This window comes from Hordeum vulgare, chromosome 7H (genome assembly GCF_904849725.1).
Source record: "Hordeum vulgare subsp. vulgare chromosome 7H, MorexV3_pseudomolecules_assembly, whole genome shotgun sequence".
In the NCBI taxonomy this organism is placed as follows: Eukaryota; Viridiplantae; Streptophyta; class Magnoliopsida; order Poales; family Poaceae; genus Hordeum; species Hordeum vulgare.
In genome coordinates this window covers 120,580,154-120,652,242 of record NC_058524.1, presented here as the reverse complement: position 1 = coordinate 120,652,242, position 72,089 = coordinate 120,580,154, and the positions used below count along the sequence as shown (strand labels likewise).

The 72,089-nt window shown below is 43.2% G+C and overlaps 1 protein-coding gene across 1 annotated transcript; it reads right to left on the bottom strand.

The window, feature by feature from the left end:
* Positions 1-22,484: 22,484 nt before the first annotated feature.
* Positions 22,485-27,893, bottom strand: LOC123409580 (UDP-glycosyltransferase 90A2-like). Its single transcript, XM_045102444.1, has 2 exons — positions 26,477-27,893; positions 22,485-22,821 (listed from the first exon to the last, which is right to left on the bottom strand). The coding sequence occupies exons 1-2, from the start codon at positions 27,870-27,872 to the stop codon at positions 22,775-22,777; spliced, it is 1,443 nt and encodes a 480-aa protein (XP_044958379.1). The 5' UTR covers positions 27,873-27,893; the 3' UTR covers positions 22,485-22,774.
* Between the last annotated feature and the right edge of the window lie 44,196 nt (positions 27,894-72,089).

The window sequence follows — 72,089 nt, the reverse complement described above, 5'->3', positions numbered from 1 at the left end:
CTTGATTGATATAATCCATGTGAAAATTAAAATCATGATGACAAGTTTCATGGTTATCCTTATCTATAATAGAATAGATGTCATCATAATAATCATCATAGATAGGAGGCATGAATTCATAATAATAAATTTGCTCATCAAAACTTGGGGGACTAAAAACAACATCTTCATCAAACATAGCATCCCCAAGCTTGTGGCCTAGCATATCATTAGCATCATGGATATTCAGAGAATTCATACCAACAATATTGCTATCATGCTCATAATTCAAGGATTTCACATTAAGCATTTTCATAATTTTTTCTTTTAGCAAGTGAGCACAATTTTCTGAACCTTCATTTTCACGGAAGACATTATAGAGACGAAGCAAATGAGGCAACCTAAATTACAGTTTTTGTAGTTTTATTTTATAAAACAGAACTAGTGAAAAATAAGAAAATAAAATATTTAATTTCAAGATCTAAAGATAAACCTTCAAGCACTCACCTTCCCAGCAACGACACTAGAAAATAGCAAATTTCCCTCAAGTGGATAACCTAAGGTTTATCAATCCGTGGGAGGCGTAGGATGAAGATGGTCTCTCTCAAACAACCCTGCAACCAAATAACAAAGAGTCTCTTGTGTCCCCAACACAGCTGATGATGAGTTGATGGATATACTTCTCGCCCCTCATTGCTTACCCCAAGTGGAAGGTGGAGATGTAGTCAGCAGCAGATTTCCCTTACACGGGGATTGTAAGGTTTATGGAACCAGGAGGACTCCGAGGATCAACAAGTAGGTGTCCGCTGCTCTGGCACTAACAAAAGACGTGGACCTGCACACAAAACAAATAACTTTGCTCCCAACGAGTACAGAGAGGTTGTGAATCTCTCCGGCCTTGTAGTTTGCAAAGGATCAAAACACAAGCGGGAATAGTGATAGTGATTGCAACGGAAAAGTAAATGAAAGCAGTAAATGATGGAGGTGTAAGCAATGGTGGTGATATGGACCTGAGTCACATGATGTTCCTTAGTGATGTCTCTCTCCCAAAAGGTGATAAACAACTATGCATGGGTAAACAAATTACAGTTGGGCAATTGACAGAATTATAAACGCACCGCAATACTAATTATGCTACTTGAAAGTTAGAGGCTCAATAGTAATGTGCACTACGCCAAGACAAGTAGACCATTTATTCATCAGCATCTACTTACTAATCATCCACCATGAGATATATATCGAGAATATCTCGCTGGTATTAAGTTTCGAGCCCCACCCAAAGTGTAAACTCAAAGCAACGAACAACTGCATTAACAAACTTTGCGTGAGGTAAACAATCCTTGCAACCACGGTCACAAGCACCGTTGTTTTCTCCCTAGTGGCAACAACACATCCCCTAGTCTCATGTTTCTGTCACTCAAGCTAGACATCAGGGGGCATGAACCCACAATCATGCATAACGCTCCCTCTTGGAGTTACAATCTACTACTCGGACAAAGCAATAAAGAGCAATGGAGAACATGCATGAATAACTAAAGAACATAACATAAAAGGATAATCAAATATATAACTCATCACAATCTGAAAATAATCTCATAATCCATTGGATCCCAACAAACCAAGCATAACAATAACATGAAACTTACATAGGTGCCTTGATCATGTAGGGCAGCTCACAAGGGCTAAACATTGAAGCACACGATTGGAGAGAAGACATCACATAGCTACTGGTCATGGACTCATGGTCCAAGGAGGACTACTCACGGTACGTCCGGGAAGCGTCCATGGCGGTGGAGAAGCTCCCGAAGGTCAATCCTCCCTCCGGCGGGGTGCCGGGAAGAGGTCTCCTGATGCTCCCGATCTCAGAAGCGCTGTGGCGACGGAGCGATGGAGAAATTCGCGATTCTGGATATGATGGAAGGGTTTCTGATTGGAGGGGTAAATATAGGCCAAAGGAGGGCGTCAGAGGAGGTGGACCCCACCTAGGCGACCTGTGGGCGCGGCCAGGGGCCAGGCCGCGCAGGGACGCCGCCTGGGTAGGTCCTGGCTCCCCTCTGGCCCACCTTCGGTGCTTCGGAAGCTTCCGTTATGCTAACTTTACATATTTTTCTCGGGATTTTTGGGACTCTCGAAATTTGGGTAAAAAGTCCCTGCAAAAAAGACATCAGCAGACAGAAACTGGCACTGGGTGCACTGAGTTAGTAGGTTAGTCCAAATATTTGTAAAAAGATATAAAAGTGTAGCAAAACATAAAACAATGTCACCCAAAAGATCATGGAACAAGGAGAAATTATAGATACGTTTGGGACGTATCAACAACCAATACGTTGGTAAATTGTATAGGTGCACTAGTTCGACGAAGAGATGGTGATACACATGTAATATGGAGGGTAGAAATATATATTTATAATCTGAATAAATAAAAACAGCAAGGTAGCAAGTAATGAAAGTGAGCACAAATGGTATTGCAATGCTTAAAAACAAGGCCTAGGGTTCGTACTTTCGGTAGTGCAATCTCTCAACAATGCTAATATAATTGGATCATATAACCATCCCACAACATGCGATGAAGAATCACTCCGGAGTTCCTATCTAGCATAGAACATAAGAAGAAATTGTTTGTAGGGTACGAAACCACCTCAAAGTTATTCCTTTTTATCAATCTTTTGAGCTATCCCTATAAGTGTCACAAACAACCCTAGAGTTCGTACTATAATAGCACCATATGATACACATCAACCAACTCTAGTGTCACCTAGATACTCCAATTTCACCGCGAGTATCCGTGTGTTGATAATACAATATGCATCAAATAGTTTCAGATTTATATTACTCAATCAAACACAAAGAATCTCAAAGAGTGCCCCAAGATTTCTACTAGAGAAACAAGGACGAAAACGTGCATGAACCCCTATGCATAGATTACCCCAATACCACCTCGGGAATACTAGAGTTAAGTGCCAATACATAGATCAAGTGAATCAATATGATAGCCCACTGTCACCACGAGTATTCATAGCAAGATATATGTCAAGTATCCTCAAATCCATAAAAGTATTCAATCTAATAATAATGAAATCTCAAAGGGAAAACTCAATTCATCACAACAATATAGGGAGGGAAAACACCATATAATGCAAGTATATTAACAAAGCTCATGACACATCAAGATCATGCAAAATCAAGAACACGAGAGAGGGAGAGAGAGATTAAACACATAGATACTAGTACAAAACCTCAACCCCGAGGGTGGACTAGTCCCTCCTCATCATGGTGGCCTCCGGGATGATGAAGATGGCCTCCGGTGATGATTCCCCCTCCGACAGGGTGCCTGAACGGGTTCTCGATTGAGTTTTCATGGATACAGAGGCTTGCAACATCAAAACTTCTGATCTAGGGTTATTTCTGGGGGTTTCTATATTTATAGGATTTTTGGCGTCGGTCTCATGTCCAGATGGGCCAGGAGGTGCCCACTGCCCACGTGGCGCGCCACGGGGGTAGGCGCGCCCTTGTGCCTAGTGGGTCCCACGAGCCACCCCTCGGGTTCTTCCTTGACTCTCTTGATGTATTTTGGGCAGAAAAAATCTCCAAAAAGTTTCGTGTCATTTGGACTCCGTTTGATATTGATTTTCTGCAAAGTAAAAAAACAAGCAAAAACAACAACTAGCACTGGGCACTATGTCAATAGGTTAGTCCCAAAATGATATAAAGTTGCTATAAAATGATTGTAAAACATTCAAGAATGATAATATAGCAACATGGACCAATACAAAATTATTGATACGTTCGAGACATATTAGTATACGAGGCGGAAGTGGTCCTCCCCTGTGATATCATCCATGATTCACCTAGAGTGCGCATGTACGAGGTAAAAGAGGCCGAGCTAGATCGGGAGGAAGACTTGGACGCACTAGAATAAGAATGCGATATAGCTCTCGCACGTTCGAACTTTTATAAATAGCAGGCTCGGTGCTACCAGAGCAGGGAAGTTTGGGGGAAAGAATATAATGTGGTGAGCTTGTGCTAAAACTCCCGGAGAATAAGAAGAATCAATATCCTCTCCGCAACTCAACACATAATTTCCTTGAACCAAATCCATGGAATGCAGCTCGTCTTCGGTATTTCTACAGCTAGACCGATATCGTCAAACTCAACTAATTTTTATTTTCTCTTTTCAATTTTTATGTACATTTTTTCCATTTAAGATTATTAGCATATCCTAGGCTATGTTTGTCTATACCAAACTATGTTCACGAAAATGTATTTTCTAGTAACACATGGGGGCTTCTTAGTAAAAGCTGATCAATGTACACATGTGCATCCATTTTTCACCTTTATGATGTATGTTTCCTTCCTATATTGTTTTAAAGGCATTATATGCATCATTTTGACATAATATTTGGCCAAGTTGGGTTGCCTTGCTTCTTTGCTTATCCTCTACTTTCCCAATTGTTCGGCTAGAGGGTAAAAGGTGCACCTCTCCAATTGTTACGTCCGGGTCATCCGGATACGTACCTCAGACGGTTGAAGCCAAAAGCTAGGATTCTTAAGGAAATAATTGATCAGGGACAAAGGAAGTAAAATAATTTGGTGATCATCACCGAATCCAGGGGTTGTTTTTTCCAAAGTAACCAACATCCGCATATATACTGTGGATATTCACTTATCATGTCTACGTTAGCGTAGCAACCCGAAGAAATGAACCCATGGAGGAACTATTTTCTTGGGAAGATGTTTCTTACATTATAAAAGTAATATAACATAACTTCACAATCACGGTATATCTGTTAGCACCATATGGCCGGATTGCCTAGTTCTCCGAACTGTTTCCTTGTTATCACATGTTACATAGTATGGAACACTCCTCGACTATTGTAAAGGGAGGAAGAAGCCAATGGCCGATTAAGGCAGCGTTTATGAATCAGGTGGAGGAATATGTGATCTAAAGTACATAGTTACATAAAATCACACATCTGGACGCTGATCTAGATTATCTATTATCATGTCCAAATGACAGTCTTGTTGCGAGAGACACGCGACACACATCACTTGATCATAAACCAAGTGGAGAGGCACCTCCTCACTATTTGGCCATACCGGCCCAACTTGAGCCAATTCCTTTGGTTAAATTTTGGTGAACATGGTCTTCACCATTGCCCATCCCTCTCGTGCCCCTTCTTGGCACGCTGACGTTTTCCATAATTCAAACTGGCATCGGGCCCCTTTAAAGTGGTCTTCTATTTCGACCATCCCTTCCCGGGGCTTCTTGATCAGTGACTCCTCGCAGGTGCATTGGTTCTCTGTCCAAGATTAAAGTGTGATGTAGCATATCGACGACAAGTATTTCCCTTAGTTAAGAAATCAAGGTATCAATCTAGTAGGAAGATCCACAAGACTATGTAAGCAACACGTGCACACAAATAGAAAATCCTCGCAACCCAATGAGTAGAGGGGTTGTGAATCCCTCGTGGGTAAAGTAAGGATAGATTGATAGATGCAAATAAGAGTGATAGCAAATAGAATGCAGCAAGGTATTTTTGGGTTTTCTGATAATATAGATCTGAAAATGAAAGAGCGAATAAAATAGAGACGCAAATAGCAAAGTAGATATTGCAAATAGATGATGTGAAGAGCAAGCGGTGGGTAGACAAATTATTGTTGGGAAATTGATAGAAGAGAAAATAATTATGATGATATTCAAGACAATGATCATGTATATAGGCATCACATCCAACATAAGTAGACCGACTTCTGGATGTATCTACTTCTATTACTCCACACATCGATCGATATCCAGCATGCATCTAGTGTATTGAGTTCATGGAGAAACGGAGTAATGCCTTAAGAACGATGACATGATGTAGACAATATCTATTCATGTAGGAATAGACACCACTGTTTTATCCTTGATAGCAACAATACATGCGTGTCATGTCTCTTTCTATCACTCAGATTGAGCACCGCAAGATCGAACCCATCACAAACCACCTCTTCCCATTGTAGGATAAAAGATCAACTTGGCCAGACAAAAACCAAATATCGGAGAAGAAATACGAGGCTATAATAATCAAGCATGAATATGTTTTCATAGATCTGATCATAAACTCACAATTCATCAGATCCCAACAAACACATTGCAAAAGGAAGAGTTAAATCATATGGATCTCCAAGATACCATTGTATTGAGAAAAAAAACGAGAGTGAAAGCCATCTAGCTACTTCCTACGGACCCATAGGTATAATATGAAGTACTCACGCATCATGGGAGTAGCACCAATGAGGATGGTGAAACCCTCCGTGATCGTGTTCCTCTCTTGAACATGATCTAGATTGAATTTCATGGTTGTGGAACTTGCAGCGACTGAAATGATTATAAGTCAACTCCCCTAGGGTTTTATGAACATTGGGGCAGTTATAGAGCTCACAGGCGGTGGAGGAGGTTCCCGAGGGCCCCACTAAACACTATGCCACGCTAGGGGCCTCTGGCATGCCCTAATTTCTAGTGCCCCCTGGGCCTTGTCTACTGCTGATTCTTTGTTCCAAAGTTTCCTTCTGGTCCATGAAAAAATCTCCGTAAAGTTTTGTGGCAATTGGACCTCATCTGATATGGATTTTCTGCGAAGGAGAAAAACAACAACTCGCACTAGGTATTATGTCAATAGGTTAGTCCCAAAAATGATATAAATTGCTATAAAATGATTATAAAACATCCAAGAATGATAACATAACAACATTGAACAATAGAAAATTATACATATGTTGGAGGCGTATCAGTCGGCCATATTGACTTGATCCTGCTGTTCATCGCCTTTCACCCATGCTCATGCACGATGGATAATTCCTTTTAGAAGGTTGCCCTCAAACGAGTTGGATTCCTCTTCAAGACGCCCAATTAGGAGAGCTACAAAGAAAAGTGGTATATTGTCGGTTCGGGATTGTGTGTACATAGAAGTACAAGTTCGTAGTTTTACTTACCGATCATGGCACCCTTCAATCTCTGGTTCTCTTCGGTGGCGTGAGCTAGTTGAGTCTTTAAACTGTCAATTTTACTAGGATTTTGTTGGTTTTTCTCCTCAAGTATTTTCTTTTCATCAATACTCCGGAACAGTAACCGACAACTCGCGTCATGGTGTGATTCATCATATCTTTGTGATTCTTTGGCCGCGTCCAGATCTTTTTGCAACTGACCTATGGATTCGGCTGCTATAAAGTAAACTTCCATTAGGAAATGTAAAAGTGCAACTGTGAAATTTTTTAAGTATTACCTCACCATGTGCTTCCCTTGTGAATTTATTCACTTCCACAATTCGACCTTCGCAGCCTCGAGCTGTGGATTTCAAGGTCTTCTGAAAACTTTTTCTTTTCATGTCTCGCGGACTGTAAAACATGGCAATAGGGTTCTTTAGACCCTTAACTAGGTTGCCCCGACCAACTTAAGGCTCTGGGTCTACTGGGTTGGGATTTGTGTACGGTTGTCAAAATCAAACACATACCTTAAGACTGGTTGACATGTGGTTGGCGAATCCCTCAAGTCCTGCTCGGGCAGCTCTGAGGTGCACATCCACCAAACTCAAAGCATTAAACTCATGTTCGAAAAACTCAAGGTGGTGTAGTGACTCTTTTCGGTGATGATGATTCATCAGGCTTTCAACTTCGGAATTAGTAACCGAAACCTCCTCAAGATCCTCTGGAAGTTGGTTCACAGCAGGAACCTCTGCATTACCTCCCGTTGTTGTGGTATGTGTTGGCCTGGGATCACTACCCTGAACCCTCTCAGTGTGTTTGGATGGAGGTGGTTGTGTTCAGTTCCTATAGAATTTGGCAACATGTGTGAATACCCACTAGTGGTCGTAAATAATACCTAAATCATGAGTGTAAATGCATTACCTCTTGGCAGTGGGTGCGTTCGAAGTAGTCCCTATGGATGCTCCGCCTTTAAAGGCCCTGCTGCTGTTGGGCACGGGACCAGCAGGCACCGTACTATCAGGTGTTCGGTGCACGGAGCGACGAACTTTTGGAGTGGGAGTTGGTACTACATGGGATGGGCGCCCTTTTCAGGAAGAATCCTTCTTTTTACCCCCACTTGAGGAAGGAGGTATCCTAGAGTATTCGGCTATAAGAGCAACCTCTGAGCCGTTAATGCTCGCCTAGAAAAAGTCCCCATCCTCAAATATGATTGATGTATCGGTATCGTCATAAAACCCCGGATCGTCGCCCCGTTCATAGTTCTCCGATGGGGAAGGAGGTCAGTTAACTTTCTCTATCCAATGCCTTCATTCATATTTGAAAAGTTTCAAGGGTTCAATCAGCCAAAATTACTATCGAAGAAAATCCGAATTTTGAAAATAGGTTTATACACACCCATGATGGGGTTATGATTTGAGTATCCTTCGTTGGTGCTCATACTGATGAAGTCTTCCTTTTCTCCTTTGAAGAGGTCGGTTAATATAGCAGCTGTCGTTGCCTGGTTGGCGGGACCTTCCCGTTTGTAGCGTGTGGCATCACTTGAGCCATTATAATGCCACACATGATGGGATCTTTGTTGAATAGGTTGTACACACGGGTTTATGGCAGCGGCCATCACATCAATAATGGTCGTCTTGAAGTGTGAAAATGGTCTCTGCTGCCTCTGGAGCTTGCGTTGGTTTTCCCTTGAAGAGGAAAGGGTGATGCAGCACAGGAGCAGTAAGTATTTCCCTCAGTTTGAGAACCAAGGTATCAATCCAGTAGGAGAATCAAGCCAAGTGTCCAGAGTACCTGCGCAAACACAAACGAGCTAGCACCCAACGCTATAAAGGGGTTGTCAATCCCTTCAAGATTGATTGCAAATTGAGATCTGATGGCAGAAAGTGCAACGAAGTAAAAGTGTAAGGCTGAAAATGTGATGTGAAGTAGACCCGGGGGCCATAGTGTTCACTAGAGGCTTCTCTCAAAATAGCAATTGATAGAATCGCGCAAAGTCATGACGATATCTACGGCAATGATCATACATATAGGCATCACGTCCGAGACAAGTAGACCGATACTTTCTGCATCTACTACTATTACTCCACACAACGACCGCTATCGAGAATGCATCTAGTGTATTGAGTTCATGACAAACAGAGTAACGCCTTAAGCAAGATGACATGATGTAGAGGGATAAAATCAAACCAATGATATAAACCCCATCTTTTTACCCTTGATGGCAACAACACGATGCGTGCCTCGTTGCCGCTTCTGTCACTGGGAGAGGTCACCGCACGGTATGAACCCAAAACCAAGCACTTCTCCCATTGCAAGAATCATAGATCAAGTTGGCCAAACAAAACCCACAACTCGAAGAGAATTACAAGGATATGAAATCATGCATATACGGGATCAGAAGAAACTCAATTAAGATCCATAGATATCTGATCATAAATCCACAATTCATCGGATCTCGTCAAACACACTGCAAAAGAAGATTACATCGGATAGATCTCCATGAAGATCATGGAGAACTTTGTATTGTAGATACAAGAGAGAGAAGAAGCCATCTAGCTACTAGCTATGGACCCGAAGGTCTATGGTGATGTACTCACGCATCATCGAAGAGGTCATGGTGTTGATGAAGAATCCCTCCGTATCCAAATCCCCCCTCCGGCAGGGCACCAGAACGTGCCACAGATGGGATCTTGCGGAGACAGAAGCTTGTGGCGGTAGAAAAGTATTTTCGTGGATCTCTCGTGCAGTTTTGGAGTCCCCTGCTGGCCTCTGCCTTGGTTCTCACATCCCCCGCGTATCTTCTGCTCCGGAAAAAATCTTTTCGGAAGTTTTATTCCGTTTGGACACCGTTTAAAATTCTCCTCTGAAAGGGGTCAAAAACACGGAAAAAACAGGAACTGGCACTTGGCACTGAGTTAATAAGTTAGTCCCAAAAAAATGTATAAAAGGCATACAAAACATCCAAAGTTTGACAGGATAATAAGATGGAACTGCTGACGTGCAACTATTCCTGACTTGGTGCCTCCATGGCAATGGAGCCAGAAAAGAGCTTGTCCCAGTTGCTCAACAATTAGCAATTGTGTTGCAATGGCCCACCAGCGCGTGGGTTCGCGGCTGTTTTCGAGGGTAGAGTATTCAACCCAAATTTGTTGGTTCGCACGACGGGAAGTGAAGGAATATTCTCAAGTATTAGCAGCTAAATGTGTCAGATTCAACCACACGTGAAAGATTAGTATCTGCAAGCAAAGTAGTATGATAGCAACGGTGCCAGAAACGATCTGTTGACGGCAGACTATTCGTAACGGTTGTATCAATGGCGCCAGAAGTTGCCCGAGGATGGGAAATATTCTTTCCCGACAACGGCGCTAGAAAAAGTATTGTAGCAAGTAGCAGCAGTGTAACGAGTAACAGCAGTGACAAGGAACAACAGTAGTGACAGCAGTAGCAAGTAGCAGCAGTAGCAAGCAACAGTAGAAGCAACAGTAGTAACAACAGCGGAGCAAAGCAAGTAACAACAACAGCAACAGTAGTAACAGCAGCAGAGCAAAGCAAGTAACAACAGCAGTGGGACAAACTCGTAGGCAATGGGTCGGTGATTCGTTGGATGACATTCATCACGCAACAGTTATAACACGGAGAGATATGTGGCTAGCTCCCGTTCGTCAATGTGATGTAGGCATGCATTCCGTGTGTCGTCATACGTGCTTAGGGAAAAGAACTTGCATGACATCTATTGTCCATCCCACCCGTGGCAGCGGGGTCCAAAAGGAAACTACGGGATATTAAGGTTCTCCTTTTAATAAAGAACCGGACCAATGCATTAGCACTTGGTGAACACATGAACTCCTCAAACTATGGTCATCACCGGGAGTGGTTCCGGTTATTGTCACTCCGGGGTTGCCGGATCATAACACATAGTAGGTAACTACAACTTGCAAGATCGGATCCAAAACACACATATATTAGTGACAACATAATAATTTCAGATCTGAAATCATGGCACTTGGGCCCTAGTGACAAGCATTAAGCATGGCAAAGTAGTAGCAACATCAATCTCAGAACATAGTGGATAGTAGGGTTCAATACCCATCAAAACTAACTCAATTACATGATAGATCTCATCCTACTCATCACCGCCCAGCGAGCCTATGAATATTTTACTCAGGAACGATGAAGAGCTTCATGGAATTGGAGAGGGAAGAAGGTTGATGATGACGATGGCGACGATCTCCTTGATCCGGAGCCCAAAACGGACTCCAAATCTGCACTCCAGCTGAAGAACAGTATGTGGCGGCGCCTCTGTGTCGCAAACGCGATGAAATCTTCTCTTCTGATTTTTTCGAGATGAAAGGGAATTTATAGAGCTGAGTTTGGGGGCGGCAGAGCCAGGTGGGCCCCACAAGCTTGGTTGCCGCGACCAGGGGGGCCGCGACAACAGGGCTTGTGGCCCACTGGCCCGTCCCCTCCGGTGGATCTTTGTGCAGGTATTTTTCATATTTTCCAAAAATATTCTCCGTAAATTTTCAGGACGTTCCGAGAACTTTCATTTCTGCACAATAACAACAGCATGGCAATTCTGCTGAAAACAACGTCAGTCCGGGTTAGTTCCATTCAAATCATGCAAATTAGAGTCCAAAACAAGGGCAAAAGAGTTTGGAAAAGTAGATACGATGGAGACGTATCAAACTCCCCCAAGCTTAAAACCTTGCTTGTCCTCAAGCAACTCAGTTGACAAACTGAAAGAGAAAGAAAAACTTTGACAAACTCTGTTTGATCTTTTTGTTGCAACTATGTCTAACTCATAACCAGAATTTCAGCAAGATCACAAGTTAACCACATAAGCAAGTGACACAAAGGTCTCACGGTAAACTAATATCAATGGAATAATCAGCTAGCGAGCAAATAATAATGAGTTTGAGATACCAACAATTCAATCAAAACAAGCATGAAGCAATATGAATAGGTGGTATATTGCTAGCTCTTTCTGAGACCGCAAAACATAAATGCAGAGCACTTTCAAAGATCAAGGGTTCACTAAACATTGTAATTCATAGCAACGAAGATCCATTCATAGTCATACTCAATATCAATCAAAAGCAAAGCATAAAAATGACAGAGGTGCTCTCTAATTGGTGCTTTTGTAAGAGGAGGATGACTCAACAGGAAAATAAATAGACAGGCCCTTCGCAGAGGGAAGCATTGATTTGCAGAGGTGCCAGAGCTCAAGCTTTGAAAACAGAGATAATAATTTTGGGTGGCATGCTGTCATTGTCAACGCAATGACCAAGAGTTCTCAATATCTTCCATGCTATTCATGCTATAGGCGGTTCCCAAACAGAAAATTAAAGTTTTAATGCCCCCACCACCAATCAATCGCACTCCACGGCTAGCCGAATCGTCGGATACCGTCCATACTAACATCAATCCGGGGGGAGTCTTGTTTTACAGTTATGTTTTCGATTTAAGCGTGGAACTGGGCATTCCAATTACCGGCCCCTTTCTCGTGAATGACAATGAATAAACACATGTCGAGGATAACACGCCTAACATGTAAGATACCAATAGCCCCCTGTCACCACATGAGCAGTTCGGGCATGCAAAACAGATTATTTCTTGAAGGTTTAGAGAATGACACATGCAAATTTACTTGGAACGACACGTAGATACCACAAATAGGTAGGTATGGTGGACTCTCATGGAAAAACTTTTGGGTTTATGGAAGTGGATGCACAAGTAGTATTCCGCTTAGTACAAGTGAAGGCTAGCAAAAGACTGGGAAGCGACCAACTAGAGAGCGACAACAGTCATCAAGATGCAATGAGTTTGACTAACATGGAGTGCAAGCATGAACATGATATAAATCACCATGAACACGAACATCATAGAGGCTATGTTGATTTTGTTTCAACTACATGCATGAACATGCGCCAAGTCAAGCCACTTGAATCATTCAAAGGAGAATACCATCCTATCATACTACATCATAGTCATCTCAAAATCTATGTTGGCATTCAAGACAAACCATTTTAAGCTCCTAGCTAAATAAGCATGGCATCAGAAACTATGATCTCTAAGTTGTCATTGCAAACATGTTTCTCTCACAACAAAGCTGAATCTGGAACGACAAGCTAGTCATATTTACAAAAACAAAATAGATTGAGTTCATACCAGATTTTCCAGTCTGAGTCACTTCATCATATATCATCATTATTGCCTTTCACTTGCACGATCCAACGATGTGAACACTAATAAGAGTGCTCGTGCATTTGACTAAGCGGAAATCTGCAGGCAGACACAAAGGAGAAGACAAAGTAATATGGCTCTTTGAAAGCTAATCAGGTATGCATGCAAGAGCTACTAAACATTGTAACCAATATCTTCTACCTTGACCCAAAGAAAAATAAAACTATTTACACGGGAAAGCTCCCAACAAGCAAAATAAGAAAGGAAAATCTTTTTGGGTTTTCTCAAAAGGACACAAAACAAGAAAACAAGAAAACAAAAAATAAACTAGCATGGATAATACAGTGGCAAAGTGTAAACACCGACTAACAAAGTGAAAGTATAAGCATGAATGTAAAGTTGGTGCAAACACGTACTCCCCCAAGCTTAGGCTTTTAGCCTAGCTTGGTCTACTCCCAAGGATGGTCCTGGCGAAACCCAAAATCATAATCGGGGTTATACGGGAGCGTTGCAGCCACTACCTGAACAGCTGCGTCACGGAGACGAGCAGCCGTCGCCTCCCTCTCATACTCCTCTGCCTCTCCTAAGGTTAGGTAGTATCTCCGTTTTACTTGAAAGTCAAAGAAAGCAGGAGCAGGAAGGGTAATATGGAAAACACGTTGCCGGTTAAATATTAATTGGTATAGGAGGGATTCATTATCCCTCTCAAGGAACTGGTAGCCTGTCATGGCGACACGGTCAAGGAAAGCTGTATGGAGCGGGGGGTCTCCTGCGCGGATGGGTACTCCAAGAAAATTTGCTATGCGAGTGGCATAGATGCCGCCAAAGAAATCCCCATCAATAGCATTCTTATTCAGTCTCCTTGCTATAATAGCTCCCATGTTGGAGCTTTTGTCACCCGTCACTGCGCTCTTAAGGATACTAACGTCGGATGCGCAAAGGTGACAATGTTCAACCTTGCCGTTAATGCATCTACCTATGAAGAGGGCAAAGTAGTGCAAGGCAGGGAAATGATTGCTTCCTATGGTAGCTTGCGTGATGTCTATATTTTCTCCAACAGTTATACTAGAGACAAAATCTCTAACCGAAGACTTAGCAGGATCTTTAAGATTACCCCCATCGGGTATCTTGTAAATCCTATTGAAATCCTCCAAATCCTTGGAATAGGATTTATCATACAGATCGAACAGTATGGATGAGTCACGGCCAACTGAAAATTTAAATCTACACAAGAAAGAGGAAGTGAGCAAAGCATACTGTTCACATTCATCTGAGAGGAATTCTTCTAACCCGGCATTGCGGACAAGTGTATCAAACTCATCCTTGAAGCCTGCTTCGATCATGAACTCATCAGAAGGCCATTCACATGGTTGTACCGGTGCGTCCTTTAGTTGATAAGGATTGGGCTCCCGAATAGAAAGATGGGGGGCCTTCTTACTTGAGGAACCACCATGAAACTTCCTCTTGAACATAATTTCTTTTTGCTGAAATTTTTGAAGTTCAAGAGAAAAGTGAATAAAGACCAACCACACCTTGTAGAAACTACTCCTACTAGTGCCTAGAGACCGTATCACGCGCTAAAACTACTTGAGACCAGCTAAAATCAACATTTCAAGCTCAAGAACAGGGTCACCAAGGTAGCAAGCATACACGAAGGATAAAGCACTAGAGTAGAAACTAATTGGACCAATGGAGGAGTCACTTACCAAGGAGTAATTTCCCCAAAACGGTTCGGAGAATGGTGCTTTGACCAAGGAGATCGAAAATCACAGCCAAATGAGCAAGAACACGGGTTTGAGCTGCGAAACGATTTTTTCTGGAGGTAGAAGAAGAGGATGGGAGCTGGAATGAGTGGAGGGGGTCCCTGTGGGCCCCACAAGCTTGGTTGCCGCGACCAGGGGGGATGGCCGCAGTGACAGGGCTTCTGGCTCACTGGTGTGCCCCCGGGCTAGCTCTCAGTCCCAGTATTTTTCAAAAATTCCAGAAAAAATCATACTAGATTTTCAGGACCATCGGAGAACTTTTATTTTTGGGGTACTTTTCTCCGGGACGCTAAAACAGAAAACAGGGAAAACTAAACTGAATCTATCATTTTTCTTCTAAGCAACAAAAAGTGAAAGCTTAAAACAGAGGTATGTGACTCTTTGATTCATCCATTTCATGGTCATCTAAAGAAATCCGTCAATGGGGTTGATCAAATCCTCATGACAAAACTTTTCCGATTCGCAAAAGAGAACAGAGAATTTTCGAATAATCACTAAGTCACCTCAATGGGGATATGAATCTCCCCAACAAGCAAATCATACTTCATCTTGACACGAGGAATAGGGCATTCAAAGCTCCCAATAAGAATCGATGAAGTTTTTTCGATAGCATTGATGCAATGTACTTGATATCGTTTCTTCGAAAAGTGCACTGTATGCTCATTACCTTTGACATGGAAAGTGACATTGCCTTTGTTGCAATCTATAACAGCCCCTGCAGTGTTTAAAAAGGGTCTTCCGAGGATGACAACCATGGCATCGTCCTCGGGAATATCCAAGATAACAAAGTCTGTTAAGATAGTGGTGTTAGCAACCTCAACAGGCACATCCTCGCAAATGCCAACAGGGAAAGCATTTGATTTGTCGGCCATTTGCAGAAAAATTTCAGTGGGTGTCAACTTATCCAGTTCAAGTCTACGATAAAGAGAGAGAGGGATAACACTAACACCGGCTCCAAGGTCACATAAGGCGGTTCTTACGTAGTTTCCTTTAATGGAGCAAGGTATAGTGGGCACTCCGGGATCACCAAGTTTCTTAGGAGTTCCACCTGTGAAAGTGTAATTGGCGAGCATGGTGGAGATCTCAAGATCTGGTATCTTCCGTTTATTGGTCATGATATCTTTCATGTACTTGGCATACGGAGACATTTTGAGCATATCAGTTAACCGCATCTACAGAAAGACGGGTCTTATCATTTAAATAAAGCGCTCAAAATCCTCATCATCCTTTTTCTTGGATGGCTTAGGAGGAAAGGGCATAGGTCTCTGAACCCATGGCTCCATTTCTTTACCATGCTTCCTAGCAGTGAAGTCATTCTTATCGTATCTCTCAGGTTGTGGGTTATCAGGTTTAACCGTAGGTTCAATCTCCACATCCTTATCATTGCTAGGTTGAGCAGTACTATGAACATCGCTGTCCATATTGTCACCAGGTTCATGTTCATCACCAGATTGTGTTTCTGCATCAGACGCAGACATATCATTTGGTTCTTCAGGCGTGACAGTATTTCGTGAACTAACATGTAGGTTTCTATCATACTCCTTCTTCTTCTTAGGATGACTGGGTATATCAGCATTAATCCCTTGAGAATCTTGATCAATTCTCTTAGGATGCCCTTCAGAATACAAAGGTTCCAGAGTCATTTTGCCTCCTCTAGTAATGACTCTGACAGAGTTGTCATTTAATTCATTGAGCAAGTCATTCTGAGCTTTAAGTACTTGTTCTACCTGAGTAGTAATCATAGAGGCATGTTTACTCAGAAGCTTCAGATCATTGACATTTCTGTCTACACAAGCACTTAAATGACTAAGCATACGAGTACTTTGTTCCAATTGTTTGCTAACATAATCATTGAAACTCTGTTGTTTGGGAACAAAGTTTTCAAATTCATCAAAGCATAGGCTAGCAGGTTTGTCAAAAGGAATATCACTCTCATCAAACCTACGCAGAGAATTTACTTCTACTACCTGTATCGGGTTATCGAGACCATGGATCTCTTCGATAGGTGGTAGATTTTTGACATCTTCAGATCTAATGCCTTTCTCTTGCATAGATTTCTTGGCTTCTTGCATATCTTCGGGACTGAGGAATAGAATACCTCTTTTCTCAGGAGTTGGCTTAGGAGGTGGTTTGGGAATAGTCCAAGCATTATCGTTGATCAAGATGTTATTCAGTAGAATCTCAGCTTGTTCTATAGTTCGTTCCCTAAAAACACAACCGGCACAACTGTCTAGGTGGTCTCTAGAAGCATCGGTAAGTCTGTTATAGAAGATATCAAGTATCTCGTTCTTCTTAAGAGGGTGATCAGGCAAAGCATTTTGTAGCTGGATGAGCCTCCCCCAAGCTTGTGGGAGACTCTCTTCTTTGAGTTGAGCAAAGTTGTATATTTCCTGCAAGGCAGCTTGCTTCTTATGGGAAGGGAAATATTTCTCACAGAAGTAATAGACCATGTCCTGGGGACTACTCACACATCCAGGAGCAAGAGAAGTGAACCAGGCTTTAGCGTCATCCTTTAGAGAGAAAGGAAACATCTTAAGGATATAGTAGTAGAGGATCTTCTCCTCACTAGTGAAAAGGGTGGCTATATCGTGTAGTTTGGTAAGATGGGCTACGACCGTCTCAGACTCATAACCGTGGAAAGGATCAGATTTGACTAGAGAGATTATCTCAGGATCGACAGAGAATTCATAATCCTTATCGGTGATAAAGATTGGTGAAGTGGCAAACTTCGGGTCGTATTTCATCCTAGCTTTCAGAGATGTTTCCTTCCACTTGAGAAGTAATTTCTTAGCGTCATAGGCATCCTTACACGCAAAAAATCCTGAGCTATCTCTCCCTCCATAACATAACCCTCAGGTATATCAGGCAATTCATATCTAGGAGAGCTAGATCTAGCAGGAGCAAAAGCAGGTTCTATCTCAATAGTATCGGCAGTTTCAGAAGCATCACGAGCATTGGTAGCAACTCTAGCAATATGAGCATCAAGGAATACCCCTAGTGGCATATCAGGCAAAGTGGTATCTCTAGCAGTATCAAGCATAGCATCATCAGGCAAAATAGCATCTCTAGCATCATCAGGCATAGCAGTATCAAGCAAAGCATCCCTAGCAGTATCAGGCATAACATCTCTAGCATCATCAGGCATAGTATCTCTAGCAGTATCAGGCATAGCATCTCTAGCAGTATCAGGCATAGTAGCATCATAAGCATCATCAAGCACATGCGACATATCAAGATTTCTAGCAGGAGGTGATGTCGCAAACTTACTCATAACTGAAGGTGAATCAAGTGCAGAGCTAGATGGCACTTCCTTACCTCCCCTCGTAGTTGAGGGCAAGACTTTGGTTTTTGGATCTTTCAGATTCTTCATAGTGATCAGCAGATATAAATCCCAAGTGACTCAGAGAATATAGCAAACCCTCCCCGACAACGGCGCCAGAAAAATGCTGCTGACGTGCAACTATTCCTGACTTGATGCCTCCACGGCAACGGAGCCAGAAAAGAGCTTGTCCCAGTTGCTCAACAATTAGCAATTGTCTTGCAATGGCCCACCAGCGCGTGGGTTCGCGGCAGTTTTCGAGGGTAGAATATTCAACCCAAATTTGTTGGCTCGCACGACGGGAAGTGAAGGAATATTCTCAAGTATTAGCAGCTGAATGTGTTAGATTCATCCACACCTGAAAGATTTGTATCTGCAAGCAAAGTATCAGTAGCAAAGTAGTATGATAGCAAGTGTGCCAGAAACGACCTGTTGACGGAAGACTATTCGTAACGGTTGTATCAATGGCGCCAGAAGTTGCCCGAGGACGGGAAATATTCTTTCCCGACAACGGCGCTAGGAAAAGTATTGTAGCAGGTAGCAGCAGTGTAACGAGTAACAGCAGTGGCAAGGAACAGCAGTAGTGACAGCAGTAGCAAGTAACAGTAGCAGCAACACTAGTAACAGCAGTAGAACAAAGCAAGTAACAACAACAGCAACAGTAGTATCAGCAGCAGAGCAAAGCAAGTAACAGCAGGAGTGGGACAAACTCGTAGGCAATGGGTCGGTGATTCGTTGGATGACATTCATCATGCAACAGTTATAACACGAAGAGATATGTGGCTAGCTCCCATTCGTCAATGTGATGTAGGCATGCATTCCGTGTGTCGTCATACGTGCTTAGGGAAAGAACTTGCATGACATCTATTGTCCATCCCTCCCGTGGCAGCAGGGGTCCAAAAGGATACTACGGGATATTAAGGTTCTCCTGTTAATAAAGAACCGGACCAACGCATTAGCACTTCGTGAACATATGAACTCCTCATACTATGGTCATCACCGGGAGTGGTTCTGGTTATTGTCACTCCGGGGTTGCCGGATCATAACACATAGTAGGTAACTACAACTTGCAAGATCGGATCTAAAACACACATATATTGGTGACAACATAATAATTTCAGATCTGAAATCATGGCACTCGGGCCCTAGTGACAAGCATTAAGCATGGCAAAGTAGTAGCAACATCAATCTCAGAACATAGTGGATACTAGGGATCAATCCCCGTCAAATCTAACTCAATTACATGATAGATCTCATCCTACTCATCACCGCCCAGCGAGCCTACGAATAGATTACTCACGAACGATGAAGAGCTTCATGGAATTGGAGAGGGAAGAAGGTTGATGATGACGATGGCGACGATCTCCTTGATCCGGAGCCCAAAACGGACTCCAGATCTGCCCTCCAGATGAAGAACAGGATGTGGTGGCACTCCGTGTCGCAAACGCGATGAAATCTTCTCTTCTGATTTTTTTCGGGACGAAAGGGAATTTATAGAGCTGAGTTTGGGGGCGGCAGAGCCACGTGGGCCCCACAAGCTTGGTTGCCACGGCCAGGGGGCACGGCTATAGGTCTTGTGGCCCACTTTCCCGTCCCCTCCGGTGGATCTTTGCGCAGGTATTTTTCATATTTTCTAGAAATATTCTCCATAAATTTTCAGGACGTTCCGAGAACTTTCATTTCTGCACAAAAACAACACCATGGCAATTCTGCTGAAAACAACGTCAGTCCGGGTTAGTTCCATTCAAATCATGCAAATTAGAGTCCAAAACAAGGGCAAAAGAGTTTGGAAAAGTAGATACGATGGAGACGTATCAGGAACCATAAAAAATTATAGATACGTTGGAGACGTATCAGTCTCACCTTGGCAACCAATTGTCTCACTTCCAAACTACCCTCGTGGGAAGGACTCTTTGGGCGCGAGTTGAACCGCTTCTTTATGGGAACCATTGAGAACTCGGGTAGACCCCTCCAAATAGGATCAAATAGAAGAACATCCTCAACATAGAACCATTCAAAGGCTTTCTTTGGGGCCCCTACCGTATATCTTGTCCCAGCTATGTGCCACACTTTGGCTCAACCTACTTCACAAATTGTCCCTCCTTGAGTTCGGGGGACGAGGCAGAAAAACTACCTCCACAGATGAAAATGGGCTTCACAATCGAGCAACATCTCGCAAAGGCCAACAAAACCCGAGATGTGAAGAATGGATCCAGGGGTGAGGTGGTGGAGTTGAATCCCGTAAAAATCTATTAAACCTCTTAAGAAAGGGTGAACGGGGAAGACCAAGTCTCGTAAGAGGAAGGGAACGAAACATACCCTCTATTCCTTACAAGGAGTAGGCAATTTCTCTACACATGCCTTCACCATATGCAGAAGTTAATCCGGAATGGGAAGGTGCCATATCTGAGGAGGGGAGGTACCCTTGCACCTCGAGTTCACGTCAGCGAAGATGGGAGACATAACAGCTTGTCGAGTCAGATGGTAGAGGGCAATGAGGGCGCAAGGAGGAGCTTGGAGCACCCGCCATGTCTATTGGCTTTCTGTTTTTCTTCTCGATGACTCGGGAGACACGGTGTGTTGTTGGAAACATGCTCAGTTTATGTAATAACTGGTTTTCCCCATTACATGTGAAGGGCTTTTATGAAAAATTTTTGGAACCGCCTATATCTTACTAGCGCACGGGAATCAAGGGGTATGATTAACCCTATAGAAAAATTAATTTTGTGGACCGTGCGATGTTTTGACAATCGAGAATGTGGTGTAAGCCGTACTGGGGTCAACCGAGCATAGGGGATGAGGGGAACTCGCCCCACAAGCCGAAGACTTTGGACGCGTGAACATGCTAGATCAAGACCGCAACATTGGAGGCCAGTTCAGGGGCTATTGAGGGAGTCCGTGAGAAGGGGTCCTCGGGCCGCTTGCCTACTTTATTGGGTTGGACTCCTAGGTTGTCCTATAGTTATCACTGGAATCTGGATTACAAGACAACATTGTATCCAAGATGAACTCTTTGAAGACTTGGTGTGCACCCCAAGACAAGATAATAATTGACATGTGTTCTCCTTGGTGTAATCGACATTTTATAACCCTGGTACCCCCCGATATCTATATGAAGAAGAAGGTTAGGGGGAGGTTAAGATAATTATTCCTAGGGTTTAGACCATAACATACGATCTTGAGGTAGATCAAACTCTATACTTGATACTCCACCATTCGTATAGAAAAGAGCATGATGTAGGGTGATCTGCGTTGGGTTTTCTATGAAGAGGAACGGGTTATTGTAGCACAATGTGGGCAAGTATTATCCTCCGTTATGAAACCAAGGTTTATCGAACCAATAGAAATATCAACAACAACCGTCTTCAGCGGCTTCACACAAAAGAACAAACAACTTGCACCCAACACGGGCAAGAGGGTTGTCAATCCTCTTGTCTTGTTATTTGCAAGCAAGTGAGGCGTGTACATAATTGTAGATAGGAAGATAAAATAAAAACAACAAGGTATTGAAGGTTTTATCAATATTTTTTAAATAGAACTTGGGGCCATAGCTTTTCCTAATGGCATCTCTCATGAAAATAAGCATACGGTGGGTAAAAAAATTACTATTGGGCAATTGACAAAAAAGCGAATAGTTATGCGATAGTCATGGCAATGACCATGTGTATATATGCATCAAGTCCATAAAAAAATCATCCGAATCCTCCTGCACCTATTACTATTACTCCACTCATTGACCACTATCCAGCATGCATCTAGAGTATTAAGTAAAATAGAGTAATGCATGAAGAACAATGACATGATCTAGACAAAGTAAACTCAAGAAATATGAACAAACCCCATCATTTTATCCTTAGTAGCAGCAACACAAAGACACATATTGTCCCCTTCTGTCATTAGGATATAGAAATTCACCAGGTTAAACCTACCACAACACACCACTGTCACCGAAGAAATATCGATCTAGTTGGCGAAACTATTTCAATAGATGGGAGAGGATTACGAAGCTATCATAATCACGCACATAAGAGTCATACAAGTATTCAGAGGAGACTCAAATATTTATCATGAATAATGTGATCATAAACCCACAATTCATCGGATTCCAACAAACGCACCACACAAAAGGAATAATATCTTATATATCAAAGCAAAGATGCATTGATCATTGTACTGAAGATCAAAGAGAGAGAGATTTCCATATAGGTACTGGCTATGGTCCCATAGGTCTATGGTGAACTACTCACACATCATCGTGAGGGCAGCAAGGTTGATGAAGAGGACCTTCGTGATCGATCCCCCCTCCAGTAGGGTGCCGGAACGGAGCTCCAGACGGCCTCCCGTCGGAAGAGAGACTTGTAGAAGCGTAAAAAGTATTTCGGGATTCCCTCTGATGTTTTTTAGGTAGATGAGAATTTATAAGCGAAAGAACAGAGTCAGGAGGCCATGAGGGAGTCACAAGCCATCAGGGCGCCCCGGGCTACACCATGTCGGCTTCTGGGCCCCTCTTGAGGCCTCGAGCCTTCTTTCGATGCTCGTTGGTCTTCTTTTGGTCCAGATAAAATCACCAAAATGTTTCACGGCAATTGGACATCGTTTGGTACGGAAAACCTGAAAATTGGAAACACACAAAAAACACCAAGTCGCATTGGGCACTGGGTCAATAGGTTAGTGTTCAAAAATAATATCAATTTTTAAATAAATACCCCAAAAGTATTCCAGAATGATAACATATGAGCATGGAACAATAAAAAATTATAGATACGTTAGAGATGTATCAAGCATCCCCAAGCTTAATTCATGCTCGTCCTCGAGTAGGTAAATGATAAAAATAGAATTTTTGATGTGACATGCTATACATGATGTAACCTTATGCATGTATTCTCATTCAGAAACGATGAAATAACAAATATTAACACAACAATACTTATAGGTATAAGCAGCAAATTATTAATTTTTCAAAGTATACGATCCTCAAAGAGTTTTTTATCCCCATCCATATTTATTATATTAACATGGCATGGCTCCATCTTCACCACATTAATACAAACATCAATCACCACGGTGTCCAAGTCAGGCAATTGGATCATACTTTTTCAATATGCATCAACTTTTTATTCTTCACGCAATACATGAGCGTGAACCATTGGACATACAATAAAGGTGGAATAGAATCAGGCGGTAGGTTTCAAAAGGCTAAAAGTGGAGAAGATAGTCTCACATCAACTAGGCGTACCAACGAGCTATGGAGATGCCCGTCGATAGATATCGATGCAAGGAGTAGGGATTGCCATGCAAATGATGCACAAGAGATATAAGTGTATGAAAGCTCCACTGAAGCTAAGTGGGGTGTGTATCCAACTTGCTTGCTCATGAAGACCTCGGGCATTTGGAAAAGCCCGTCAACGGAATATACAAGCCAAGTTTCTTAAAAAGTGATTCCACTAGCATATGAATGATATAACATGAGACACTCTATATGAAGAACAAGGTGCTACTTTGAGGCACAAGTGTGGTAAAGGATAGTAGCAAAGTCCCTTCTCCCTTTTTCTACCTTCCATTTTTTTTATTATGGTGGGCCCATTTGGCATCCCCATTGTTATTTCTCACTAGGACAATGATCTTTGAATGATAATCATCACACTTTTATTTAATTAGAACTCAATATGAAAACTGATAGGACGATATGACTATGTATAAATGCCTCTGACAGTGTATGAGGATGATATGCAATTAGGGAAATGTCCCCTTGCCCATGCGGAAAAGCGGTTGCGCCCGCACGGACGCATGTGTCCGCCGCGATCGCCGCATCTCCCTTGAACCGATGCTTCCTCCGGATCGTCGTGTCTCTCCAGGAGATATATAAGCACCATGTAAACATCGATCAAGACTACTCAATCATTTTGATTTCAAACAGGATAAAAGACTAACCACATATTTGGCTCGCAAAATCTCAATGCATCTCATAAAGGTATACTTCCTCCATACGGAATTATTTGCCGCAAAAATGGATAGAAATGAATGTATCTAGAACTAAAATACATCTAGATATATCCATTCTTCGGACAAGTATTTTTGGATGGAGGGAGTATTATATTGTTAGATTCGTATTTAATTGTAGTTTTTAATGATAATATTTTTTCTACCTACAACTCATATTTGTTAGTTAAAATCATGGTCCAAATATGACTACGGGTAAATAAATGAGGACAACGGTAACACTTCGGAAAATCAAAGCTTGACAGATTTTCTTTGGCACGCTAAGCATCGGCCGGTTAAAGTGTGTGTCACATCGGTTGCCTCCAAAATAGTTGGATTCCGCGCGTAACTGCCCACGTCAAGCGTTCAACTAGAGTTTACAGGTTGGCAACATGGCCCCATGTCGCGCTAGCTTTATCGGTTTGGACGGGTTTGCAACATGAGCCATGTTGCCACCGATGGTTCGTAACATGACTCGCCTTCAACTCACTTTGCAAACAACTATTGATTTTGCACGGGTTTGCAATATGACTAGCATTGCGCTCGGGTCTATTATGCAGTGGCGGTGCCAGAAATTCTTTCAAGTGTAGACACTTTAAAATTGTATAGTCATATGTATTTATTTATGAGTTTTTCTACATGATTTATACTTATTGTATGAGGTTTTTGTCAAAAATGTTGTGTAGTCATTTGACTACACACCTTATGCATGACTTCGCCACTGGTATTATGTTGAGCTCGTTGTTCGGGGGTGTTATGAGGTACACCAACTTAGTGGTGGTCGGCCTGCGGCTGTGTGGCCCGATCTCGAAATTCTTCATCTAGTCTCAGCTACGAGCCGGGGAGACAGAGTTGCCGGTAAAAACCGCCCCGTTGGCGGGCGATGACGGTGCTTTGCGTCATTACACTGATGAAGGCATCGTCGTGTAACAGTTGTCAACCCACTCGTGCTGCTTCGGGGGAAATCCCTAGGATCTGGCCTTTAAGATCGTACGATGACGGTACTACAGTGTCGTTTCTTTTTTGGGAGCATTGTTTGTGGAGCAGCGCTCGAAGACAGAGGAGCTTTGGTCGAGCGGCTTCGTCATGCACGAAGCTTCGGTGGAGCTGTCAAGTCATGCCTAGACGACAGGTGTTATGTTGAGTCATGCCTGGTTGGCAAGTGCTACACACAACATGTCTTTCAGAGTCTTCACGTTTGTATGGATGCGCATAGGATGGTGGCGCCGTTGGGTGCCGTGGTGGCGTCGCCGGATGTACGGACTGGCAAGGATGAGGTGGATATCTTTCCTGAAGATTGGTCTCTAGTCTGATGATGATGGCGACTGCTAAAACGTGTGCATGTGGTGTGCACTTTAGGTAGGTTGCACTGGCTATTCGTCCCGATATGTTATGTGGATGGATTGATGACGACACCGGTTTTAAATATGAGAAGTGAGAGCAATCTACATTATTGAATTTGTAGGTCTAAGTGGTGACTTCAATGGACTGATGTATGTTTTTGTCAGATATTTATAAAATAATTAATAAACATGACTGTATGCATCGATTGATGTAGAGGCCGAGAGTTTAACCTCCTTTTCAGAAGAAAAAAAATACGGGCCATGCTACGCGTAGGCCGACGGATCGTTTTAAAAGATCCGTTGTCCTGACGGTCATTAGATCTATATCCGTATAGTGTCCGACATGGCCCTCATTCTTACAAAAAGACTTCTATTGGAGAATACCTTGCAACAAAGTATATCTTGTAAAATTCCTTTACAACATGGGTGATGTGTTAATTTCTTTCACTATCTTCTATTCTTAAATAGCTAGAACTCACTATTCAATTGTCCTCTCTATGCAACAATGCCACATCATCAAATCGTGCATGTAGTCATAAGTTACTTTCTCCATTAATCTATTCATGCAAAATATACCCTCATGCATGATTTTTTTCTAGGTAATTAAGCAAGACATTTTATAATGGTTTTTTCATTTACATTAGTTTTCTAACATTTATTCATATATTTTTTAACAAGTTTCCACAGCAACGCGGAGGGCATCGTCTAGTTTTTATAACATGTGTGTTGTTAAAGAAAAAAATGCAACATATATAGATGATGTTGCAAAAAATATTTATATTTTCTTGTTTTCATTATTTTTGTAACATAAGTATTTTTAAAAAAAGCAATTTGCAACACGCATAATGTCGCATAAAGAGACATGTAAAGATGGCATGCGTGAGACAAAGGAGACGACGGATGGCTCACGTGTGATCTAGAGGGTGAAGGCAAACTTTACTCACCATTGGCATGAGTCTCACTCTCACTGACCTCCTGTACCATCTTTGCCAGGTTTTCAAACGAGGAACCACCCACTTCCATGGTCTTTCTAGAAGACACAGAGAGCTCACTAGCTCTAGCCGCGGCACGTCTCCCTTCCTCTCCGAAGATCAACTCCCTTGCCAACACCTGCACGTCTCCACTCACAACCAATCCACCGCCTTCCTTGTCCGCGTCTTCTTTTGGCCAAACCCGGAGCCCCATGCGGATCACGTCCACGACGAATTTCGCGTTGAGCTTCTGCTCGGCCGCCATTGGGAACGCCAGTATTGGCACGCCCATGGCGATGCTCTCCAGCACCGAGTTCCACCCGCAGTGAGTGAAAAAACCTTTGATTGACTTGTGACCTAGCACTCCGAGCTGGTTGATGAAACCTTCCACCACCTTGCCCCTATTCCCGAACCTGTTGTTGAACCGATCCTTCGTGTCGAACCATTTTGACCGGACCACCCATAGGAAGTCTACGCCGGAGTGGTCCAGCCCGACGGCGATCTCCTCAAGCTGCGCCCGGCTCAGCTCGGCCTGCGAGCCGAACGCGACGTACAGGACCGGCCGGTTCATGGCGAGCCTCGAGTCCAGCCAGTCGGAGATGTCACGGTCGTCTTTGGTCTGCACTGCCGGTTCGGACGCCGCGAGACAGAGCGGTCCGATCGGCCACATCTTGATATCGAACTCCCGGTTCCACATGTCGATGTAGACCGACTCGAGCTCGCTGAAGGAGTTGGCGATGATGCCCCTGCTGGAGTACATGCTGCTGCAGCTCTCACACACGAAGTCCCAGTGCGGGCCAGCCGGCTCCGGGTCGTCGAAGGGCGGGCCGAGGTCGGCAATGGTGATGCGGAGGTCCGGCAAGCCGTGGACCGGGAACGGCTCGGTCGGCGAGCTCACGAGCGCCTGCGGCTTGTGCGTCATGACCGCCCCGCATACGTACGAGGAGAAGCTGCCGATGCCGAGGGTGACGATCCGCGGCATGCCGAGCTCGTCGGCGATGTCCTTGGCCCACACGATGAACCCGTCGTGGATGAGCAGGTCCGGCCTGGGCTCGACCGCGGCCAGCGCGTCCGCGAACGCCGGGCCGAGCACCGTCATTGCGGAGACGAAGTCGACGAGATGCGTCGACGACGGGAGCTCGTCCGTGCACTGCGGGGCGTCCTCGGAGGGGAACGGAAGCTCGATGACCGCGGCGCCGGTGAGGCCCGCGCGGATGAAGGGCGCGTTGCGCGGGGTGGTGAAGAAGGTGACGGCCGAGGCGAGGCGGCGGCCAAGAAGGAGGCGCGCGAGGTGGAGGAGCGGCATGGCGTGGCCTTTCGCCATGAAGGGGAACATGGCCACGTGACGGAGCGGCGGTGAAGCAGCCATGGATAGTGCAGCTATTGCTTCTAGCTCTGTGTGTGCCAGTCTCAATATGCCTCTGTTCGTTAAATAAGACGGGAGAACCGACAAACGACAGCGAAACGTCCACTGAGTACACTGAACAGTTTTGTAATGGCAATGCTGACCGATCTTCAAACATTTAGAGAATATGTGCTGAGTATTCTTTAGTGGAGAATATTTTTCTTGGACAGGACTACACAGCGGCGCCGCACTTATGTCTTCCGGTGCGGCGACTGTACCACGTCTGCTAATTGCCTAATTGTCACGAAAAATAGTCACATGCATGCTTAATTGCCACAAAAAGTAGCCACATGCATAAACATAAATTATGTGCACACATTCATTGCAAGAAGTATAAAAAGAGCAACATGCAATGGCAGGCTGGCAGCGCAAGAAAAAAGCATACAACACAACAATTCTCTTTGATGTTTGAAATTCAAAAAGTTTTATCTACAAAACCGTTAAGTCAATCGATGATCTGTTTTGACCATTGACTTTCTCGCGACGAGTTCTTCGAAACTAGATCCCATGTCGACATGTTCTAGCAATTATTTTTTTTGGTTCATACTTGCCACATTTTTTGACCTCACTTGCCATATTATTAACCACTTGTGTGAGAAAAATAACTTGATTGCCACTTTTTAATATTATTTCGTATAAAGCCTTGTAGCAGTTTCTATTATGCATGATATAAAAAAGCATGTAATAGGTTGTGTTTGTTAATTTAAAAATGCTAACTTGTCGTATTTACATACAACTTTACCAGAAAACTATTTTGTGTGCTTGTTAGTTTAACAATGCCGAGTTGACATATTACAAACGATGATCAAAAAAGATTTCTTATGGTCATCGGTTTTAAATATATTGAGTTGTCATATTTTCTCGCGTAATCGCCTATAAAAAGTTTTTTGTGTTTATTAGTATGATTATGTCGAGATGTCATATTTATATGCAAATTTTAAAAAAATATGGCGATTAAGTTATTTTTTATCAGACAAATAAGTGAAACCAATGTGGTAAGTACGAGTAAAAAAAAAGTTGTCGAAATATATCAACATGAGATCTAGTTTTGAAGATTTCGTCGAAACAAAGTCAACAGCAAAAAGGGATCATGATCGAATTAACGGTTTAAGAGATAAAAGTTTTTGAATTTCGATCATTTAGAGATGAATCATTGCATGCATGCACGCATGCATTATGAAGAGAATCGTATTGCATGCTTGCTCAGCGGCAGTACGGTACTGCCGAGATGCGGCGCTGTTAGTTAGATTTTCCCATTTTTCTTTTGAACTTTTAAGGGTTCCCCACCTTAAATATATTGATCAAAGCGGTCTAAAATCCTAAATAATTACAACACATATCACAAGAGAGGAAGAGAGACAACTAAGGCTTTGTTCGGTTAATCCTCCTCCTAAGAGGATTGGAGAGGGTTGGTGGGAATTTGATTTGTTAGGGATTTAATCTCTACAATCCCTGCCAAATCCCTTTCATTTCCATGTCAACCGAACAAGGCGTAATGGGAGAGAGCACCAATCCAAGACACCACGTGGTGGCGGCGAGCAGTCCGCAGCCGCCCGCGCCACAACACCGTGTCTTCGTGGTGGTACCTGCATAGACGGCCCACGGAAGAGGGCAAGACCACCGTTTTTCGATGTTTTCAAAGGTATCAACAACACATCAAAACGAGCTCCAGTCCAGAATCTACGATAGGGCAGCCAAGTCTCCGACGAAGACGCCCGCCACGTCCACGCCAATACTCCGCCAAAAGCCCTCCGTGAAAGGGCAGCCGGACAGCAAGTGATCCGTGGAATCCATTGACACCGGGCAGAGCGGACACCCGACGTCCTCCGTCGCCAAAACGGATTTCCGGGCCAGGACGTTCCGGGTGCGGATGCGTCGTTGCACTAAGAGCCAGCAGAAGAACTTCACACGAGACGGGACACGTGACCCCCGGATCACATCCGCATAGCACGCCTTCACTCCGTCAAAACACAACAACTTGTACGTCAGTCTCGAAGACAGTGTGAGGCCCGTCGGACCGGGGGTATCCATGCTTGTCTGCGTGCACGCCCAGGCATAACTCGTGCTAGGAACACCATGACCCGTTTTCGGGCTTCGAGACCAAGACCCTCGAGAGGACCCCGCCTCGCGTGGACAAACCCTGCGGACGACGTCGGGCGCCACGTCAAGCCCCACCTCGCGAGGGGACCCCCAAGGCTGCCCTCGGGACTCTCATAGGGTGGGCCAGGCAGAGGACCACCCTCCAAAGATATTTCATCCACTATACTTTTTACTCGTGTAGAGGTCAATATGTTACCCCCAGGGCATGCCCCCTTGCTTGTGGCCCCCCTGCGGGCCTCCTAACCCTAATTCTTGTCCTATAAATTTCCAAATATTCCAGTATCGCCAAAAAGAACCACGAAAATACTTTTACGCCGTCGGGAGCCTGTGTTCCCGAGAGATCCCATGTGGCAGCCTTTTCCGGTAATCTGTCGGAAAGGGAATTGATCACGGAGGGCATCTACTTCAACTCCATTGCCCCTCCGATGAGGTGTGAGTAGTTTACCACAGACCTACGGGTCCATAGCTAGTAGCTAGATGGCTTCTTCTCTCTCTTTGATCTTCAATACCATGTTATTCATGATCTTCATGGAGATCTATCCGATGTAATACTCTTTTGTGGTGTGTTTGTCAAGATTCGATGAATTGTGAGTTTATGTTCAGATTAGCCATGAATATTATTTGAGTCTCTTCTGAATTCTTGTATCCATGATTTCATATCTTTGCAAGTCTTTTCGAATTATTTGTTTGGTTTGGCCAATTAGATTGGTAATTCTTGCAATGGGAGAAGTGCTTAGTTTTGGGTTCAATCTTGTGGTGTCCTCACCCAGTGACAATAGGGGTAGCGAGGCACATATTGTATTGTTGCCATCAAGGGTAAAAAGATGGGGTTTTCATCATATTGCTTGAGTTTATCCCTCTACATTATGTCATCTTACTTAATGCGTTACTATGTTCTTCATGAACTTAATACTCTAGATGCAGGTAGGACTCGGTCGATGTGTGGAGTAATAGTAGTAGAATGTAGAATCATTTCGGTCTACTTGATACGGACGTGATGCCTATATGTATAATCATTGCCTTGGATATCTTCATAATTTTTGCTTTTCTATTAATTGCTCGATAGTTATTTGTTCACCCACCGTATTATTTTCCTTTATGAGAGAAGCCTCTAGTGAAACCTATGGCCACCGGGTCTATTTTCCATATCATATTTTCAGATTTATAAACCAAAAACACCAAAAATGCTTTCGTGTAATTTATTTACTTTAGTTTTACTTTCAGATCTATTAATATTTTATACCTATCTCTATCAGATCTCATCCTTGCAAATAACTCTGAAGGATTGACAACTCCTTTATAGCGTTGGGTGCAAGTGTTTGATTATTTGTGTAGGTACACCTATTGGAGTATCGCTTGTTCCTCCTACTGGATCGATACCTTGGTTATCAACAAACTGAAGGAAATACTTATTTACTTCGCTGCATCACCCTTTCCTCTTCAAGGGAAAACCAACGCAAGCTCAAGAGGTAGTGTAGTGCCCCAAGTGTAAAGCTTTCCCTTTTTGTAACCTTCCATGTGGGACCACCTTGACATTGTCATGAGAGCTATCTATGCATGTATGAATTCACGTGTCACCTTGTATTTCTTCTTTTGCATGCATGCATCCATGCCATACCATTCTTACCATGCCTTGTTTTGCTTGCATCTATACCTTGCCATTTCTTAGTGTGGAGACTTGTGATTTCATGTGTTGATGCACATGTGATGATGTGGTGTGAAGTAGTGGAGTGTGGTGCTTGGCATTATTTTCAAAACCCCCTTGTTAGTTTCAAACCCCTTTCTCTCTTTTATTCCACAAGTGCAATTTCAACTTGTCCCTAACCTGGATTTAAAATGTTCAAGGTTTAGAAATATTGTGGGAATAATATGTGCTAGTTTGGTGATTTGTTTTGGGTGCTAAAGGTGCTAGAATAAACACAAAACAGCCACCAATATTTATGTTTTGTATTTATTTCATATGCCCCAAAAATCATTCTATTATTTTATTCAAATAGCTTGCTAAATTTCAGGCCCAGGGACATTTTCCTTTTATTTTTATCTTTTGTGGTTTACTCTCTGGCCTTTTCCCTTTTCCTGTTGTTTTATTAAATAGGAATAGTTGTTGTGGCGTTTTCCTTTTAAGATGCGCTCTGGTGGGCTTCCTGCCACCACAGAGGCCCATCTCTCCTCCTCCAGTGCGCAGCGCAGCCCATCCCGCGTCCCTCTTCCTCCTCCGTCGACGTCATGCAGTATGACTGCATCTCCTCCTCCCGTTCCTCCATAGCTTAATCCTGTGGCCAAGCTCCTCCCCTGAGGCGCTATAAAGCCACAGGAACCTCCTCCTCCCTCCTAGGTTTCCCTCTCCTCCTCCTGTGCGCCGCCACCCTTCTCTCTTCTTCTTCCTCCCCCTCAGTAAGCTCTGTAGTTAGTCCAAGGAAGCCTCCGCCGTCGATCGCCGTCCTCTCATCGCCCTCCGGTGCTGCGGCCATGTCCAGGAGCATGTGGGACTCCCCCACGCTCCATTTTTGCCCTCTGTGAGGTCGAGGCTCCTCCTCACCGACGGCAGGGACGTCGTCTCCGCCGCGGACCCGAAGCCCCCTTCTTCCTGTTCGATTATGCGTTAGAGAGGTTCTCCATCGCCGGCCTGCTTCCCCTCCGTCGCCTCTTCCTCCGTGGGGTCCTCTCCTTCCTTCCCCAAGGTGAGGTACCTTCCCCCCTTCCTTCTTGCCCTGTAGATCTGTCAGATCCGAGGTAGAGCTCGCCGTGTTCCTCTCTGATGCAGTTCGTCAGAGCAGTAGCAAGGTGGTGTGTGTGCAGTAGCAGTAGCGTGGTACGACATGCGTGTTGTCGATGTGTGGTAGCAGTAGAAGCAGGAGCTCGTCTCCCTGGCGTGTCGAAGCAGCTGCAGCAGCAGGGCATGCCGACCTCCCTGTCGCCATGCTCTCTGACGAAGCAGAGCAGCAAATTCGATGTGTGTGTGTGTTTGTCTGTCAGGCGCGGTTCATGAGTAGGTGTAGTGGTAGCAGGGGCTCTTCCCCTTCGTATGCAGCACTGTCGTGGTGGTGTTTCCTCCCCGTAGAGTGGTAGCAGGAGTACTTGCTCCGGTACCTTCTCTGTCGCCGGCGTGCAGAGCATTGGATCGGATGCTGTGGTAGCTTAGCTGGTTAGATCCCCCTTACTAGCCGTAGCCGAGCCGTAGCCTAGTGGTAGCAACGTGTTGTTGCCTGTTGAGAGGGCGTGGGTTCGAACCCTCCCCTCGGCAACCTTTTTTTCGTTTTATTCTTTCGGCACAGTAGATGCAGGGTAAGCAATACCTTGTGAGCACCCCCTCTCTGGTCAAACCAGTGGCCGTAGCGGAGTGGTGTGGCTACCTTATGCTATGTGTGTTAGAGCAGCAGGTCTGGGGTTCGACCCCAGCACCTCCCCTTTTATTTTTTTCTCCTTTGTTTTCTGTTATTCTTTTCCATTTGTTGTTTCACCACCTTGCAGCCTTGTTCTTTATAGTTATGTAGTCATTTTGCACATATAGATTTGTGTTTAACCTCCTCTCATAATCTGCATGGATGTATTGATTGGTGCTGGCTTGTGGGCCTTGGTGATGCACTTGTGTGTGTGCGTATGCACTTAGTAGATCTTGTAGGTGCATGTGCTTGTATAATCTTGTGCTTGCAAGCATAGTGGAGTGTGTGTATGTGTGTGGATGGTTTCTCCCTCACCACATGTTTTGGTGTGTGTGGGAAGGCACAAGTGATGCTTGCTATGATTAGTATGTGTCGGGTTTTGTTGTATGTTTGCATGGTAGATTCATGTGAGGTGTAGTAGTGTGGGTGTGTGTGGGATCACCCCACCTACTAGAGCATGGGTGCACCATCACATGTCCATATGTGAGTGTGTGCATACCCTCTTGAGTATGTAGGTGAGTATATGATGTGCTTGTTGCTTGAGTTGGAGTTGAGATATGCCAATGCACCTAGGCATGAGGTCTACCCCTCATGTACCCCCTTGATGTTGTGGTCATGTGCAAGAGCTTGTGTAGATTAGCTCTAGTGATTTTGCACATGTGGTGTTGCGCTATTCACTATGTGTGATTCTTGTAGTTTCCTCCTCCCTAGATTGTGGCCACTTGCTCCAAGCAAGTGCATAGGTATCTTACATGATTTTGGGGTAGAATATCCCAAAGAACCCATTGGCAAACTCAGTTTTACCATTGGGATAATTTCTGGAGATGACATATTTCATTTTTCTTCTATGTTTAGAGCTTGGTTCCATGTGATTTGTTGAGCACAAAGGTTTGCTTCTTGGTTGTGCTAGTAGAGGGTGACCCCCTCTACCTCATGTTGGTTTCATCTCATGATTATGATTCCATATGTGCAAGTTATGCCCACTCAAAGTAGGCATGTGGCTGAAATTCCAGATTAGTGAAAATCTGAGATTTTCACGAAGTCTGAGAACCTGTTTATAATTTCTTCTCCTGTAGATGAGGTTGTGCAGGTCAATGTGTTGTGATCTAGCCTTAGCTTTCAACTAGAAAGTTGGACCTGATATGTTTGTCTAACTCCCTGTAAAATTTCATTTTATTTGGAGTCCTGTAGGTATTGTTTTGGCTGCTGTGAAAATGCTTCAGAGCATAGACAGAAAGTGAGAATCTGGAATATTCACTAAGTCCCTGAAAACTGCTGTTTTTGGGCAAGTTTATGGCCTTGTATCTTTCTGTGTTTAATTCCTCTTTGTGTGATTCTTGCTTGTGCTTGTATTATTCTTGAATAGCTATAGCCACATATATTATTTGTCATATTTGGATGGCTGTAGGTGCTTTGCATGTAGCTCACAAAGTGCTATGATGCAGTTTATGGCAGATTGTGTAGTTTTGTCATTTTGATGTTGGTGAGTGCTTAGTTGATGTTATGGTGTTCTTCTTTGCTCCACCCCATCCATGATGGTTTGTTTTATGTCTTGGCAACCTTGAAATACCAGAGTTGTGCCATTTGAGTGTGTGGTGATGATTTTGTTACGTAGGGCTTCATATCTTGTTTCGTTGATTCCCGTTGATCCGTAGCTCCGATTGTAATGTACTTTATATGGTTTTGCATCGTTTTCATGAGACGCATCTGATCATTTCATTCTAATGCATGTCAAAATAGCTTAGGATACAGTTCTGTCCAGGAACATGTATTCACTCCTTATGCTTGTGTTAGTGATAGAGATAGTGATGCATGCTCATATTCATCTGATGCATCATGTGATTGTTGCATATTGAGGTGCTGTTGTTCATTGGCTGTTATTCTTATGTTGGGTAGCACCGGGATCGGAGAACGAATACGTGGAGTCAGGAGAGTACGTGCAGGACGATCAAGACCCATTCCAAGCTGAGGATATCACATGCAAGATGATATGACCTTGATTCCATCTCTAGACTTGTTATGCTAGATCATGTTTCCTTTGTCATATGCTCGCTGCCTACCACTGAAATATGTGCCTCTTGATATGCCATGAACCCAAACACTGATCCCTTCCTAGCAAACTTGAATGGCTAAGTAGGCTTTGCTCAGCTACTAATGTTAGCGTTGCTAGATGCAGGTGCTTTGTCTCATGTGATAACATGAGCTTGATATCATTATCTTAAATTCTGTTATTTAATTAATGCACCTATATACTTGGTAAATAAAGGAAGGCCTAGCCTTTTGCCGGGTGCTTTGTTCCTTTATTGCCGCCATAGTTACTGGCTACCAGTGTTTGATTCCATTTTGATCGCTCCTAACACGTTCGGGGTTGTTATGGGGACCCCCTCGATGACTCGCGTAGTGTTAAGACTTGTCCGACAGGACCCAACATCGATGTTAATTTTCTAATCATTTAATAATAATCTGCATAGGGAATAGCTACCCCGAGGAATTTAATCAACAACCCGGGCCAGTGCTCCTCATGAGTGTTGGTCCAAACTGGGCAGACTATGGGGCCACCACAGGGCAACCTTTGGTTTGGTATACGTGTAGTGTGACTCATCCGGCGTGTCCTGAGACTGAGATGCGCGGCTCTTATCAGGGTCGTCGGCACGTCGGGAGGTCCTGCTAGTCTTGTCTTACCTTAGCGATATATCTTGCGTATAGGAATCCTGGTGAAGCTTTGGTTCTCCCCAGAGTTGAGGTTTTCCTCTAAGGAATCCGACGAGATCACGAGATTCGTGATAGAGGATTACTTTGCGGCCTGTGTATGTTTGTGATGGACTAGTTGGAGCACCCCTTCAGGGTTTAATCTTTCGGAAAGCCGTACCCGCGGGTATGTGGCAACTTGGAATATTTTGTTAACATCCGGTAATAGAGAACTTAAACATAAGCTAATAAAATTGCCAACTGTGTGCATAACCGTGACTGTCCCCTCGAAGATCTCTCTTCGATCGGGAACACGGTGGGGTTATGAATGACGTAGGTAGGTCTTCAGGATCACTTAGTGATCAAGTATTCTCGACCGCTAGTATAGACCACCTTCATACATGTTCTATGTAAGTTAGCCACCATGTCAAGCTTAGGATGTTGAAACCTTAAACACTCCACCTATCCAACCTAATAACTTGACTAGTTCTGGCACCGAGGTCATAGATTGGTGAGTCCCGATGGCTCACAGATTCCTTCACAACACCAACAGGTTCAGGTACCCGAGAGACAGGTGATCCCGACGGCACACAGCTGGCGTGGCAGTACGACGAGGAGAGCGACCACCTGTACGTGAACTATCTAGAAGATTGAGGCATGGTCGTGATCGTGGGCCAGCACGAGGGTAGGAAAGCCATTTCCCTTGTTTTGTAGTCCGTAGTGGAACTACTTTGATTGTATGCGTGATGTACTCTGAGATATTTATGAGAAGGCAATTGAACCCCTGATTGTCTATCTGTTATTATTATGTATGTGTTGTGATACCTTGTTTGCGAGATGCTTAGATGCGCTCCTTTCCAATTTGGGGCCTCGATCCCCAGATCGGAAAGGACCGCATCTTAGTCGTTACACGTAGCAAGAAGGATTTCTCCTGTCGTTGCTGGGGAGGATACATAGCAAGATTACCAAGTACCCTTCACAAACTCATCTCTTGCATTTACTTTATTTTCCATTTGCCTCTTGTTTTCCTTTCCCTCACTTATAAAAATATTTTTATAAAATACCAAAAAGATTTGCCCTTTTATTCACCTTTCTTTCTTTGTCCTTTACTCGTCCCCATGACTAGCATTACCACTTCCCCTTTGTCACCAGATTTTGAAGTTCTATACTTCTAACAAAAACAAAGGGAAAATTTGAAAGATGCTTTATATAGGCTAATGGAATCCTATCATGTCTCCAACTTAAAAGGGGATGCAACGGTTTTGCTTAGAATTTTTTACATTGGATTGGCTTTGCATCATAGAGAACTTTTAGATTTTGCCTCGAAAGGGAATTTTGTTGAATTAAATACAAACGCTGCTTATGAAGTTTTGGAGGGGATTTTGGGGGTTCCTCCACAAAAAAGGGGTTAAATTTTTCAGAAGAGGGAGTACAAATTCTCTACAAATTGAGTGACTTACATAAGCACTTAATCGAGTTACAACAATAGCACGAACCCCTTAAACATATCAATGGAAACCTCAACCATTTGAACACTTTGATTACCCTTTGCAATAAGCGTTTGGATATTTTGGGCAATAAGGTGGTTTCTTCACCTACAAACCCGGGGAAGAGGAAAGAGCCCTGAGGATTTGAGAAAACCCTCACGAAAATTGCCAATACCAAATATGATAATAAATAGATCTATTGCATTATGCCTAGCTAGGGGCATTAAACAATAGCGCTTGTTGGGAGGGAACCCATTTTTATTTGTTTTGCTTTTGTTTTCGTTTCTGGTTTTATGTGATGCAGATATTATTACCTCTGTAATAATTGTTTTTTGCTGTTTTAATTAGTGTTTGAGCCAAGTAAGACCTTTGGGATGATCTATGGTGCTCGCAAGTTCATTTTGCTGAAAACAGAAACTTTTGCTCTCAGTCCAGGAACTTTATAAATCCTCTGGAACGTGCTTTTGATATGAAGGTTTTACAAAAGATTGGTTTACAAATTTCCCAGATCTTACTAATTTTTTAGAATTTTTGGAGTTACAGAAGCATTTGAAGTAAACAGGTTGCCACAGACTGTTTTGTTCTTGACAGATTATGTTTTCTTTGTGTTGTTTGCTTATTTTGATGAATTTATGGGTTGTATTGGGGGTTATGAACCATGGAGAAGTTAGAATACAGTAAATATTACATCAATATAAATAAAGAATGATTTGACAACAGTACCTAAGTGGTGATTTATCTTTCTTATACTAACGAATCTCATGAGTTTTCTGTTGAGTTTTGTGTTTTGAAGTTTTCAAGTTTTGGGTAAAGATTTGATGGACTATGGAATAAGGAGTGGCAAGAGCCTAATCTTGGGGATTCCCAAGGCACCCCAAGCCATATTCAAGGATACCAAAGAGCCTAAGCTTGGGGATGCCTGGAAGGCATCCCCTCTTTCGTCTTCAATCCATCGGTAAATTTACTTGAGGCTATATTTTTATTCACCACATGATATGTGTTTTGCTTGGAGCGTCTTGTATGATATGAGTCTTTAATTTTTAGTTTCCCACAATCATCCTTGATGCACACATATTTTGAGAGATACACACACACACAAAGTGAATCGTGAATTTATTAGAATACTCGTTATGCGTCACTTATATATTTTGTGCTAGGCAATGTTGCTCTAGTACTTCACCTATATCTTTTAGAGCACGAGAGTGTTGTGGAATTATTAAACTATCGTACTTCACTTATATTATTTTGACACTTATTTAAACAACATGGTAATTGGTTTAGGTTATGAATTTAGTCCTAATATAATAGGCATCCAGGAGGGATATAATAAAAACTTTCATATTAAGTGCATTGAATATGATGAGAAGTTTGATTCCTTGCATATATTTTTGAGATGTGAGGATGGTGATATGAGAGTCATGCTAGTAAGTAATTGTGAATTAGAAAAAATACTTGTGTTGAAGCTTGTGATTCCCATAGCATGCACATATGGTGAACCGTTGTGTGATGAAGTCGGAGCATGACTTGTTTAATGATTGTCAACCTTTGTGTGGAGGTCGGGATCGCACGATGGTTAACTCCTACCAACCCTTCTCCTAGGGGCATGCGTCTAATACTTTCCTTAGATAACTAATAGGCTTTTGCAATAAGTATGTGAGTTCTTTGTGGCTAATGTTGAGTTCATGGATTATACGCACTCTCACCCTTCCACCTTTGCTAGCCTCTCTAGTACCGCACAACTTTCGCCGGTACATTAAACCCACCTTCCTCAAAACAGCCACCATATATTTTCCTCAAAACAACCACCATATCTACCTATTATGGCATTTTTATAGCCATTCCGAGATATATTGCCATGCAACACCACCGTCCCATTTTTATGACACGCACCATCACTTCCATATTACTTGTCATACTTTATTCTAGCTATCGAGTTGTAATCTTTTGAGTTGTAAGTAAATAAAAGTGTGATGATTTTGCATTATTAGAGCATTGTCTCATGTGAAAAAAAAGAATGATGGAAGCTATGATTCCCTCACAAGTTGGGATGAGTCTCCAGACTTTACAAAAAAAACAGAGGCCAGCGAAGCCCATAAAAAAAGGCCATAGAAGCCCATCCAAAAAAAAGAAAAAAAGAGAAAAGGAAAGAAAAAGAAAAAAAAAGAGAAGAAGAGAAGGGACAATGCTACTATCTTTTTCCACACTTGTGCTTCAAAGTAGCACCATGTTCTTCATAGAGAGTCTCCTATGTTGTCACTTTCATATAACTAGTGGTATACATCTTTTGCGCAACCACTTAGTTTTCTTTTTGAGCTTTCACACACTTATAGCTCTAACACATTTGTTGCATGGCAATCCCTACTCACTCACATTAATATCTATTGATGGGCATCTCCATACCCCGTTGATATGCCTAGTTGATGTGAGACTATCTTCTTCCTTTCTTTTTGCAAGCTCCAGCATATTCTATTTCGTGCTACATACATGGCTCACACTCAAGTATTGTGTGAGTTGAAAAGGTTTCAAAACAGAAAAAGTGTGAAAAAATTGCTTGATTTTCACCGGCATTGTGCATGATTTAGATACTTTGTGTGGTGAAGATGGAGCATAGCTAGACCATACGATTTTGTAGGGATAACTTTCTAAGAGCATGCTATTTGGAAAGGAAGGAATTACCTTATTAGTATGCTTGAAGTATTATTGTTTTTATGTCAATATAGAATTTTTTTTCGTCTTATGGGCCTGAATATTCATGCCACATTAGAGAATATTACATGGATAAATATGTTAGGTACCATTCCACATCAAAAATTCTGTTTTTTATCATTTACCTGCTCGAGGACGAGTAGGAATTAAGCTTCGGGATGCTTGATACGTCTCCAACGTATCTATAATTTTTTATTGTTCCATGTTATTATATTATATGTTTTGGATGTTTTATATGCATTTATATGTTGTTTTATATTATTTTTGGGACTAACCTATTAATCTACAGCCTAGTGTCAGTTTTGTTTTTCCACGTTTTTGAATATTGCATATAAGGAATATTAAACGGAGTCCAAACGGAATAAAATCTCCGGAAAGATTTTTCTTGGACCACAAGACACGCAACAGACTTGGAGTAGGGGGCAAGGTAGTTGCTGGGAGGCCACAAGCCTGCAGGGCGCGTCGTGGTGGTGGCCACACCCCTTGCTTATGGGCCCCCTACAGGTGTCCTAACCCCAATTCTTGGCCTATAAATTTCCAAATGTTCTACTATCGCCAAAAAAGAGCCACGAAAATACTTTTACGCTGTCGGGAGCCTGTGTTCCCGAGAGATCCAATCTGGGAGCCTTTTCTGATAATCTGCCAGAAAGGGAATTGATCACGGAGGGCATCTATATCAACTGCATTGCCCTTCCGATGATGTGTGAGTAGTAGACCATAGACCTAAGGGTCCATAGCTAGTAGCTAGATGGCTTCTTCTCTCTCTTTGATCTTCAATACCATGTTTTTCATGTTCTTTACGGAGATCTCTCCGATGTAATACTCTTTTGCGGTGTGTTTGTCGAGATCCGATGAATTGTGAGTTTATGTTCAGATTATCCATGAATATTATTTGAGTCTCTTATGAATTCTTATATGCATGATTTCATATCTTTGCAAGTCTCTTCGGATTATTTGTTTGGTTTGGCCAACTAGATTGGTAATTCTTGCAATGGGAGAAGTGCTTAGTTTTGGGTTCAATCTTGCGGTGTCCTCATCCAGTGACAGTAGGGTTACTGAGGCACGTATTGTATTGTTGCCATCAAGGGTAAAAAGATGGGGTATTCATCATATTGCTTGAGTTTATCCCCCCACATCATGTCATCTTACTTAATGTGTTACTCTGTTCTTCATGAACTTAATACTCTAGATGCGGGAAGGAGTCAGTCACTATGTGGAGTAATAGTAGTAGATGCAGAGTCGTTTCGGCCTACTTGATACCGACGTGATGCCTATATGCATAATCATTGCCTTGGACATCTTAATAATTATTTGCTTTTCTATCAATTGCTCGACAGTAATTTTTTCACCCACCGTATTAATTTGCTTTATGAGAGAAGCCTCTAGTGAAACCTATGACCCCCGGGTCTATTTTCCATATCATATTTTTAGATCTATAAACAAAAAGTACCAAAAGTACTTTGCGTCAATTTATTTACTTTAGTTTTAGTTTTAGATCTATCAATATTTTATACCTCTCTATCAGATCTCATCCTTGCAAATAACTCTGAAGGGATTGACAACCCCCTTATAGCATTGGGTGGAAGTGTTTGATTCTTTGTGTAGGTACTACTATTGGAATCTCGCTTGTTCCTCCTAAAGGATTGATACCTTGGTTTTCAACAAACTAAGAGAAATACTTATCTACTTTGCTGCATCACCCTTTCCACTTCAAGGGAAAACCAACACAAGCTGAAGAGGTAGCACACCACATGTTTCTTATTGGTTGATTTCTTTATTCATGTCAAAAAGCATGAAACGAGGTGAAATTTAACGCATCACACCTAAGTGTTTTGGGATTATTTGATTTTTGTAAGATTAATTATGCACCAAGACAGAGGGAGTAGCCAGCTGCAGCATGAGGTCCAAAACTTTGTGAGATTGTAAGATGGACCAACTAGGTTAACTCTTGGATGACATCGTAACTGTCGGGGATATAACCCTAGGATTTAACCCGCCCTATGGAGCCGGGTCATGCCGCATGGACAACATGAGAAGATGGGCTGGAGGAATTAGTCGACAAACCATCAAGCGGTCCATCACCACGAGACAGCGGCTCAAATACATACAAGGCAAGAGACAACGGAAGTTTTCCTGACTTGGGAAGAAAGATAAGGTAGACTTATAATAGGTCACGGGTATTATTCGACCCGGACTCTGTTGTAAACTTGGGGCCTCTACCTATATATAAAGGAGAGCCCTCAAGTTAGAAAAATCATGTAAGAAACCCTTGAAGAGCTAGGTTAGCGATTTTGTACCCTTGTAATCGAGATTGCCATCAATACAAACACAAATCCGGACGTAGGCTTTTACCTCCATCGTAGGGGGCCGAACCTGGGAAAATCCACCACTCGTTTCCCAGCCAACCCCTTCGAGTAGACACACCGCAACAATGGCCTCACCACTAAGTTCATTCACGAGGGCATGTGCCGTCAAAAAACCACAACAGTTGGCGCCCACCATGGGGCTATTGCATGGTGGAGTTGAGTTCTCGGAGGGAACTCTTCCAGGACTTGGGAGTCTTGCGGTGGCCATGATGATCAAGAATCATCACAACCATCGCTAAATCGACAATGGAAGTTGGGGCTTAAAGGCCGACCTAGCAGAAACTAATTCGCAGACCCCCTTCGGTCATATATACGTAATGACGCCCGAGTCGGATATATACACCACCATCAACGAGCCAAGTCAGCGCGATTGGCGCGGTCATTTCCAAATAGGCAGTCGACGCGTGTTTGTCGGATTCACCGAGGGGCTTAGCCTTACGAACGAATCGGCAAGCGGTGGAGACATCCTCGACAACCGCAACCATGACGGTGAGTCCTCCATGGGAGACAACGGATCCATATTTCCCCTCAGTAACGAGCTTGGGGAAGCTCCGGAGAAAAGAGCTGCCAAGGAATCAGATGACCTGCCTCGTCAAGTCACTATTTACATGGCTAAAGCCGCGCCTGCACCAGATCAGCTGCAACAGGAGCTACTAATGAGGCCGGCGTGTCGAGTAAAACGCCGGCTCAATCCATGATTGACCTGGTGCATGATATGACTAAACTCTTGGAGGATATAGTCACTTAGGACAACGGAGAAGAACGTAATGTAGAACTAGCGAAAATCCACGCAGAGATGATCAAGGTTCAGAAAGAGATCGATGCCGAGAACAACCGGATGGCAGAGACGCAGGATCGAATTCATGATGAGTCAGAGCGTCTATGGGTGGAGGCGTGGAAGCTTGGACTTCGTCAATAGACCAATGAGGCGGTTTACCTCAGAAGGCATCAATCTCTGTTACCACTGGACGTAACATCGACGCGCCTAATCGCTAGTCCGCATACCCCTGGAGCTGTACAGAACCCACCACATAATCAGAGACAACCGACTCAGGCATAGCTGGCTCAGGTACAATCGGCTCAGGCATCGCCACAACATTTTCACACACCACGACGTCATTTTTCCAACCCCATTGACAATATGTTGGCTGCGACGCATCACTTGGAGGCGCTCTCTATACACGGACACACCCCGGTGGAAACTGAAGCTAGGAACACCATTGAGATGCTAAAGACGGCAATGGCCCAACAGGTTTAGTAATCATACAGTCGAGATTGAATGCACTCTATACCATATGTCAGCCGCCATGTGGAGTCGCCAACTGCTTCCAGTAACGCGCGGCGACAACAACCTCAGTTTTCCCCAACCTGGCCAGGATTACGGAATGCCTAAGACTTGGTGGATGCAGCAAGACCCGCCCGTCAGGCGGAGGTAGAAGCGGTCGTGAGGCAGGCGACTCAACCATGTGTAATAGAACCCAAGTGAGAAACACATGGAACCAGATGTTGTTCTAGGACGATTGGTGTTCCATGTTTATCTCCGGCTCTTCGCAGCGAGCCCATAGCTAAAGACTTCAAAGAACCTCGTAAAGTGCCAAACTATACATCGGATCTCGAGCTGGTGGTGTGGATTGAAAGTTATGAGCTAGCCATGGATATGCTCGACGTCAGGGATGCGGTATGTGCAAAGTATTTGAAGATGATGTTAGAAGGGTTGTCCCGAACTTGGCTTAAAAATCTTCCACCTACTTCTATCAACACTTGGGCGGAGCTGAGGGAATGTTTCATCAAAAAATTTCAAGGAACGTGCAAGCGCCCGATGACAATTGTGGATCTCCAGCATTGTGTTCAGTGCACGGGCGAGTCAGCCATTCATTGGACTCGTCGGGTTGTAGAAATAATCCATTCATCGGATAATACAACATCCTCGCAAGTTGTTCTAATCCTGGAGAGGAGTTGTCATTTCCAGCCACCGGTGCTTAAGTTGGGTCATTTGAAGCAAAGAAGCCATGGACGACTTGATGGATGTTCAGACTAGGTACGCCGAGTCAAACGACAAGAAAGACCCCGGGTCAGATGAGGATACGACCGGCAAAGGCAAGAAATGAGAAGGTGCCAAAAGTAACCAACAAAGTGGAAACCAAGGAAACCACAATGATAAATGGAAGCAGTCTGACGGCGGCACAGAGTTTGTGGCCAATACTAACACTGGGTTCAAACACCACTGCCATTCCGGAGGACCTTATAACGGGAATAAGCCGTGCAACTATGAGGAGGCACTCAAAGCACCTTGCCTGAAGCATAGTTCTCAAGATAAGCCATCTAATCATTCATGGGAAAATTGCTATATCATGCAGGAGTCTAGAAATCAAGGCTTTCAGGGCCACCTAGGGGCTAATGGTGGACATCCAGGTCAGTATGGACAACCCGACACGCAAGGCGGCTCGTCTCGAGGTTTCCTAGGGTCAGGATTTAACGAACTAGGTGGATCTAGGTCAGATTATCAGCACCAAGTGAATACTGGTAATAGGCAGCGTTCTGACCAAGGAAATACACAAGATAACAATCAGTCTGGGTTTTAGAGCAACCCTAAATAGGTGAATAATGGTTAGTACCACGTTTTTACAACCAATAGCTACAAAGAAGATACGAAGCTTAAGCAGACATGCCTCAACATGATTGATCTGACAGTCCCCAGATATCTCAACTCGTCCGAGCAACGAATTGTCTCGAGCCGTGAGGATCACCCGCCCCGGGTTGATAACCCGAGAGATCTAGCTTTGGTGGGAGCACCTCAGGTTGGTGGATACACCCTCACAAAAGTCCTCATGGACGGAGGCAGTAGCATCAACATTTTATATTATGACACGTTCCAGAGGATGAACCTGCGGGACAATAGTTTGCATAATTCATCCACAATTTCTTCATTGAATCGTTCTGGGGAAGTCAGCATACCCGGTTGGGCAGATAAAGCTTAATGTTTCCTTTTGGGATGAACATAATTCCATATGTGAACCCCTAATGTTTGAGGTGGTGAAAATAAAGAGTCCTTATCACGCTCTCTTTGGAAGGCTGTCTTATGATCAGTTTATGGCCCTTCCTTGTTATATCTACCTTAAGCTCAATATGTCAGGTCCCAAAGGCACCATAACAGTAGGAGGGAGCAGAAATATAGCTCAAGAATGTGAGGAAGGAGATGCGTCTTATGCTGAGTCGGCCTATGCTGCTGAAAGATGAAATTCCTCATAGACAACTCTCGTAAAGCCTCTCTCAAGTAAGCCACTAGTTTGAGTAATCCAACCCGACCAATTTCTTTTGGCCCTATCATACTAGAAGCTAACGGCTCAATATCTTTTGTACCTATTGCTACTTCTCAAACAACAGCGCCAAAATTGACACGTTGACGGAGACTTGCTTGCGTTAGTTTTTCCCTTGAAGAGGAAAGGGTGATGCAACACAGGAGTAGTAAGTATTTCCCTCAGTTTCAGGACCAAGGTATCAATCCAGTAGGAGAATCTCGTCAAGTCCAGAGTACCTGCGCAAACACAAACGAGCTTGCACCCAACGCTATGAAGGGGTTGTCAATCCCTTCAAGATTGATTGCAAAGTGAGATCCGAAGGCGGAAAGTGCAACGATGTAAAAGAGTAAGGCTGAATATATGGTGTGAAGTAGACCCAGGGGCCATAGTGTTCACTAGAGGCTTCTCTCAAAATAGCAAATATTACGGTGGGTGAACAAATTACTATCGAGCAATTGATAGAACCGCGCAAAGTCATGACGATATCTAAGGCAATGATCATACATATAGGCATCACGTCCGAGACAAGTAGACCGATACTTTCTTTATCTACTACTATTACTCCACACATCGACCGCTATCCAGCATGCATCTAGTGTATTGAGTTCATGACGAACAGAGTAACGCCTTAAGCAAGATGACATGATGTAGATGGATAAACTCAAACCAATGATGAAAACCCCATGTTTTTACCCTTGATGGCAACAACACGATGCATGCCTCGCTACCCCTTCTGTCACTAGATGAGGTCACCACACGGTATGAACCCAAAACCAAGCACTTCTCCCATTGCAAGAATCATAGATCAAGCTGGCTAAACAAAACCCACAACTCGAAGAGAATTACAAGGATATGAAATCATGCATATAAGAGATCAGAAGACACTCAAATAAGATTCATAGATAATCTGATCATAAATCCACAATTCATAGGATCTTGACAAACACACCGCAAAAGAAGATTACATCGGATAGATCTCCATGAAGATCATGGAGAACTTTGTATTAAAGGTCCAAGAGAGAGAAGAAGCCATCTAGCTACTAGCTACGGACCCGTAGGTCTATGGTGAACTACTCACGCATCATCGGAGAGGTCATGGTGTTGATGAAGAAGCCCTCTGTAGCCGAATCCCCCCTCCGGCAGGGCACTAGAACGTGCCCCAGATGGGATCTTGCGGAGAGAGAAGCTTGCGGCGGTGGAAAAGTACTTTTGATCGTCCCTCTCATGGTTTCAGATTTTTAGGGAATTTATAGGCGGAAGAAGTAGGGTAGGGGAGCCACGGGGAGCTCACAAGCCTGCTAGCCCCCCCCCCCCGAGGTCGGGCCTGGTGGGCTTGTGACATCCTCCGAGGTCCTTTGCCTTGGTTCTCAAGTCTCTTGCGTGTCTTCTGTTAGGGAAAAAAATCATTCCGCAGGTTTTATTCCGTTTGGACTCCGTTTAAAATCCTCCTCTGAAGAGGGTCAAAAACACGGAAAAAACAAGAACTGGCACTTGGCACTGAGTTACTAAGTTAGTCCCAAAAAGATATAAAAGGCATACAAAACATCCAAAGTTTGACAAGATAATAGCATGAAACCATCAAAAATTATAGATACGTTGGAGACGTATCAAGCATCCCCAAGCTTAACTACTGCACGTCCTCGAGTAGGGAAGTGATAAAGACTGAATTTTTGATGTGGAATGCTACCTAGCATAGTTGTCCTTTGTAACTTCTTTCGTGTGACATGAATGTTCAGATCCGTAAGATTCAAAACAATAGTTTGCTATTTACATGAAAACAATAATACTTCAAGCAAACCAGCAAGGTTATCATGAACTTTCAAAATAATAAGGCCAAAGAAAGTTATCCCTACAAAATCATATAGTCTGGCCATGCTCCATCATCCTCACACAACTAATTTAAATCATGCACAACCCCGATATTTGCCAAGTAATTTTTTTCACACTCTTACTTTCTCAAACTTTTTATAACTATCACGAAAAACATGAGCGTGAGCCATGGATATAGCACTATAGGTGGAATAGAGTGTGGTGGTGGTTGTGAGACAAAAAAGGAGAAGATGGTTACATTGACTAGGCCTATCAAAGGGCTATGGAGATTCCCATTAATAGATATCAATGTGAATGAGTAGGGTTTCCATACAAAGGATGCACTAGAGCTATAAGTATGTGAAAGCTCAAAAGGGTAGCTAGTGGGTGTGCATCCAACTTGCTTGCTCACGAAGACCTAGGGCAATTTTGAGGAAGCCCATCATTGGAATATACAAGCCAAGTTAGTTAATAAAGATTCCCACAAGCATATGGTGGTGAGGAAACGAGAGGCTCTCAATCATGAAGAACATGGTGCCATTATGAAGCACAAGTGTGGAAAAAGATAGTAGCATTGTCCCTTCTCTCTTTTTCTCTCTTTTTTCATTTGGGCCCTTGGGCCACCTCTTTTTTTCTCTTTTTTTATTTGGTCTCTTTGGCCTCTTTTGTTTCCTCGCACAAGACAATGCTCTAATAATGATGATCATCACACTTTTATTTACTCACAGCTCAAAGCTCAGAACGATGATGAATACTAGGATGTGCAATGATCTAGCTTCGCGTATGACGTTGAAACATCACACTAGCTATCTTACGATCATGCAATGGAAATATGAGAGTGACGGCACAACTCATGAGATGGAGCGGTGGGAGTTGCATGGCAATATATCTCGGAAGGGCTATGAAAATGCCATAGTAGGTAGGTATGGTGGCTGTTTTGAGGAAGGCATATGGTGGGTTTGTGTACCGGCAAAAATTGCGCGGCACTAGAGAGGCTAGCAATGGTGGAAGGTGAAAGTGCATCTATACCATGGATTCACATTAGTCATGAAGAACTCACATACTTGTTGCGAAAGTTTTTATTAGTTATTGAAACAAAGTGCTAAACGCATACTCCTAGGGGAAGGGTTGGTAGGTGTTAACCATCGCGCGATCCCGACCTCAACACAAAGGATGACAATCAATAGATCAATTATGCTCCGACTTGCTAACATAGCGGTTCACCATACGTGCATGCTACAGGAATCACTAACTTTAACACAAGTATTTCTAGATTCACAACACCCTACTAACATAACTCTTAATATTACCAAATCCATGTCTCAAAACCAATTGAGAGGAATCAAGACTTCTCTTTCTACTCAATGCACATGAAGATGGAGGTTTTTGTATCCTCTTTGGGTACCTATCACCTTTGGGACTACTACCAAGTCACGCACCGTTGTTCTCTGAAAGATCTAAGTGAAGCACATAGAGCAAAATTATCTAGCTCAAAAGATATTAGTGAAGCACGATGAGCATTCTAGAAAAATCACGATGAGTGCATGTCTCTCTCAAAAAGGTGTGCAGCAAGGATGATTGTGACACAACAAAAATAAAAGACTCCTACGATACAAGACGCTCCAAGCAAAACACATATCATGTGGTGAATAAAAATAGAGCTCCAAGTAATGTTACCGATGGATTGAAGACGAAAGAGGGGATGCCTTCCCGGGGCATCCCCAAGCTTAGGCTTTTTGTTGTCCTTGAATTTGGCTTGGGATGCCTTGGGCATCCCAAAGCTTGAGCTCTTTCCACTCCTTATCTCTTTGTCCATGAGATCATCACCCGAAACTTGAAAACTTCACAACCACAAAACTTAAACAGAAACTCGTGATAACATTAGCACAAGAAAACAAACTACCACCTCTTTAGGTACTGTAGCAATCTTTATTTCTATTTATATTGGTGTTAGATTACTGTATTCTCACTTTTCCATGGCTAGTACCCCCCAATACTATCCATAGTTTCATCAAAACAAGCAACCAACTCAACAAAAACAGAATCTGTCAAAAACAGACGAGTCTGTAGCAATATGTATACTTCGTATACTTCTGGTACCTCAAAAATGCTGAAAACTTACTAATGCCTGAAGGCATATCAACCATCAGCAAAAAGAATCAACTCAAAATCTATTTATGAATGCAAATGAAAAATAATCTCGTGAGAGAAAAGTTTTTGTCTTTTTCCAGCAGGATAAAACAACCATCACCAAGACTAGTCATAAAGGTTTTTCTTGGCCCAAACACAAAAAGAAACACAAAAGATACTATCATAACAGAAGTATGATGGTGTGGACGCAACAAAACAGAAAGAAAAAGATCAATTCATTGGGTTGCCTCCCAACAAGCGCTATTGTTTAACGCCCTTAGCTAGGCATTGATAATTCAATGATGCTCACATAAAAGATAGAAATTGAAGCACAATGAGAGCATCATAGAGCATGTGAAAATCACATCTAAGTCTAACATACTTCCTATGCATAGGCATTTTATAGGAAAACAAATTGTCAAGACAATCAATAGCTGCCATATGCAAGGAAGAAGAAAGAGACAAGAACAATCTTAACATAACGAGAGGTAATTTGGTAACATGAAAGTTTCTACCACAAAATTTTTCTCTCTCATAGCAATTACATGTGGGATCATAATCAAATTCAACAATATAGATATGACAAAGGATATTGTTTTCATGATCCACATGCATACAAAGTTGACGCTCTTCAAAAATAGTGGGATTATCATCAACTAAAGTCATGACTTCTCCTAACCCACTTTCAAAATTATTCCAAATATTATATTCATCATGAGGCTTAAACAAATTTTCAAGATCATAAGAAAAATCATTACCCCAATCATGATCATTGCAACAAGTAGTGGACATAGCAAAGCTAGCATCCCCAAGCTTAGGGTTTTGCTTATTTTTAGCATGATTGACACTAATAGGATTTATAGTGAAACCATTGCAATCATGCTTTTCATTCAAGGAGCCCTCGTGAATCACTTCATGAATTTCTTCATCACGATTTTCAGATTCATGCATCTCAAGCAAAACTCCATAGAGAAAGTCAAGTGCACTCAACTCACTAGCAATTGGTTCAACATAATTGGATCTCTTAAAGAGATTAGCAAGTGGATGAGGATCCATATCACTAGATTTTTAGCAAGCGAAGATGCAAGCATATTGAAGGCACATAGCACACAAGCGAACATAAAGCAAGCGAAAGAAAAGGGCGTACGAAAAAGGCAAACGAGAAAGGCAAACAAAAAAAGGCAAATATTTTTTGGAATTTTTTTGTTTTTTCAGAAGTGGAGGAGAGGAAAACGAGAGGCAAAAAAGTAAATGCAAGAGATGAGTTTGCGACACTTACTTGGATAAGTTCTTGACTTGATCCTCCCCGGCAACGGTGCTAGAAATCCTTCTGCTACTTCTCAAACAACATTGCCAGAATTTGACACGTTGACGGAGACTTGCTTGCATTGGTTTTTCCCTTGAAGAGGAAAGGGTGATGCAGCACAGGAGCAGTAAGTATTTCCCTCATTTTGAGAACCAAGGTACCTGCGCAAACACAAACGAGCTTGCACCCAACGCTATAAAGGGGTTGTCAATCCCTTCAAGATTGATTGCAAAGTGAGATCTGAAGGCGGAAAGTGCAACAAAGTAAAAGAGTAAGGCTGAAAATATGGTATGAAGTAGACCCGGGGGCCATAGTGTTCACTAGAGGCTTCTCTCAAAACAGCAAATATTACGGTGGGTGAACGAATTACTGTCGAGCAATTGATAGAACCGCGCAAAGTCATGACGATATCTAAGGCAATGATCATACATATAGGCATCACATCCGAGACAAGTAGACCGTTACTTTCTGCATCTACTACTATTACTCCACACATCGACCACTATCCAGCATGCATCTAGTGTATTGAGTTCTTGACGAACAGAGTAACGCCTTAAGCAAGATGAAATGATGTAGAGGGATAAACTCAAACCAATGATGAAAACCCCATCTTTTTACCCTTGATGGCAACAACACGATGCATGCCTCGCTACCCCTTCAGTCACTGGGTGAGGTCACCACACGGTATGAACCCAAAACCAAGCACTTCTCCCATTGCAAGAATCATAGATCAAGCTGGCCAAACAAAACCCACAACTCGAAGAGAATTAAAAGGATATGAAATCATGCATATAAGAGATCATAAGAAACTCAAATAAGATTCATAGATAATCTGATCATAAATCCACAATTCATCGGATCTCGACAAACACACCGCAAAACAAGATTACATCAGATAGATCTACATGAAGATCATGGATAACTTTGTATTGAAGATCCAAGAGAGAGATGAAGCCATCTAGCTACTAGCTATGGACCCGTAGGTCTATGGTAAAGTACTCACGCATCATCAGAGAGGTCATGGTGTTGATGAAGAAGCCCTCCGTATCCGAATCCCCCTCCGGCAGGACACCAGAACGTGCCCCGGATGGGATCTTGCGGAGACAGAAGCTTGCGGCGGCGGAAAAGTACTTTCGATCGTCTCTCTCGTGGTTTCAGATTTTTAGGGAATTTATAGGCGGAAGAAGTAGGGCAGGGGAGCCACGGGGAGCTCACAAGCCTGCTAGGCCCCCCCCCCAGGTCGGGCCTGGTGGGCTTGTGACCTCCTCCGAGGTCCCCTGCCTTGGTTCTCAAGTCACCTGCGTGTCTTTGATGACCCACAAGTATATGGGATCAATCGTAGTCCTTTCGATAAGTAAGAGTGTCGAACCCAATGAGGAGCAAAAGGATCTGACAAGTGGTTTTCAGCAAGGAAATATCTGCAAGCACTGAAATTGTCGGTAACAAGTGATTGTGTGGTGAGATAATTCGTAGCGAGCAACAAGTAACAAAAGTAGCAACGGTGCAGAAAAGTGGCTGAATCCCTTTTGTAGTTAGGGACAAGCCTGGACAAATTCTTATAGGAGGAAAAACGCTCCCGAGGACACACGGGAATTTCTGTCATGCTAGTTTTCATCATGTTCATATTCTTCGCGTTCGTTACTTTGATAGTTTGATATGTGGGTGAACCGGCGCTTGGGTACTGCCCTTACTTGGACAAGCATCCCACGTATGATTAACCCCTCTCACAAGCATCCGCAACTACGAAAGAAGAATTAAGACAAAGTCAAACCATAGCACTAAACTAGTGGATCCAAATCAGCCCCTCACGAAGTAACGCATCAACTAGGGTTTAAGCTTCTATCACTCTAGCAACCCATCATCTACTTACTACTTTCCAATGCCTTCCGCTAGGCCCAGATAATGGTGAAGTGTTATGTAGTGGATGTTCACATAACACCACTAGAGGAAAAACAACATACAACACATCAAAATATCGAACGAATACGAAATTCACATGACTACTATTAGCATGACTTATCCCATGTCCACGAGACAAAAAGTAACTACTCACAAAGAATAATCATATTCATGACCAGAGAGGTAATGAGTAGCATCAAGGATCTGAACATAAACTCTTCCACCAAATAATCCAACTAGCATCAACTACAAAGAGTAATTAACACTACTAGAAACCTTACAAGTACCAATCGGAGTCGGGAGACGGAGATTGGTTATAAGTGATGAACTAGGGTTTGGAGATGAGATGGCGCTGATGAAGATGTTGATGGTGATGAGTCCCCTCCGATGAGAGGAGTGTTGGTGATGACGATGGCGAGGATTTCCCCCTCCGGGAAGGAAGTTTCCCCGGCAGGATCGTCCTACCGGAGCTCTAGATTGGTTCTGCTCAAGTTCCGCCTCGTGGCGGCGGCGAATCCATGAAAAAACCTCCTCTTGATTTTTTTTCCCAGACTAAGCCCTTCATATAGCAGCAGAGGGGGGGCAGAGGGCCAGCTGGGTGCCCACAAGCCCCCTAGGCCCGGCCAGGGGGTGGCCGCGCCTAGCAGGCTTGCGGCCACCTGCTGGCGCCCCTCTGGCGCTTCTTCGGCCGAGTATTTTTTATAAATCCGGAAAAAAATCCTCGTTGATTTTTACGGCGTTTGGAGTTGCGCAGAATAGGTATCTCAAACTTGCTCCAATTTCAGGCCAGAATTCGAGCTGCCGGCATTCTCCCTCTTCATGTAAACCTTGCAAAATAAGAGATAAAAGGAATAAGTATTGTACCTTGAAGTGAAATAACAGCCCAAGAAGCGATAAATATCAACATGAAAGCATGATGCATAATGGACGTATCAACTCCCCCAAGCTTAGACCTCGCTTGTCCTCAAGCGAAAGCCTAGCTCAATAAATATGTCCACATGTTTAGGGAGAGAGGTGTCGACAAAACAAGATACGAACATGAATGCATCATGATCATGATCAGAACAGTAATACAAGCATATAATCTCTCATGCTAAAGTGACAATTCCTTCAGAAAGTAATGTATGGATCAAGAACCTTACCAAGAATTAGCAACCGATAGCCTTTAGTCATTGAAGCAATTGCAATTTATCACAACATCAGAAAGAGTCAAATAAGAGCTTGTAAAGCAAATACACATACTCAATCATCTTTTCGTTCTCTACAATTGCTACAACTCACGTGGTACTCATGAGATTAAAGTTTCAGCTGAACACACAGAAAGATAGGGGCTTATAGTTTTGCCTCCCAACTGCTTACCTCAAGGGTAATGTCAACAATAATAATTCGTGAATTCTTACCTCCAAGTTGACATATGAATATAGATATTTCCCTAGCATATGACGTTAGCCAAGATAAAAGGTGAAACAAGGAATTGGTGAAAATGACCATGACTATTTCAAGGGCAAAAAGTAAAGGTACAATATAGGCCCTTCGCATAGGGAAGCAGAGGTTGTCATGCGCTTTTGAGGTTTGGATGCGTGTCCTCTTAGTGCGTAGGAACGTCACTTTATATTGCCTCCTGTGATAAAGAACTTTATTATGCAGTCTGTCGCTTTTATGTCTTCCTCGTCACAGGTTCGTATAAATCTTATTTTCCACACACTAATAGATCATACATATTAGAGAGCAATTTTTATTGCTTGCACTGATGACAACTTACTTGAGGGATCTTATTCAATCCATAGGTAGGTATGGTGAACACTCATGGCAAAACTGGTTTGGAGGTTTATGGATGCACAAGTAGTATCTCTACTTGGTGCGGGAGTTTTGGCTAATATGAGGTGGAAGCAATCTTCACATGCTAAAGGATCTCTAATCATATAACATTGTTCGGAACCAAGCAAACACAATTCATTATGTTGCCTTCCTTGTCCAACATCTACTTCTAGGCATGTAATAGTTTGGTGGGTGTTCACAATCATAGATGGTGTCAAAGATGATATATTTATATGTGAACCTCTCCTTCTTTATCACTTCCTATTAATTGCAACAATGATCAAGGTCTACGTTTGTCTACCCTCAACAAGTTTCAATCAACATTCTTTTTATATGTGAAGCCATCACTTCCCATAAGATCATTGCATGATCTTTCATGCTTTTGTTCTTTCCTTACTCTTTTGATCATGGCAAGAGGCAAAGCCCTCAACTAAGACACTCTTTTATTATATGGCTCACAAGCTCGAATACATCGGGGGGGGACACAAAGCAAAACTCAATACTAAAACACTAAGACTTTTAAACTACTAGAGAAAGAGAAAACTGAAAAGGAACAAACTAAAACAAAGGTAAAGGCAAAAGATGTGATGGTGATACGATACCGGGGCAACTCCCCCAAGCTTGGCACAAGCCAAGGGGATTACCCATACCCATGCTTAGTTGTCTTCCTTTAGAGGTGATGGTGGTGGAGTTGTTGCAACCTTTGATTCCAAGAGGGCCATCAATCTTTGATTTATACCTTGGAGATCTGTGATATGTTTCTCCAGAAAACAACTTCACGATTGCGAAAAGTATTGCGAGCACGAGTTGTTTCACAAAACCTCAAGAGTTCAATCAAGGATGGAGACAGTAAGTGGAGGTAGGGTTGGAGGAAATCCACTTCTTCAACTTCTTCCTTGTTGAGCACAAATTGCACTTCATCCCATGCCTGATTCTTCTCCTTAGCTTTGCCCTTGGTTTCTCTAGGTAGCCTTTCCTTAGCCTCCATGACCTCCATCCTTTTCAGATCAACATGTACTTCTCCATAGACTTGAGGGAGATTGTTCTCCCCCACAGATTCCTGGGACGACATCTTGCTCTAAATCTGCGGGAGAAAAAAGGCTCGAAACGAAAACAGAGGAAATCTGCGTGATACGAGGGTCAGACCTTTCGGGAGAATATATAATGATTTTTTACAGACCAGAAGGAGTACTCCGCACGAAAATGGAGTCTGGGAGGCACACGAGGTGGCCACAAGCCCCCCAAGCGCAGCCAGGGGGTGGGCCCGCGCCTGGCAGGCTTGTCGCCTCCTCGCGCGCTTTCCGGACTACTTCCAATTTTTCTATTTTTTCAAATATTCCAAAACGGAGAAAAATTCCCACTGGAAAAGTTTTGTAGTCTGTTTTCTTACCGAATCACATACCTCTTCATTTTTGGAATATTGAAACAGGCTAATAAACATCCCTTAGGTATTCCTCCGGAGTTATGGTATTGATGATATTGCTTTCAACATTTATGGGAGTACCTGAGATATAATGCTTGATTCTCTGCCCATTTACAACTCTCGGACAATTAACTTCCGTGTTGTTGATCTTGATAGCACCAGAACGATATACTTCCTCAACAATATAGGGACCTTCCCATTTAGAGAGAAGCTTGCCTGCAAAGAATCTTAAACGAGAATTATATAGCAAGACATAATCACCTACATTGAACTCACGCTTTTGTATCCTCTTATCATGCCACCTCTTGACCTTCTCCTTGAACAACTTGGCGTTCTCATATGCCTGAGTTCTCCACTCATCAAGCGAGCTAATGTTGAATAACCTCTTCTCACCAGCAAGTTTAAAATCAAAGTTGATCTCTTTGATTGCCCAATAAGCTTTATGCTCTACCTCAAGAGGTAAATGACATGCTTTACCGTACACCATTTTGTACGGAGACATGCCCATGGGATTCTTAAAAGGTAGTTCTATAAGTCCATAGTGCATCATCGAGCTTTTTAGACCAATTCTTTCTAGACCTGTTGACAGTCTTTTGCAGAATTAGTTTAATCTCTCTATTGCTTAGCTCTACTTGACCACTGGACTGAGGGTGATAGGGAGATGCAATTCAATGGTTGATATCGTACTTAGCAAGCGTTTTACGGAAAGAACCATGAATGAAATGTGAACCACTGTCGATCATTAGATATCTAGGGACTCCAAATCTAGGGAACATAACTTCTTTAAGCATCTTGATAGAGGTGTTATGATCAGCACTACTAGTGGGGATAGCTTCTACCCACTTAGTGACGTAGTCAACAGCAACTAGGATGTGAGTATACCTGTTGGATTTTGGAAAAGGTCCCATATAATCAAAGCCCCAAACATCAAATGGTTCAATGACAAGTGAATAGTTCATAGGCATTTCTTGACGTTTACCGATATTACCTACTCTTTGACATTCGTCACAAGACAAGACAAACTTAAGGGCATCCTTGAAGAGAGTGGGCCAATAGAAACCTGATTGCAATACCTTGTGTGCAGTTATATCTTCCGCATGGTGTCCTCCATAGGCCTCGGAGTGAAACTTCTATAGGATCTGTCCCTGTTCATGTTCAGGTACACAACGTCTAATAACACCATCTACTCCTTCCTTACAAAGGTGAGGATCATCCCAGAAGTAATGTCTTAAGTCAAAGAAGAATTTCTTCTTTTGCTGGTATGTGAAACTAGGTGGTATATATTTGGCAACGATATAGTTTGCATAATCAGCATACCACGGTGCACTACGTGAAGCATTGATGACATTCAATTGTTCATCGGGAAAGCTATCATCAATAGGTTGTGGGTCATCAAGGACGTTCTCTAACCTAGACAAGTTATCTACTATGGGGTTATCAGCACCCTTCCTGTTGATAACGTGCAAATCAAATTCATGTAGCAAGAGAACCCATCTGATAAGTCTAGGTTTAGCGTCCTTCTTCTCCATGAGGTACTTAATAGCAGCGTGATCAGTGTGAATAGTGACTCTGGAATCAACTATGTAAGACCTGAACTTTTCACATGCAAACACGACTGCTAAAAATTCCTTCTTCGTAGTGGCATAGTTTCTCTGGGCACTGTCTAGAATTTACTAGCATAGTGAATAACATTCAACTTCTTATCAACTCTTTGCCCTAGAACAGCACCAACAGCATAATCACTAGCATCACACATGATTTCAAAAGGTAAGTTCCAATCAGGTGGTTGAACAATAGGTGCAGTTATCAAAGCCTTCTTAAGTATTTCGAAGGCTTCCTCACAATCATCGTAAAAAATAAAAGGAATATCCTTTTGCAAGAGATTGGTAAGAGGCCTAGAAATCTTAGAGAAGTCTTTAATGAACCTTCTATAGAAACCAGCATGACCAAGGAAACTTCTTATACCTTTGATATCTGTGGGGTATGTCATTTTCTCGATTGCATCAACCTTAGCCTTATCAACTTCAATACCTATTTCAGAAATTTTATGTCCTAAGACGATGCCTTCATTAACAATAAAGTGGCACTTCTCCCAATTCAAGACAAGATTGGTGTCTTTACATCTCTGCAAGACTTGATCAAGGTTGCTGAGGCAATCATCAAAGGAAGACCCATAAACGGAGAAGTCATCCATGAAAACCTCAACAATCTTTTCACAAAAGTCGGAGAATATAGCCATCATACATCTTTGAAAGGTGGAAGGTGCATTACATAAGCCAAAAGGCATATGTCTATAAGCAAAGGTACCGAAAGGGCAGGTGAAAGTGGTTTTCTCCTGATCAGATTGTGCAACTGGTATTTGGGAGAAACCGGAATAACCGTCTAGAAAGAAAAAGTGTGTGTGTTTGGACAGTCTTTCTAGCATTTGGTCGATAAAAGGCAAAGGGTAATGATCTTTCCTAGTGGCTTTATTCAATTTCCTAAAATCGATCACCATCCTATAGCCAGTAATAATCCTCTGTGGGATCAATTCATCCTTATCATTAGGGACAACGGTAATGCCTCCCTTCTTAGGGACGCAATGCACCGGAGTCACCCAACCACTATGAGCATCAGGATAGATAATACCTGCATCCAGGAGCTTTAGTATTTCTTTTCTTACTACTTCTTTCATCTTGGGATTTAATCTCCTTTGATGATCAACAACTAGTTTGAAATCAGGATCAGTTTTAATCTAGTGCTGGCATAGAGTGGGACTAATGCCCTTAAGATCATCAAGAGTATATCCAATAGCAGCACGGTGCTTTCTCAGAGTTTTTAGTAACTTCTTTTCTTCATGCTCTGAGAGGCTAGCACTAGTAATAACAGGATATATCTCTTTTTCATCAAGATAAGCATACTTAAGAGTATCAGGCAACTGTTTAAGCTCGAACACAGGATCACCTTTTGGTGAGGGTGGATAACCAAGCAGTTCAAGAGGCAAGTTATTCGTAAGGATAGGATATTGTTATAAGACAACTCTATCTATCTCATCCCTTTCATCCATATGCATATCATTTTCATGCTCAAGAAAGTATTGCTCTAAGGGATCAGTAGGAGGCATGCAATAGAAGCTAAGGCAATAGTTTCATCCTTACTAGGCAAGTCTTTTTCATGAGGTTGTCTACCAAACTTGGAGAAATTAAAATCATGTGACACACCTTCAAAGCCAACAGTGACAATTTGCTTCTCACAGTCAATATGAGCATTCACAGTATTGAGAAAAGGTCTGCCAAATATGATGGGACAAAAGCTATCTTGTGTGGTAGCAAGAACGAGGAAATCAGCAGGATACTTCGTTTTACCACACAAGACTTCAAGATCCCTAACAATTCCCACAGGGCAGATAGTATCTCTATTGGCAAGCTGAATAGTGACATCAATAGGCTCTATCTCAACAGGTGCAATCTCATCTTTGATTTCATCATATAAGGATTGGGGAATTGCACTAACACTATCACCCACGTCACATAAACCATGATAACAATGATCTCCTATCTTAACAGAAACAAAAGGCATACCAACAACAGGCCTATGTTTGTCTCTAGCGTGAGGTTTAGCCATTCTAGCAACATCTTCACAGAAGTGAATATTATGTCCATCAACATCGTCGGACAGAAGATCTTTGATAATAGCAATGCTAGGTTCAACTCTAATTTTCTCAGGGGGTGTAGGTGTTCTAATGTAGTCTCTACGTATCACAGTTGAGCTTTAGAATTATCCTTTATCCTAACAGGGAAAGGTGGTTTCTCAATGTAAGCTGTGAGAACAATAGGATCATTATAGGCAATGACTTTCTGTTCAACTGGATGGGGTTTAACTACATTGACTTCTAAAGGAGGATGACATTTAAACCACTTCTCTTTGGGGAGAACAATATGAGCAGCAAAAGATTCACACAATGAAGCTATTATCTCAGAGTCAAGTCCATACTTAGCGCTAAAATCACTAATGGTATTTGTTTCAACAAAGGATTTAACGCAATCAAACTTGAAATTCATACCTGACTCCTTTCCTTCTTCAAGGTCCGAATCTTCAGAGTTGCATTTAATTCTCTCCAATAAATTCCATCTGAAGTCAATATCTCTCTTCATAAAAGAACCGGCACAAGAAGTGTCAAGCATGGTGCGATTATCATGAGAAAGCGGAGCATTGAAGTTCTGAATGATAATTTCCCTCAAGAGCTCATGGTTGGGGCATGAATAAAACATTGATTTAAGCCTCCCCCAAGCTTGAGCGATGCTTTCTCTCTCACGAGGCCAAAAATTATAAATATAATTCTGATCACGATGTACTAAATGCATAGGATAAAACTTTTGATGAAATTCCAATTTCAACTGATTGTAGTTCCATGATCCAGTATCATCACATAGCCTATACCATGTCAACGCCTTATCCTTCAACGAAAAAGGAAAGACCTTCTTCTTGACCTCATCCTCGGGCAAACCTGCAAGCTTAAATAAACCACAAACTTGATCTACATAGATTAGATGTAAGTCTGGATGTGATGTTCCATCTCCTGTAAAAGGATTAGCCAGTAGTTTCTCAAGCATACCCGAAGGAAATTCAAAGCAAACATTTTCAGTAGGTGCAGCAGGTTGAGGAGCAACTATTTGTGCTTCCATTCGACGTGAAGATACCCCGAACAAGCCCCTCATGAGTAAGAGTCTCGGACCCAACGAGGAGCAGAAGGATCTGACAAGTGGTTTTCAGCAAGGAAATATGTGCAAGCACTGAAATTATCGGTAACAAGTGATTGTGTTGTGAGATGATTCGTAGCGAGCAACAAGTAACAAAAGTAGAAATGGTATAGCAAGGGACAAGCCTGGACAAATTCTTATAGGAGGAAAAACGCTCCCGAGTACACACGGGAATTTCTGTCATGCTAGTTTTCATCATGTTCATATGATTTGCGTTCGTTACTTTGATAGTTTGATATGTGGGTGGACCGGAGCTTGGGTACTGCCCTTACTTGGAGAAGCATCCCACTTATGATTAACCGCTCTCGCAAGCATCCGCAACTACGAAAGAAGAATTAAGACAAAGTCTAACCATAGCATTAAACTAGTGGATCCAAATCAGCCCCCCACGAAGTAACGCATAAACTAGGGTTTAAGCTTCTGTCACTCTAGCAACCCATCATCTACTTACTACTTCCTAATGACTTCCAATAGGCCCAAATAATGGTGAAGTGTTATGTAGTCGACGTTCACATAACACCACTAGAGGAAAAACAACATACAACACATCAAAATATCGAACGAATACCAAATTCACATGACTACTATTAGCATGACTTATCCCATGTCCTCGGGACAAAAAGTAACTACTCACAAAGCATAATCATATTCATGACCAGAGAGGTAATGAGTAGCATCAAGAATCTGAACATAAACTCTTCCACCAAATAATCCAACTAGCATCAACTACAAAGAGTAATTAACACTACTAGCAACCTTACAAGTACCAATCGGAGTCGGGAGACGGAGATTGGTTACAAGTGATGATCTCTAGGGTTTGGAGATGAGATGGTGCTGATGAAGATGTTGATGGTTATGAGTCCCCTCCGATGAGAGGAGTGTTGGTGATGATGATAGCGACAATTTCCCCTTCCGAGAGGGAAGTTTTCCCGGCAGGATCGTCCTGTCGGAGCTCTAGATTGGTTCTGCTCAAGTTCCGCCTCGTGGCGGCGGCGAATCCATGAAAAAGCCTCCCCTTGATTTTTCCCAGACGAAACCCTTCATATAGCAGAAGAGGGAGCCAGAGGGCCAGCTGGGTGCCCACAAGCCCCCTAGGCGCGGCCAGGGGGGTGGCCGCGCCTAGCAGGCTTGTGGCCACCTGCTGGCGCCCCTGTGGCGCTTCTTCGTCCCAGTATTTTTTATCAATTCGGAAAAAAATCCTCGTTGATTTTGACGGTGTTTGGAGTTGCGCAGAATAATTATCTCAAACTTGCTCCAGTTTCAGGCCAGAATTCCAGCTGTCGGCATTCTCCCTCTTCATGTAAACCTTGCAAAACAAGAGAGAAAATGCATAAGTATGGTACCGTGAAGTGAAATAAAATCCCAAGAAGCGATAAATATCAACATCAAAGCATGATGCAAAATGGACGTATCAGTCTTCTGTTATGGAAAAAATCATTCCGCCGGTTTTATTCCATTTGGACTCCGTTTAAAATCCTCGTCTGAAAAGGGTCAAAAACACAGAAAAAAACAGGAACTGGCACTTGGCACTGAGTTAATAAGTTAGTCCCAAAAAAGATATAAAATGCATACAAAACATCCAAAGTTTCACAAGAAAATAGCATGAAACCATAAAAAATTATAGATACGTTGGAGACGTATCACCTATCCCCAAATTGCATACAAACTTCTATAATATTTTAATCTAATAAAGTTGTTCTTAGCCAAAAATTGAGCATGAGTTTTTTACCATCCAGTATGTTAGCTGGGGCTACAAAGTTCAAATAAATTACCATCATGAATTGAATTAAGCCGTCTTATCTATGAGCTACCTACCCACGAGTGTCTGGATGAAGCAGTTCATGATGGATCTTGGAGTGGTGCCAAGCGCACTGAATCCAATAACCTTGTTCTGTGACAACATGGGTGCCATTGCCTTAGCAAAGGAACCACGGTTTCACAAGAAGTCCCGACACATCAAATGACGCTTCAACCTCATCCGCGACTACGTCGAAGGGGAGGACGTAAATATATGCAAAGTGCACACGGATCTGAATGTAGCAGACCCGCTGACTAAACCTCTTCCACGGCCAAAGCATGATCAACACCAGAACTGTATGGGTGTTAGATTTATTACAATGTAATTCGCATGATGATGTGAGGGCTAGATTATTGACTCTAGTGCAAGTGGGAGACTGTTGGAATTATGCCCTAGAGGCAATAATAAATATAGTTATTATTATAATTCCTGTATCAAGATAATCGTTTATTATCCATGCTATAATTGTATTGAATGAAGACTCATTTACATGGGTGGATACATAGACAAAACACTGTCCCTAGCAAGCCTCTAGTTGGCTAGCCAGTTGATCAAAGATAGTCAGTGTCTTCTGATTATGAACAAGGTGTTGTTGCTTGATAACTGGATCTCGTCATTAGGAGAATCACGTGATGGACTAGACCCAAACTAATAGACGTAGCATGTTGATCGTGTCATTTTGTTGCTACTGTTTTCTGCGTGTCAAGTATTTGTTCCTATGACCATGAGATCATATAACTCACTAACACCGGAGGAATACTTTGTGTGTATCAAACGTCGCAACGTAACTGGGTGACTATAAAGATGCCCTACAGGTATCTCCGAAGGTGTTCGTTGAGTTAGTATGGATCAACACTGGGATTTGTCACTCCGTGTGACGGAGAGGTATCTCGGGGCCCACTCGGTAATACAACATCACACACAAGCCTTGCAAGCAATGTGACTTAGTGTAAGTTGCGGGATCTTGTATTAAGGAACGAGTAAAGAGACTTGCCGGTAAACGAGATTGAAATAGGTATGCGGATACCGACGATCGAATCTCGGGCAAGTAACATACCGAAGGACAAAGGGAATGACATACGGGATTATATGAATCCTTGGCACTAAGGTTCAAATGATAAGATCTTCGTAGAATATGTAGGATCCAATATGGGCATCCAGGTCCCGCTATTGGATATTGACCGAGGAGTCTCTCGGGTCATGTCTACATAGTTCTCGAACCCGCAGGGTCTAAACACTTAAGGTTCGACGTTGTTTTATGTGTATTTGAGTTATATGGTTGGTTACCGAATGTTGTTCGGAGTCTCGGATGAGATCACGGACGTCACGAGGGTTTTCGGAATGGTCCGGAAACGAAGATTGATATATAGGATGACCTCATTTGATTACCGGAAGGTTTTCGGAGTTACCGGGAATGTACCGGGAATGACAAATGGGTTCCGGGAGTTCACCGGGGGGGGGGGGCAACCCACCCCGGGGAAGCCCATAGGCCTTGGGGGTGGCACACCAGCCCTTAGTGGGCTGGTGGGACAGCCCAAGAAGGCCCTATGCACCATAGGAAGAAAATCAAAGAGAAAAGAAAAAAAGGAGGAGGTGGGAAAGGAAAGAAGGACTCCACCCACCAAACCAAGTAGGACTCGGTTTGGGGGGGGGAGACCTTCTGCCCTTGGCTCGGCCGACCCCCTTGGGGCTCCTTGAGCCCCAAGGCAAGGCCCCCCCTCTCCCACCTATATATACGGAGGTTTTAGGGCTGATTTGAGACGACTTTTCCACGGCAGCCCGACCACATACCTCCACGGTTTTTCCTCTAGATCGCGTTTCTGTGGAGCTCGGGCGGAGCCCTGCTGAGACAAGATCATCACCAACCTCCGGAGCGCCGTCACGCTGCCGGAGAACTCTTCTACCTCTCCGTCTCTCTTGCTGGATCAAGAAGGCCGAGATCATCGTCGAGCTGTACGTGTGCTGAACGCGGAGGTGCCGACCGTTCGGCACTAGATCGTGGGACTGATCGCGGGACGGTTCGCGGGGCAGATCGAGGGATGTGAGGACGTTCCACTACATCAACCGCGTTCACTAACACTTCTGCTGTACGGTCTACAAGGGTACGTAGATCACACATCCCCTCTCGTAGATGGACATCACCATGATAGGTCTTCGTGCGTGTAGGAAAATTTTTGTTTCCCATGCGACGTTCCCCTACAGTGGCATCATGAGCTAGGTTCATGCGTAGATGTCTTCTCGAGTAGAACACAAAAGATTTTGTGGGCGGTGATGTGCGTTTTGCTTCCCTCCTTAGTCTTTTCTTGATTCCGCGGTATTGTTGGATTGAAGCGGCTTGGACCGACATTACTCGTACGCTTACGAGAGACTGGTTTCATCGCTACGAGTAACCCCTTTGCTCAAAGATGACTGGCAAGTGTCAGTTTCTCCAACTTTAGTTGAATTGGATTTGACCGAGGAGGTCCTTGGATGAGGTTAAATAGCAACTCATATATCTCCGTTGTGGTGTTTGCGTAAGTAAGATGCGATCCTACTAGATACCCATGGTCACCACGTAAAACATGCAACAACAAAATTCGAGGACGTCTAAGTTGTTTTTGCAGGGTATGCTTGTGATGTGATATGGCCAACGATGTGATGTGATATATTGGATGTATGAGATGATCATGTTGTAATAGACAATATCAACTTGCACGTCGATGGTACGGCAACCGGCAGGAGCCATAGGGTTGTCTTTATACTAATGTTTGTGCTTGCAGATGCGTTTACTATTTTGCTAGGATGTAGCTTTAGTAGTAATAGCATGAGTAGCACGACAACCCCGATGGCGACACGTTGATGGAGATCATGGTGTGGCGCCGGTGGCAAGAAGATCGTGCCGGTGCTTTGGTGATGGAGATCAAGGAGCACGTGATGATGGCCATATCATGTCACTTATGAATTGCATGTGATGTTAATCCTTTTATGCACCTTATTTTGCTTAGAACGACGGTAGCATTATGAGGTGATCTCTCACTAAAATTTCAAGACAAAATTGTGTTCTCCCCGACTGTGCACCGTTGTTACAGTTCGTCATTTCGAGACACCACGTGATGATCGGGTGTGATAGACTCAACGTTCACATACAACGGGTGCAAAAGAGTTGCGCACGCGGAACACTCGGGTTAAGCTTGACGAGCCTAGCATGTGCAGACATGGCCTCGGAACACATGAGACCGAAAGGTCGATCATGAATCATATAGATGATATGATTAGCATAGGGATGCTTACCACTGAAACTATACTCAACTCACGTGATGATCGGACTTGAGCTAGTGTAAGTGGATCATGAACCACTCAAATGACTAGAGAGATATACTTTTTGAGTGGGAGTTTAGCGAATAATTTGATTAAGTTAAACTCTAATTATCTTGAACATAGTCTAAGTCCACTCTGAATATATTTGTGTTGTAGATCATGGCTCACGCGACAGTCACCCTGAATTTTAATACGTTCCTAGAGAAAGCTAAGTTGAAAGATGATGGAAGCAACTTTGTAGACTGGGCTCGTAATCTTAAGGTAATCTTACAAGCTGGGAAGAAGGATTATGTCCTTAATGCTGCGCTAGGAGATGAACCACCCGCTACGTCTGATCAGGATGTTAAGAACGCTTGGTTAGCACGTAAGGAGGACTACTCAGTAGTTCAATATGCAGTCTTGTATGGCTTAGAACCGGGACTTCAATGTCGCTTTGAGCGTCATGGAGCATTTGAGATGTTCCAGGAGTTGAAGTTTATCTTTCAGGAGAACGCCCGGATCGAGAGGTATGAGACCTCCGATAAATTCTATGCTTGCAAGATGGAGGAGAACTCGTCTGTCAGTGAACATGTGCTCAAAATGTCTGGGTACTCAAACCGTCTAGTTGAGCTGGGGATTGAACTCCCGCAAGAGGCTATCACTGACAGAATCCTTCAATCACTGCCGCCAAGCTATAAAGGCTTTGTGTTGAACTACAACATGCAAGGGATGAACAAGTCTCCCGGCGAGTTGTTTGCGATGCTGAAATTCGCAGAGTCTGAACTCCGTAAAGAGCATCAAGTGTTGATGGTGAATAAGACCACTAGTTTCAAGAGAAACGGCAAAGGCAAGAAGGGTAATTCAAAGAAGAGCGGCAAGCCTGTTGCCAATCCGACGAAGAAACCCAAAGCTGGACCTAAGCCTGAAACAGAGTGTTACTATTGCAAGGGTATGGGTCACTGGAAGTGCAATTGCCCCAAGTATCTGGCAGATAAGAAGGCGGCCAAAGAAAAATCAGGTATATTTGATATACATGTTATTGATGTGTACTTAACCGGTCTCGTAGTAGTGCCTGGGTATTCGATACCGGTTCTGTTGCTCATATTTGCAACTCGAAACAGGAACTGCGGAATAGACGAAGGCTGGCGAAAGATGAAGTGACGATGCGCGTAGGAAATGGTTCCAAGGTTGATGCAATCGCCGTCGGCACAGTTTCACTTCAGTTACCATCAGGATTAGTTATGAACTTGAATCATTTTTCTTTAGTGCCTACGTTGAGCATGAACATTATATCTGGATCTTGTTTATTGCGAGACGGTTACTCTTTTAAGTCAGAGAATATTGGTTGTTCTATTTCTATGAGTAACATCTTTTATGGTCATGCACCCAATGTGAAAGGATTGTTCATATTGAATCTTGATAGCGATACACACATACATAACATTGAGACCAAAAGAGTTAGAGTTAACAATGATAGCGCCATATTTTTGTGGCACTGCCGCTTAGGTCATATTGGTGTAAAGCGCATGAAGAAACTCCATGCCGATGGACTTTTGGAGTCACTTGACTTTGATTCACTTGACACGTGCGAACCATGCCTCATGGTCAAGATGACTAAAACTCCATTCTCCGGAACAATGGAGCGTGCAAGTGACTTGTTGGAAATCATACATACCGATGTGTGTGGTCCGATGAGCGTAGAGGCATGCGGCGGATATCGTTATTTTCTCACCTTCACTGACGATTTGAGTACATATGGTTATGTCTACTTAATGAAGCACAAGTCTGAAACATTTGAAAAGTTCAAGCAATTTCAGAGTGAAGTTGAAAATCATCGTAATAAGAAGATCAAGTTCCTACGGTCTGATCGTGGGGGTGAATATCTGAGTTTCGAGTTTGGTGCTCACTTAAGACAATGTGGAATTGTTTCACAGTTGACACCGCCTGGAACACGACAGCGTAATGGTGTGTCCGAACGTCATAATCGTACTTTATTAGAGATGGTGCGATCTATGATGTCTCTTACCGATTTGCCGTTATCGTTTTGGGGTTACGCATTAGAAACAACTGCATTCACTTTAAATAGGGCACCATCAAAATCCGTTGAGACGGCACCATACGAACTGTGGTATGGGAAAAGGCCAAAGTTGCCGTTAGTTAAAGTTTGGGGATGTGATGCTTATGTCAAAAAGCTTCAGCCTGAAAAGCTGGAACCCAAAGCGGAAAAGTGCGTCTTCATAGGTTACCCAAAAGATACAGTTGGGTACACCTTCTATCTCAAATCCGAGGGCAAAGTGTTTGTTGCTAAAAACGGAGATTTTCTCGAGAAGGAGTTTCTCTCGAGAGAATTGAGTGGGAGGAAGATAGAACTTGACGAGGTTGTCGAACCTCACATCCCTCTGGATGGTGGCGCAGGGCAAGGGGAAACCTCTGTCGTTGCGACGCCGGTTGAGGAGGAAGTTAATGATAATGATCATGAAACTCCGGTTCAAGTTTCTGTCGAACCACGCAGGTCGACGAGACCACGTGCTTCTCCAGAGTGGTACGGTAATCCCGTCTTATCGATCATGTTGTTGGACAACAATGAACCTGCAAATTATGAAGAAGCAATGGTGGGCCCAGATTCCAATAAATGGCTAGAAGCCATGAAGTCCGAGATAGGATCCATGTATGAGAACAAAGTGTGGACTTTGGAAATAATGCCTGAGGGCCGCAAGGCTATTCAGAACAAATGGATCTTTAAGAGGAAGACGGACGCTGACGGCAATGTGACCGTTTATAAAGCTCGACTTGTGGCAAAGGGTTTTTCACAAGTTCAAGGAGTTGACTACGATGAGACATTCTCACCCGTAGCGATGCTTAAGTCCGTCAGAATCATGTTAGCAATAGCTGCATTTTTCGATTATGAAATCTGGCAGATGGATGTCAAAACGGCGTTCCTTAACGGTTTCCTTAAGGAAGAATTGTATATGATGCAACCCGAAGGTTTTGTCGATCCTAAGAATGCTAACAAGGTGTGCAAGCTCCAGCGGTCCATTTATGGACTGGTGCAAGCATCTCGGAGTTGGAACAAATGCTTTGATGAGGTGATCAAAGCATTTGGGTTTATACAAGTGGTTGGAGAATCTTGTATTTACAAGAAAGTGAGTGGGAGCTCTGTGGCGTTTCTAATATTATATGTGGATGACATATTGTTGATTGGAAACAACGTAGAGTTTTTGGAGAGCATAAAGGATTACTTGAATAAAAGTTTCTCTATGAAGGACCTAGGAGAAGCTGCTTACATTCTAGGCATTAAGATCTATAGGGATAGATCAAAACGCGTGATAGGACTTTCACAAAGCACATACCTTGATAAAGTTTTGAAGAGGTTCAAAATGGAACAGTCCAAGAAGGGGTTCTTGCCAGTTTTACAAGGTACGAGATTGAGTAAGACTCAGTGCCCAGCAACTGATGAGGATAGAGAGCATATGCGCTCCGTCCCCTATGCTTCAGCCATAGGCTCTATCATGTATGCAATGTTGTGCACTAGACCGGACGTTAGCCTGGCCATAAGTATGGCAGGTAGGTTCCAAAGTAATCCAGGAGTGGATCACTGGACGGCGGTCAAGAATATCCTGAAGTACCTGAACAGGACTAAGTAGATGTTTCTCGTGTATGGAGGTGACGAAGAGCTCGCCGTAAAAGGTTACGTCGATGCAAGCTTTGACACAGATCCGGACGACTCTAAGTCGCAAACCGGATATGTATTTATTCTTAATGGGGGTGCGGTAAGCTGGTGCAGTTCCAAGCAAAGCGTCGTAGCAGATTCTACATGTGAAGCGGAATACATGGCTGCCTCGGAAGCGGCTAAGGAGGGTGTCTGGATGAAGCAGTTCATGACGGATCTTGGAGTGGTGCCAAGCGCACTGAATCCAATAACCTTGTTCTGTGACAACACGGGTGCCATTGCCTTAGCAAAGGAACCATGGTTTCACAAGAAGTCCAGACACATCAAACGACGCTTCAACCTCATCCGCGACTACGTCGAAGGGGAGGACGTAAATATATGCAAAGTGCACACGGATTTGAATGTAGCAGACCCGTTGACTAAACCTCTTCCACGGCCAAAGCATGATCAACACCAGAACTGTATGGGTGATAGATTTATTACAATGTAATTCGCATGATAATGTGAGGGCTAGATTATTGACTCTAGTGCAAGTGGGAGACTGTTGGAATTATGCCCTAGAGGCAATAATAAATATAGTTATTATTATAATTCCTGTATCAAGATAATCGTTTATTATCCATGCTATAATTGTATTGAATGAAGACTCATTTACATGTGTGGATACATAGACAAAACACTGTCCCTAGCAAGCCTCTAGTTGGCTAGCCAGTTGATCAAAGATAGTCAGTGTCTTCTGATTATGAACAAGGTGTTGTTGCTTGATAATTGGATCACGTCATTAGGAGAATCACGTGATGGACTAGACCCAAACTAAAAGACGTAGCATGTTGATCGTGTCATTTTGTTGCTACTGTTTTCTGCGTGTCAAGTATTTGTTCCTATGACCATGAGATCATATAACTCACTAACACCGGAGGAATACTTTGTGTGTATCAAACGTCGCAACGTAACTCGGTGACTATAAAGATGCTCTACAGGTATCTCCGAAGGTGTTCGTTGAGTTAGTATGGATCAAGACTGGGATTTGTCACTCCGTGTGATGGAGAGGTATCTCGGGGCCCACTCGGTAATACAACATCACACACAAGCCTTGCAAGCAATGTGACTTAATATAAGTTGCGGGATCTTGTATTACGGAACGAGTAAAGAGACTTGCCGGTAAACGAGATTGAAATAGGTATGCGGATACTGACGATCGAATCTCGGGCAAGTAACATACCGAAGGACAAAGGGAATGACATACAGGATTATATGAATCCTTGGCACTAAGGTTCAAACGATAAGATCTTCGTAGAATATGTAGGATCCAATATGGGCATCCAGGTCCCGCTATTGGATATTGACCGAGGAGTCTCTCGGGTCATGTCTACATAGTTCTCGAACCCGCAGGGTCTGCACACTTAAGGTTCGACGTTGTTTTATGCGTATTTGAGTTATATGGTTGGTTACCGAATGTTGTTCGGAGTCCCGGATGAGATCACGGACGTCACGAGCGTTTCCGGAATGGTCCGGAAACGAAGATTGATATATAGGATGACTCATTTGATTACCGGAAGGTTTTCGGAGTTACCGGGAATGTACCGGGATTGACGAATGGGTTTCGAGAGTTCACCGGGGGGGCAACCCACCCCGGGGAAGCCCATAGGCCTTGGGGGTGGCACACCAGCCCTTAGTGGGCTGGTGGTACAGCCCAAGAAGACCCTATGCGCCATAGGAAGAAAATCAAAGATAAAAAAAGGAGGAGGTGGGAAAGGAAAGAAGGACTCCACCCACCAAACCAAGTAGGACTCGGTTTGGGGGGGGGACATTCCCCCCTTGGCTCGGCCGACCCCCTTGGGGCTCCTTGAGCCCCAAGGCAAGGCCCCCCCTCTCCCACCTATATATACGGAGGTTTTAGGGCTGATTTGAGACGACTTTTCTACGGCAGCCCGACCACATACCTCCACGGTTTTTCCTCTAGATCGCGTTTCTGCGGAGCTCGGGCGGAGCCCTGCTGAGACAAGATCATCACCAACCTCCGGAGCGCCGTCACGCTGCCGGAGAACTCTTCTACCTCTCCGTCTCTCTTGCTGGATCAAGAAGGCCGAGATCATCGTCGAGCTGTACGTGTGCTGAACGTGGAGGTGCCGTCCGTTCGGTACTAGATCGTGGGACTGATCGCGGGATGGTTCGCGAGGCGGATCGAGGGACGTGAGGACGTTCCATTACATTAACCTCGTTCACTAACGCTTCTGCTGCACGGTCTACAAGGGTATGTAGATCACACATCCCCTCTCGTACA

What these genes read in the sequence shown, in the direction of transcription:
- LOC123409580 (XM_045102444.1), bottom strand. Translation starts at nt 27,872, where the DNA reads ATGGCTGCTTCACCGCCGCTCCGTCACGTGGCCATGTTCCCCTTCATG. An exon ending in GAGTGAGACTCATGCCAATG is followed by an intron (nt 22,822 to 26,476) that starts GTGAGTAAAGTT and finishes TCCAATTTTCAG; the next exon opens with GTTTTCCGTACCAAACGATG.